The sequence below is a fragment of the Seriola dumerili genome, unplaced genomic scaffold, assembly GCF_002260705.1.
Source record: "Seriola dumerili isolate Sdu_G_001 unplaced genomic scaffold, Sdu_1.0 BDQW01000550.1, whole genome shotgun sequence".
Lineage (NCBI taxonomy): Eukaryota > Metazoa > Chordata > Actinopteri > Carangiformes > Carangidae > Seriola > Seriola dumerili.
Window position 1 is genome coordinate 1,376,207 of NW_019174805.1, and position 63,365 is coordinate 1,439,571.

Consider the following 63,365-nt stretch of genomic DNA (forward strand, 5'->3'; position numbering starts at 1 on the left):
CTAGTCAGGAGATCTGCTCAGTCTCAGCTCATTCAGTGGAGAACTTTACGAACTAACAAAGTCCAGTGACAAAACAAATCTGAATTATTTTGCCTTTGATTTGTTTTGTTTTCCAATTAATTGTTTTATCCTTTAATACCTTATTTAAGTTGCAGAGCCTGGTTGATATTGTGGTGTTACGTGTTTGTGTTCAATATTTGGTTTGTTCAGTTTGATCTGTCTTTATTATTTTGACTTCTGGTTATTTATGCCATGTTTTCATGCATTTTATTATCATGTTTTATTTATTTTAAAAAAGTCCAATCACAAAAATCTACAAATATTCACATTTGAAAATCTGAATTCTTGACCGTCTTGCTTAAAAATAACAATATAAATTATATACTTTTTTTTTTTTTTTTGCACTGTTCACTGTCTGCTGTAATCCCTCTGTGGAACTAATAGGACTAATTTATCTTAACTTATATATATTTTGTGATAGTACTTAGAATTTGACTGAAGCCAGGAGTCAGGAGCGTCCAGCGGAGGAGACGGCGATACTGAAAACCTGTTTGGTTAAACTGAACTCCTCAGCGCTGGATATCTATTGTCTATGTGGCCACATTATTTACAGAATTCATAGTTTTACAGAAGTTCGACAGAGACAGTAAACTCACCTACAAAGAGGCCAAAAAACACTCAGTGGTTTGACCCCCCCCCCCCTTTAACCCCATAGAGACTTGGTGGCACTAATTCAACGAGGTTCCTGTTCCTGCGCTTGCATTCATTACATGATCCTCCTCCTCGACAGTCAGAGCTCAGAGTCAAACATATTTATTTCTTCTTCTTCCAATAACAATATATTTAAGAATTCACTTTAGGATTACTGTTGTGATTTCAGTCGGACTGTGAAAGTTCTGGCTTTTGCCACCAAATGAACCTTGAACCCCCCAACACCCACCCACCCACCCTAAAACTCGTAGGGAGCGACGAACAGGGTGACCTTGGTCAGGTAGCGGCCCAGCAGCGTGTTGCGCTCCAGCTCGCTCATCTCCACCTCGGCCTCCAGGGTGGCGGGACCCTTGATGGGCGTCACCAGGAGGAGCGTGCCGGTCTGTCGTCCCGAGCGCTGCACGCTGAAGTGGCCCCGTCCGCGGCCGCCCGCCAGGCCGAAACGCAGCGTGTCGCCCAGCACGCGAGCCGCCGACACCCGGAAGAGGACGCGAGGGGCGGACATGTTGGACACCATGGACAGGAAGTGGAAGGAGATTGAGTTTGGCGCCTGAGTGCACGCCTTGTCTCCCACCATACATGGGTTCCTCTCACAGCGCCTGGAGACGGCGAAACATACAGAAAGGTTGGTGGTTACTTTATGGTATTTGTATTTGTTTTTCTGGCTCACAGAATACGTTCGTCCAACAACAATTATTGATTATTGAACAATCATTTCTCAGATATAATGGTTAAACTCAATCTCTTTAGGTTTTGGTCTGATGAAGACGTCACCCAGAGTTGTGGGAAATTATAACAGGAATTTTCACTGATATTTTAGAAACAAAACGATCAATGGATTAATCAAAGAAATCGCCTGTAGATTAATCAATAATGAAAATAATTGTTAATTGTGGCCAATGAGAGTCAGTTACTTTCTTTTATTTTCATATTCTATTTTCCACAGCCTTCTCCTAAAGTATTGGACAAGTTTTGGGGCTCAGGCGGTAGAGAGGGTTGGCCACTAACCGAGAGGTCAGTAGTTCGATTCCCGGCTCTTACAATCAGCATCTTTTAGTGTCTTTAAGTGAACAACATTTTTATTGTTATTCTCAAGCTGAAGACTCCACCTCCCATGGAGGATGTTTGTTTGCCCTCTCCTAGTCCCAAATGTCAAAGTGCTCTTTGTATTCAATCTGCACTTCGTGACTGTACGGGACATTTCTGAAGTTACAGCTTCTCCGGGAAGATGAACACTAAGACAACCCAGCATGTGGTAGAGATGCCCTCTGGAGAGTCTGTACTCCACAGCGCTGTCCTCTCCTTACTGAAAGACAGCATCGTGGTTCAGCTGTGGGAATAAATCAAAAGTCCGCGACCCAGATCCGGATAAGCGGGAGACGACGAGACGAGACGAGAGACACAACCACGTTTAGTTCCCGGCCGCTGCCTCTCGCCCAATCAGCTGATCACCTGACTGGAGCCTGAAGACCCCACAGGGCGTCTGAAGCCAAACCTCAGTCTGACTCGCAGCCCAGTCACAGTTAGTGGAGGGAAGCTAAGTATCGGGTGGAGAAAGGAAGTGGGGAAACTCATTGTTTTCAAATCTCTCTCCATCTCTGTCATTTGCTTTTTATCTTGAGTCTTTATTATGAGTCTTTGTCTTTTGAGGTGAGAGGTTTATGGTTTGCATTCCTCTAGTCGCTTTGTTTACAGCTTCATTGTCCTCTTCAGATGTCATTTCCCTGTAGTTTATTGTAAGTTATAGATGCAGTTGGTTTGTTAGCTGCTTGCTAATTGGCTCACAGTGTCTTCCAGGTCAGAGAGCAACTCTGTGTTTTCGATCATCAACTGTCTAAAGGTCATTTGGGAAATATCCAACGGTGGTAATGGTAATTGAAGATGGCAATGTAAAGTGTGATGCTTCAATAAGAACTTTTAGCCACAAAGAGGAAGATCGCTCCACGGATTGGCAGCGTCAGTCAGTCCACCTATCAGATGCCTCAGAAAGGCTGTACACCCAAAATTCATATTAAATCCTGAAGGTTTTATAGAGATGTCACAGGGTAGTATGCAGCGTTCAGGTAAACACGACCTTCCAGAATTTCCTCCATAGAAGGAACCACGTCTAAAAAAGCCTCTGACAAAGAAAGAGAACCAACCTGAGCACAGGTGGACTGACCATGAGGACTACTGGCTCAAGTCCAAGTCAGCCAGTGGACTGTCAAAACATCTGTTAAGTTCTTAACATGTTTACCGGCTCCGTCAGTGTCATTACTGGCTCAGTGAGTGTCATTACCGGCTCCATCAGAGTCATTACTGGCTCTGTGAGTGTCATAACTGGCTCCATCAGTGTCATTATTGGCTCCGTCAGTGTCATTTCTGCAGCTGGTCCCAGCAGCCTTGGATAAGTCCAAGGCTGAATTTAGTGAGATGGAGAGAACTCAGAACGGGCTTTTCTTCTCCTCCTAAGTGACTTGATGGTTCATATTGTTACATGTCTGTTTTCATTAGCGACAGCTACAGTAGCATGATAACATTAACTAACTTGCTATTATCAATATAAATGTGTTTGGCAGATATTGTTATAGCTGGCTAACTGTCAGCATTGCTGTGGAACATACAACAAAGCGTTTGTCTCGGTCTGAGATGCTGATAGTCTAGTGCGACATCTAGTGGCCGTGGTGATCGTTTACAAAACCTTTAGACTGAGCCATCGGACTGATGTGGTGCGGAGCTATAATGGCGCTGCAGTGATGGAACAAACAGGACTGTGATGGAAAAGGTCAGAAAGACACGAACAGCTCAGAGTAAAGCTAAAAGAAAGAGGATCTGATCATGGAGGATGATCTTACATCGGTGACGTCTTGATGTACGTGGCGTTTTTCATGTGAGGACACTTCACTGCCACACACTGGAAACCTCCGAAGGTGTTCACACACACCTGGTGCGCTGTGCAGTTGTGCATCCGGTTTTCACACTCATCGACGTCTGGACCAAGAAGAGCAGAGGGGAGAGAATTACAACCACAACTGACTAATGACTGACAGGATGTCCCGCGACCTCTGACCTGTGCAGCTGCGGCCGTCCATGGCGAGGTCGTACCCCGCTGGACAGAAGCAGTGGAAGCTGCCGGGAGTGTTGACGCACTGATGGACGCAGAGGCGGCCGGGCTGACCGAGAGGAAACAAGTGGCACTCATCGATATCTGAAACACAGACCGGAGCGTAAGCAGCCGAAGAACACATCACGTATTCGTAAGTAAATATTTGTTACCTGTGCAGATGTTGTTGTCGCGGCCTGAGATGGTGAAACCCACGTCACAGGTGCAGCGGGTGGAGCCCAGGAAGTGAGTGCAGTGAGACGGTCGGACGGAGGAGGTGGGGGAGGAAGATGGCAGAACAGCAGAGGCGGGGAGGGATGAAGAGGAAGAGGAAGAGGAGGGAGCAGCGGGAGAGAAGGCGGCCAGGGAGTTACCGGTGCTGTTGAAGCCTGAAAACAAAAAAGTGAAACGAGATTTCAGAGGAAAAATAACAAACGCAACAAACCCAGAACCAGCAGCTGAGTCAGCTGTTTGACTCACGTCTGCACATTGGCTGCTGCCCGCTCCACTTCAGGGACTCCAGACACACTCGGGTCTGTGGGCCAATCAGCTCGTAGCCCGGTTTGCACAGGAAGTGAACCTCGTGTCCAACGCCAAACACCCGGCCCAGTCTGCGGCCGTGAGTGGGGAGCTCTGGTTTGGGGCAGGACGCTGGAGGCAGATAAAGACACAATCATTTACCTTCTATTCATGTTCATGTTCAGTGCTGCCACTGACGGCCAGACAACAAACTGCAGCTGTTCGCCCACTCGTGTTTCTTTACACCTGACATCGACTTTCTGCCCCTCACAGGTCACTGAAATATCATGTCCACCTCCTCTACGCCATTCACTCAGCGTCATTTCTCACCTCTCTTCTTGAAGATGGCCACGGTGCTGTTGTGCAGAGCGCTGATCTTTTTCCTGAGGGAGCGGAGGCCCTGCTGGTACGACGCCTCGTGGACCGCCAACATCTTCTCCACCTGTCGCAGCGAGTTCAGCAGGTCGGGGGTGGACGGACACTCCTGTGGACGGGATGAGGACGGGTTAGACTGACGCTGGAAGTAGGTCCTTATATTTTTTTAAGTGTTTACAAATTGTAAAAGGTCAAAGACCAAAGAAGTAAAGAGAGGGAGAAAAAATGTATCCATTGTTGATATAAAACCATCAATATGTGCAGCTTTAAAGGTGAGGAATCATCAAAACCACAGATTTCGCAAAAGTAAAGGCTAAAGAATCTTAATATGAACTACAATAACACAAGTTCATAGTTCCTGCACCAGACGACTACCTTCAGTTCGTCTCCAGTCTGCTGTGTGTCTCAGGTGTGAGGTCTATACATAGAGGTGAGGTTTTCTGAGCTGCAGTAACATCTGGGTGAAAAGTGGCCCTGAGCCTGAAACTGACCTCCACTGACGGCTGAAACACCACGCTCAATGTAACGTTACACAACGTAATGTAACGCAACGTAACATAACGCAACGCGACGTAACGTAACATAGCGTAACACAATGTAACGTCACGTCACTTAACAACGCAACGCAACGCAGCAGAATTAACCTGTGGGTCTGTGGTTGGCGTTTGGAGGCGTCTACATGTGGTTTGTCTCTGAGCCAGTGGTGGATGTGAAGGAGGTGAACTCCAGTTCAACATGTTGGAGAGATGATCATATTAGAGCAAGAGAAATGGTTTTTAATCCACAAAAGACACTAAAACAAAATGTAAAAAGTTGCTTCCATAATTATATCTAAATAAATGAAAATATAACCATAGTTTTATTTGTAATTTTGGCTCCGATTTCACTGCACACAGAAACATGGACTGATAATTATGACAATATCTACAGACAATGTGCTTTAATGAAATAAAGTGAAACAATGTGGAAATGGAGGCGACCAAAATAAAACCAAAAATCTTATCAAAACTTTCAACAACTCTGCATTCAAAATGTTCCAGCTGTTTTCAGATTAATTTACCACAAAATGTCAATGTTTCTATGTAAAAAAACAAAAATCTTCTGTCTCTATGAAAAAAACCCCAAAAAACTCTTAATAATTTCCAAGTATATTTCATGATTCTTATAATGTTTTATCTTATTATTATTAATATTACAATTATTGGTATAAACCAGCTTTGCCTGATTTGATCAGTGTGAAAAACAAACAAACTTTATTTCCAGAAAATCCTGACACGTCTTCACTGATGATGTTTTTTTACTTACTGCTGACTGACTGCGCATCAGGTAAAACTTTATTTAAAAAGACATTTTGATTTCAACAGACCCCCTGGTTAGATAGATGTGGGTCAAATTAAAAATGTTCTTTAAACTTTTATACATAATGTTTTATTTTTATTGTGATTTTATATGTGTGTTGTGTTTTTGATAAATACAAATCAGGTTTTCTTTATTTCTGTCATCTACAAGCTGCTTGTCTTCCTTTTATCATTATTAGGAAATTGATCAATTATATTTCCTGTCCAGTTCATCTCAGTTAATAAATAATAAATAAACAATTAAATTAAATTAGATTAAATTAGACATTCAACGGATTAAGATTTCACAACGACAGCGAACACCAACTTTCCTGTATGAAGACTCAGTCTCAGTAGAAACACAGTGGACTCCTGAAACTGGAATAAACCACTAAATAAACATGGTTGGTTCCTACCTGGTCACCTGGACTCACCTGAGCAGAAGAAAAGCACATGTGATGAAGACTCAGCATCAACATCAGCGCCCCAGCAGCCTTCATCATCCTGCACAAAACCTCCATCCTCATCCTGGGAAACCTGCTCCGCGTCTTCAGCTCCTCCAACACTGAATCCTCTCCTCTCTCGCTCTTTCTTTTCGAGGGCACTTGCCAAATTTCACTCACTCAACAGCCTCCCACCTCCACCTCCCCCCCCCACCTCTCCTCCATGTCACATATTTTGGAGGCGGGAGGAGGAGAGCAGCTCCCACATCTGGAACACGCTTTCACTAATTCTGACCCATCAGCAGAGCCAGAATTAGACTCTCAAATTATAAGGGGAGTCAGCTGGCGGTCTTTTTAATCATCATCTGCACAACAAAGCAGCTTCACTTCAGACTCGCTCTCCGGCTCAAAATATTCTGCTCCAATTACAGCAAATATAAACTCCCACTTTTTTTTTTCTGAAACCCTAAACCTGCTGTCTTCCAGGATAATGTTGTGTGGCTCCTAAATGACAGGGCAGCCGATAGCCCCGCCTGGATTACCCCCCCGCCAGAAAAAGATCCTGGAAGAAATGCAAGACAGGACCCTTAACAGCTCCCTGCAGCTGCTGCAAGTCCAAACTTTAACTCAAAGTCATATATAAGGCATGATAATGGCAGCGTGTGAACATACACTATAATCTCCTATAAGACTGTTCCAGCGCTCCGACACACGAATCCGAAGTTTGGTGCCTAAAAAGATCAGATTTCAACAAGGCCTTGAAAGTCATTGAAGACTCCTTGAATTATATCCTATATATTATATATATTACCTCTTTAAACTGTCAAATCTCTGCCTAATGTTGATTTGAGATGTTTTTATTTATACGCCTACTTTTCTTTTATTTGGTTGTACTTTTTTCTTGTAAAGCACTTTGTAACTTTGCTATATAAATAAAGTTATTATTATTGTTGTTGAGTTAGAAGTCCTGTAATCCCTGCTAACAGTAACCACGTGTTATATCTTTAAAAGACACCACTGAGTACTCGGTCGCAATCCTGCTATAGGAACGTTCACATTGTCCTTGAAAGTCCTGGAAAAATTGTGCTTTGGATGGCGACAAAAGTCTTTATCACTGTGTAAATTTTATCAAGCAATTCTGTGAAAGTCATTAAAAAGTCCTTAAACTTAATGTTCAGTTCAGTGTGAGAGTTTTCACTTTCTTCAAAGTTGTTGACAGTTTGTGTATTTAAGCAAAAAATAAAGCTAATTAAAATTTCAGAATCATAACGACGTCCCATTCAGTACTGGAGGACTGAAGGCAATAGTGAATATAAAAAACTTTCCACGGTTTTAAAACATAAAAAGTTATTTCGGTGTGTGACCTGTTGTGACCCCGCCCCTCAAAGAAAGGGATTTGAGACTCGTTTGGAATCTGAATCGTTAAAATCTAAATGATGAGCAACGCAGCACTGACGGCAAAACTGAAATACGTGTTAAAAGTTTCATTTAAAAATTGAAAATCGTTTTAAAAGTTTTAATTTTGATCAATAGGTGAATCAGAAGAATGAGACTATCGATCTATAGACTGTGGAAGAACTCAGACACTGATGATCTGTAGTGACATGAACCACGTGTTAGAAATACAAAAAAATGTTCCTTCATTTGTAAGAAATTAATTAAATAAAACTAATTAATTAAAACGGATTTCCATAAATGTATAACACAGTAATATTCACAGGTGATTGTAAGTGTGTTATTCTGCAGTAAGAAGCTAGTGCAGTGTGGCGGACGTCCACCAGGGGGGGCTTCAGTCTTTCATTTGAACCTGTGTGTCTTTATCTGTTGCCTGTTTCCAAACCTGCAGCTGATGATTGAGTCAGAATCAGAAATCCAAAGAGAAATGTTTCCTCACATGTGGCTGAGCTGCGTTCTGGAAAATGATTATTTATGTTGGTGAAGTCACTAATTAGAAGCTGGAGCTGTGATTCCTGAGAAACCACATGAGGGATCAGAGCCGCGAGAACAAAGCTGGTTCACTCAAGTTTGTCTTTTCAGACACGAAGAGAAACTGACGACAGACAAACACGAGTTGGTTCTGAAGTTAATGTTTGTTTGTGTTGTTTTCCTGTTGCTTATGTAGAAATATCAAACTATAATTGAACGGTATTCCTTCATGAGAAAACGCCCTGTCGTCTTCTGATAGATGCAGCTGCTATTTATATCCTTTATACTTAAATAAAAGGACAACAATATAAAATTACTTCATTACAAGTAACAGTCCTACATTCAAAATCTTTCAAAATAAAAATAGATGTAACACTCAAAGTATAAAAAATAAAAGTACATTATGAAATGTCTCCATTACAAGTAACAGTCCTACATTCAAAATGTTTCAAAATAAAAAGGAGAAGTAACATGTAAAATACAAAAGTACTAAATGCAGAAAAGTGTTATACTATCATTTATTATATCACTGGATAATCATCAATGATTCATCTGTGTGTGGAAGCAGAACTTTCCTGCTGTAGTTGGTCGAGGTGAATCAAGTTTAAACAACTGTATGTTAATCCGTAAACTCCCGTGTAACTGTTGATAAATGTAGTGAAGTAAAAATTGCCAAAGTACAAGTAATAAAGTTGCATGAAAATGAAAATACTCAAGTGAAGTACAAGCACATTATTCCACCACTAAATAGATGGATTCAGTATTAAGTAAGTCTTTTTTATACCCAAATGCATTTTTAGTTTATTTCTATACTATTTTTTACATTAGAAAACTGAAATATATAAATAAATATATATATATATGTATTATATTAATACATATATATATAAACATATTTACAACCATGAGGGTGTCAGAGTATTGGAAACACCTCTGAATATAACTACAACAACACCACCACAAACTCTGATCACAGTGCTAAAATAATTCATTATAAATGAATGAACACCTCTAAGACATTGTTAACAAAACCTTGAACATAGAGGTGCTATAAAGGTCGGCTTAAAGGTGTACCTAATAAAGAAGATAAGATACCAAAAACACGCGTAAGGTGTCAAATATAGTGGGTACAACCAATGATAAATAAATAACAAAATACATGCAAACACTAAAATCCTGGAGAAGGAGGAACAGAATTTGTGAACCAGGCTTTTAAGACTCCCCCTGCAGTCTGATGGATGAACCCTCATTGAAATGCATGCTGGGAGGCTGTTTGGCAGCTGCTGACAGAGGTTAACTCCAAGATAAATAAAGGAGCTCAGGAGACGCTCCGGCGCTCCTCATCATCATATCTTAATTAGATAGGACAGCTTTAATTAAAATTAAATCATTTTAATGGATTTTGCAATTAAAACGGAGTTAGATGACGGCCAGTTGGCCGGGCCGACAGTGTCTTCCCTCCCCCTGACCGAGGTCGAATCATAAACACTGATCAAACTTAAACTTGGCATTTATCAGCTGATCAACGCTGCTTAAAGGTCCATATAGTCTAAAAGTAGATGTCCATGTGTTGTTTGATTATAAAACAGATTTTTTTTTATTTTGTTTTGTTTTTTTCTCAACAGATCATCACACACACCTTTTTACCTTCTTGTGGGAGGAGCCTCATTAAAGGTCCCATATTATATCTGTATATTGTATCTAAAGGTCTCTGTCCATGTGTAGTGTGATTATAGATCAGGTCTAGGTTCTATATTAATACTGTGAAAGTATCAAAGCCTCAGTCCACAGAGAAATGCACACAGCCTGTATTCAGAAACTGAGCCTTAAAACCAGCCGTCAGGACTTCTGGAACTTTGTGATGTCACAACGAAGCAGTCACGCCCCATATTTTACTCTTCTTCTGTGTTTTATTTTGAAGTGTTGATCCATCAGAAGATATAAAAACCATCTCAGTGTAGTTTTACATCTCCTCTCTCAGGCTTCTCTCTGGAGCTCTAGTAACAACAGGTCGGTGAGCCAATCAGAAGAGAGGAGGCTCTGAGCCTCTCTTCTGATTGGCTGACTGTTTTCAGAGTGATGCAATAAAAATATAGCAGATTTCAGGTAAAAACACTCAGAGAAACCAAATCCTGCAAGGTTTGGATGGTGGGTCCTGGTGGGCGGGGCTTGGTGACTGCTTTGTTGTGACATCACAAAGTTCCAGAAGTCCTGACGGCTGGTTTTAAGGCTCAGTTTCTGAATACAGGCTGTGTGCATTTCTCTGTGGACTGAGGCTTTGATACTTTCACAGTATTAATACAGAACCTAGACCTGATCTATAATCACACTACACATGGACAGAGACCTTTACACTGGAAGGAGCTTTAATATTGTGAAAGTCAATCAGCATTATATATTATTATAATATTAACTGGCATAAGGATACAAAGTCTTTCCTTACTAGACTCATGTTCCGGTTGAGAAGGGAAGAGTAATTCAGAGATGTAATCTGGGGCCTGTACATGCAAAGGTTTAATGAGCAGGCTCTTAAAATCAATTCTAAAACCAACTGGCTGCCAATGTGAAGACTTAATTTTCCTGCTCGTTGTTAGAAATCTGTCCGCTGCGTTTCTGTGAACTGATTTCAGATTTATGCCAGCTCAGAGGTCGTTACAGCTGTCTAATGATGAGGAAGTGAAGGTGTGCATGATGGGTAAAACTCAGGGGATGTGTAGTCGAGGCCACAGTCGAACATCGCAGCGAGGTTTCTCACAGAAGGTCTGAGATATTGGCAGTGTGGCCGGGGCCGATGATGGGAGTTTAGCTGGAGGACAGTTTCCCTCCTCCACCAGGGGGCGTGGCATCTCCGCAGGTCAAACACAATGGACTTCCTGTCTCATATCAAGACTGAAGGAGTCAAACGACAGAGCATCTTCATCCGAAAAGTTTCAGTGGAGTGTTACCTGAATGTGTCGTCACCTGTCTCCCCTCCTCACTCTCTTTCTCTCTCTCACTCACTTACTATACATGCTCACTCACCCGTGCTCCCCCCCCCTCTCCTGCAGATAAATGAACCAGTCCCCTCCCCCACCCCCCCTCTTCTCCTCTCCACCCCTCTCAGATGGTACAACCCGCTGCCATACTCAGCGGTCACCTCTCTCTCTCTCTCTCTCTCTCTCTGTTGGTAAGCAAGGATTCAGTCTCTCACACTCTCACACAGTCGTCAGGTTTTATTTCTCTCTTCCTCCTCCTCCTCCTCCTCTTCTTCTTCTCTTGTTATGACTCATTTCAGGAGTGACTGCCACCGAGACAGACGTGAGTACCACACACACACATGCGCACACACACACACACACACACACACACACACACAGTGTAATATCGGTGTGATTTGAGAGACGTGAGGACACATGTGGTGATGTTGCTGTGTGACTGTGGCGATCAGGTGTGTGTGAGTTCATGTGACAGATCATGTGAGGAAACAACTCGTTGAAGCAGCTTTCAGATGTGGACTGTGATGCAGTTGAATAAGAGGAGGATGTTCTCAGTAAAACATTGTGTGGCGTGTGTGTGTGTCTGCTTTTGGATTTCTGTCTTTGTGTGAAGTTTTTACAGTGAGGACATTTTTAGAAAGTGAGCACTAGAATATTGATGTTTATGTTTTTATATGAAGTATAAAAAAACGAATCTCACATAAATAGAGAATGTGCACAAAATATTTTTGTCAGAGATCCTTTAAAGGTCTGTACAGTCTAAATGTCTCTGTCCATGTGTAGTGTGATTATAGATCAGCTCTAGTTTCTATATTAATACTGTGAAAGTATCAAAGCCTCAGTCCACAGAGAAATGCACACAGCCTGTATTCAGAAACTGAGCCTTAAAACCAGCCGTCAGGACTTCTGGAACTTTGTGATGTCACAACAAAGCAGTCACCAAGCCCCGCCCACCTGGACCCACCATCCAAACCTTGCAGGATTTGGTTTCTCTGAGTGTTTTTACCTGAAATCTGCTATATTTTTATTGGATCACTCAGAAAACAGTCAGCCAATCAGAAGAGAGGCTCAGAGCCTCCTCTCTTCTGATTGGCTCACCGACCTGTTGTTACTAGAGCTCCAGAGAGAAGCCTGAGAGAGGAGATGTAAAACTACACTGAGATGGTTTTTGGTTCTTAAAACCACAAATATATCTTCTTATGGATCAACACTTCAAAATAAAACACAGAAGAAGAAAATATGGGGCTTGGTGACTGCTTTGTTGTGACATCACAAAGTTCCAGAAGTCCTGACGGCTGGTTTTAAGGCTCAGTTTCTGAATACAGGCTGTGTGCATTTCTCTGTGGACTGAGGCTTTGATACTTTCACAGTATTAATATAGAAGCTAGACCTGATCTATAATCACACTACACATGGACACAGACCTTTACACTGTACAGACCTTTAATGAGGCTCCCCTATAAGAAGATAAAATCGTGTGTTTGTGCTGATCTGTTGTAAAAAAAACAAACAAAAAAAAAACACTCCCATTGAACACTTGATGAAAACACAGCTCACCATGATAGCGATCAGTATCCACTTCAGCCTCCGCACTAATCACTGGGAGTCAAGTTCAAGGTTCTGTTTATTCATCCGTAAAATCGTTGAAATGTCAGCGCTCACATCCCTCGCTGTTTGCGGTCACAGATGAAAAATATCATCAGTGTTAAGTTTTCTAAAAACTGGCCTGAACATTTTAACAGAGGCTGCGATCACCGGCGTGTGAAGAAGTGACCCCGGAACATTTAACAATATATTATTTTACTGCTGTGGGAATGAATGCAGCTGGGAAGTAAATCTGACAGGTGACTCCTGTAGCTGTTGGCTGAATGTAATGTGTTTAGGTTTATTGAGCTCACATGTCAAGCTCAATTAACTCGCTCATTTACTCCCAAAATGCATCAGAAGTCACGGCGCTGAGCACTTTGCATCAGTGATGATTATGTGTTGAACAACGCAGCCGCAAACAGACAGTCCAGCCTCTGAAATGAGCTGCGAGACGCATTTCCTTCCTCCAGTCTCATGACTCCTGATTAGTGGTGTCTGATAGAGAAGGGGAAACTTAAAGAGACAGTTTTCTGTACTGAAACAAAAAAAATTGTCTTTATTTTGACTTTAGCTGGTTTTATTTTTCTCATGAAAACGTCCACATCTGGAATCTGAGGAAGTCAGTGAAGGTGTCACGACTGGTGAAAATGGGTATTCAAGGTTTGCACCTGAGGTCGCAGTCAGGCACATTCAAAGGGCCAAACTCAGCCGATCCCTAAATGCGACGAGCACTTTGCATCACCAGTGACGACGGGAAAAACAAGGCAGCTGTAAACACATCATTCACCCTCTGAAACGAGCTGTGAGACACATTAAAAGCCTCATGTGAGAATTCAAAACAACTTCACTTGTTGTGAAGAGAGTCCAAAGAAGCAAACCACTGAGGAAGCAGCATAAATAAGTCCTGCGTAACAGCAGTGTTTAAATAACTCTCATCATTTAATGACATCGCTGAAATCGAAAAGATCATTCATGCCTCACGTTTAAGAGAGTGAGACCGAGGAGTTCAAGAGGCTGACGCAGGTTTATCTGTGTCCTGAGGGGAGGAGGCTGTGTTGGTCGTGTATTTGAGAATCACTCGTATGAAAAGATTTGCTCTTAAGTGACACATACAAGTGATTTACGAGAAAAAATTCTGGTACACTGTCGCACAGGTCATGTACATGTCCACCTTTCTTCACTGGGAAATTTACAGCTCCTCCAGTGTAAAGGTCTGTGTCCATGTGTAGTGTGATTATAGATCAGCTCTAGCTTCTATATTAATACTGTGAAAGTATCAAAGCCTCAGTCCACAGAGAAATGCACACAGCCTGTATTCAGAAACTGAGCCTTAAAACCAGCCGTCAGGACTTCTGGAACTTTGTGATGTCACAACAAAGCAGTCACCAAGCCCCGCCCACCTGGACCCACCATCCAAACCTTGCAGGATTTGGTTTCTCTGAGTGTTTTTACCTGAAATCTGCTATATTTTTATTGGATCACTCAGAAAACAGTCAGCCAATCAGAAGAGAGGCTCTGAGCCTCCTCTCTTCTGATTGGCTCACCAACCTGTTGTTACTAGAGCTCCAGAGAGAAGCCTGAGAGAGGAGATGTAAAACTACACTGAGATGGTTTTTGGTTCTTAAAACCACAAATATATCTTCTTATGGATCAACACTTCAAATAAAACACAGAAGGAGAGGAAAATATGGGGCGTGACTGCTTTGTTGTGACATCACAAAGTTCCAGAAGTCCTGACGGCTGGTTTTAAGGCTCAGTTTCTGAATACAGGCTGTGTGCATTTCTCTGTGGACTGAGGCTTTGATACTTTCACAGTATTAATATAGAAGCTAGACCTGATCTATAATCACACTACACATGGATATATACCTTTAGATATAATATGGGACCTTTAATAAGGCGTTTAATAAGAACGTAAAAAGCTGTGTGTGTTGATCTGCTGTAAAAAACACAAAACAAAAAAAAAAAAACAAAAGAGAGAGAGGAGATGTAAAACTAAACTGAGATTGTTTTTGGTTCTTAAAACCACATATATGCTGAAATTAAATAATAAACTCAGTTAATGAAAAATTAATATCCTGTGCAGCATATTATCCATCATCATCATCACGGCTTGTCATTTTGCTGAGAGGTGTTTATCATTTTTAACAGCATATTTTGGGGCAGCAATGTCAGTAGTTGTTGATAAATTCTCCCCCATCCTCTCACTGCCTCAGGGTCTTTAGGGTCTCCATCCAGTATCATCCTCCATTATAACACCTGACAGTGTAACATCACTCACTATAATCCATGAACGTCATGTCAGCTTCCTGTCAGATCAGTTCCTCTGTCTGTCACAGAGCAGCGCTGCTCCGACGACACGTCGTCGGCAGCTGGAGGCTGTCATTAATGTTTTGTTTCAGGTCCACTCGTAGCCTTAAATGGTCATTTAAGGCACGTAGATTATTCTAATGATGGAATCACATGAATGCGTCAGGTAGTTTTAGCTCAGCAGGTAGAACTGGTCACTGTCGCCCTGAATCTCAAATTGCCCCTGGTTGTCAGGGCAGCACCTCGCGTGGTAGCTCGCCGACATCAGGGTGTGAATGAGAGGTCAATTGTAACGTGCTCTGGATGAAAACAGATAGAAATGTCATTAGTTCTGCAGGTGTTTGACAAGTGGCTGAAACATGAAACATCAACACTGAAGTACCAAGAGCTCCAGTTCCTCTAATGACCACCAGAGTCTGGCTCCAACCCATGTTTAACACAACACTTAAATATCCCGGCACTAGCAGAAATACCGTATCAAGTCCTAAAAGAAGCTACTGTAAAAGAGGAGGTGTGTTGTGTTTTCACTGATGGTTTTAGTTTTAGTTTGGAAACACAGTAAAGTCGGGATATGTTCTAGAGAGAGCTGCCACTCTGATCCGACTCTGATCCCACAGACTGAAATGTGACAGAAAACGTCTCTGTCGGTTTGTTTTTGAACTCCTTTGTGCCGACTCTTCATTTCCTCTGCGCGATGACAACTCTGAAACTTATCTCTGAACTCTACAGACACAGATCTGGCAGAGGCGGACGCAGCCTCCCCATCACCGCACAGCAAACAGACATTCCCCGACAAACACTGAAAGACAAACAGAGATGGACGGACTGAGGTGGTCGCCGTGGCCTCATCCAAACGGCTGCAGCCGGCCTCCGCTCTGGGTTTCCTGCCAAACTTTGAATAGCCTGTCCCTGAAAACCAATAACCATGAGGGTGTGAAATTGTCCTGTCATCACTCTCTTGCCTTCCCTCCTCTCTCATTTCGCCCTTCTTTTACTTCTCCATCGTTCCCCACCCCCCTGTAAAGCCGACGTGTCGCCCAAACAATGCGAAGCAATAAGCAAGTAAATGGCTGTAATCACTCAGTCGATGATGCACAATCACCCGTTCAGCACGCCGTGGGTGTCGCGGCGACCTGGCAGCGTTATCGATCTCTGGTGGAGGGAACGATTAAAGGCACCCCGGCAGTTAACAGATGGTGAGTGACGGCGCTCATAAACCTCGCACTAAAAGACTAATGTCCTACAAGCTGCAGCCGGCGTGGCAGCCATAAACAACCCTGCTGCCAACTGTCAGCGCTGCGGTAGGGGAGAGGAGGATGATGGGAGGCGAAGGGCCAGCTGCCTCCTCGCCGAACACGGTCTAACACGCAGGGGGTCCTCGGAGCCGAGCGCCGGGCGCTGATGGAGGTCATGGAGAGACAGACTGCTCTCAGCTTTCAATTACAAAATCCAAATGGAGGCTGAACGGTCGGAGTCAGACTGAAGAGATGGAGAAAACCAGGACGGGTTTTATTCATTCGTTTTTTGTGTGGCCACAGTGACGGTACTTTATGAACTCTGTAAACACAAATCTCATAAAGTCTTTGCTTTGTAATCACAAGAAAATAATTCTGTGGTGGGACTCTGTCAGTCAGTCCACCACTTTAGCCCCAGGAGGAAATATCTCAACAGTTATTGATCCATTGCCATGAAATTTGGACCAGATGTTCATGGCTCCCAGAAGCTAAATCCTACGGACTTTGATGAAGTGCGCACGGTGAACATTAGACCTGCTAACCATCTGCATGTTAGCATTTAGCTCAAAGCGCAGATGTGCTTAATTACAGCTCAGCAGAGTTGCTAGCAGGGCTGGAAACTCTAAGTCTTGTCACTTTATTGTTCGAAACCAAGCATCAACCTCCGAGGCTGAAACATGAAGCATCAACTCTGAAGAACCAGAAGCTGCAGTTCCTCTAACGACCACTAGAGTCTGGCTCCAACAGTGAGTCAGTCCCCATAGACTCCCATGTTAAAATGTCCAACTTTACAGCAGAAATAAACATGTTTACAGCCTGGTACAAAAACTGTTTTGGTCTCTAGAGCTAATTTCCTCTTTCATGACACCTGTTTATATAACTCACTTAGATCTAACATCATACATCACCCTCCCTCTGTTTGTTTTTATTCCTCCATGACGGCGACAGTCAGAGCAGCCATATTGTTTTCAGGGTGTCTGTCCTTCTGTCCCATTCTCCTGGACACGATATCTCAGAGACGCCTCGATCGAATTTCTTCAAATTTGGCACAAACATTCATTAGGACTCAAGGATGAACTGATTAGATTTTGGCGGTCAAGGGGGTCAAAGGTCAAGGTCATGGTGACCTCACAAAACATGATTTTGGCCTTGTGAATGCAATATCTCGAGAACTCCTCATGAAATCCTTTCAGATTTGGCACAAATCTCCACTTGGACTCAAAGATGATCTGATTAGATTTTGGCAGTTAAAGGTCAAGGTCACGGTGACCTCACAAAACACTTGATAGTCATTACTTCACACAGCAATTATGACAAACTTTGCAAACAACAAAGACAACTGTCACACACCATGAGGCCGGGAACATACTGGCTGTGTGACGCGTACGTGTCACAGTTCGGCATCTAGCCTTTTTTTTTGTGTGACATGTCTCCCAGCAAAAATAGACAGAGAAAAGACCAAGCTTGATGTATAGTGACATCACAACCAGCAATATATATATATATATATATAATATTTTATTTATATATATATATATATATTTATTTATATAATAGTATATATATATATATATATAAAACTGATACCTTCCACTATCGTTATCTCTGTCTAGGCTTCGTACAATCTACCTTTCCACAATATGGGACCTTTAACCTCGTCTGTCAGAGGTTGGAGGAGGTGCACCGGCTGTTTGGGGCTGATAAACACAGACTACACAAGTACAACAGTTCACAGTGTTTTCTAAAATTAATCTCAGAGCTCAAATTCTGCTCATGTCCTGAAGAAGTTTCTGTCTCTCTCAGGCTGATAGACAGGCAGTGAAGCAACGTGAATGTGAGAGAAAATTAACTCTAGTCTGACAGATGGAGGCCAATTAGACTCTCAGGCCGCTCGTTAAGGTGGCCGGCTGAGCCCGCTGGGCCTGTGTGTGTGTGTGTGTGTGTGTGTGTGTGTGTGGGTGGTGTGTGTGTGTGTGTGTGTGTGTGTGTGTGTGTGTGTGTGTGTGTGTGTGTGTGTGTGTGTGTGTGTGTGTGTGTGTGTGTGTGTGTGAGCCTGCAGCGGGGTCAGACTGTGTTACCTGTCCACCTTCATCGCTGTCTCCCTCAGGCCAAGGCGGTGAGACACCAGGCGACAGCGTCTAACCTGATCTGATGGTTTGTTTTTCAGACGCCGGGATGAACGGCGAGCAGAGAGCCAGCCGCACCACGACGGCCAAGAGAGGAAGCGGCGCCTCCTACAGGTGAGAGTGCGATCATTCTGCTCTAAGTGCGTTTTCACACCTACAGCTCGTTTGCTCCGCTCCGGTTCATGAGTTTGTAAACCTGCAGGTTCGGTTTGTTTTCACACAGAGAAAAATTCAAGTGAACCAAAAATGCATCATTACGAACCAGGTGAGAGCGTTCTCTCTTCTGATTGGTTAGATTGTCTGGAACAGGAATGTAAACACAGGAAGAAGGTTACAGAAACCGCTGAGCTCGAATCGCTCCAGAGTTAGTCTGCGACCGAACCGAGACCGCCTCCCCCACAGGATCACAGTGTGATCGTTTTGGTCCACACCTGTGTGGGATTACTGTTTTCACACCTGCACAGACAAATCGTATGAAGTGGGAAAACCGGAGTAAAAAGTGCAGGTGTGAAAACACCCTCAGACGCCTGCGCCGTCCTCCCTCTCCGGCTGCAGATTCGTGGCTCTGTGTGTTTATATTGTGAAGCTCTGCGGCGTTCATTCAACAATAGCACTTCCTGTAGAGTCTCTCTCCTGTTGGTCGCAGCCCACACAGTTCATGCACCCGAAGGCTTCAGTTTTGCTCGATGAAAACAGGTCCTTGGTATTTTAGTTGCTGAAAACACATTTGCAGCGGAAACAGTGGAACTATTCATAGTGGCAGCAGTGTTGTCTCTGTGGTTCTGCTGTTGCTGTTTGTGTGACGCTGACAGTGAGTGATGGTCCAGCTGTCCCCGGTTTTAACCTCATTCTCTGTTTACATGGAAACTAAAGCCAAACTGTCCTCCAAATCCCACCGCCGCCCGCCGCTGGACGGATTAAACCTGGGACGGACACGACTCTGCGCCGGCCAGAGCTGGGATTTACAGCCAGGCGGCCGCACAGCCGGCTCTGCTGGGACCGCGAGGCTCTGTGTGCGGAGAGAACCGGTGGAAACGGTTCACTCCTCATGGACCGACACTTTCACATAATTCACTGGCTGCAGCATCGGGACACAGCAGACTTTAAATACGCTTTAATTCTTTAGATCGCAACTGTTGTGAGAAACTGAGGTGAAGGGTCAGAGGTCACAGTCTGGACTGAGGATTTTAGAAATAATCTGCCATGTCCATTATCAGTGCAGCAACAATTCCAGAAAAATGAACTACCAGATTTACCAAATACTCTGTTATCTGATAATACCGGTCCACTGTGACTCTTTTCTTCTTCCTCAGTTTATGGACGCTGCAGGAAAATGTAATTCTGAGCTCTGAGGGAATCTCAAGCTCAGATCCACTGCAGAGCCTCTGTCAGGGAAGGAGACGGCAACAAATCCATCAGAAGACTAAAATCTGGAAAGATATTGAGATGGATGACGAGTAGCCACATTCTCACACGTCTCCAAAGCCAAAGCCAAAATATCCCGGATACGAGCGCCGCCATCTTGAGCTGTTGACGTCATTTAGAGCCAGAGTCAGCGCAGCTGTGAGGGAGTGGAGCCGAGGCATCGAGGTCCCACCCCCAATACATCCGCTCGATCCAATCACAAGTCGGTCACAGCTGTCAATCATGACGTTACACTCCCGTCTTATAGCATTAAACCTACGAAAACGATGGACACTTGAACAGAAAATGACAGAAAACATCTTTGGGAAAAATTTATTAACGTGTACTTTGATTTTTTTTTAGTTCGCTAACATGAAGGGGGCGGGGTTTATGACCTAAACTTGAGATGTTTTGGCTTCACTTTCAGGGAGCTTTGATGTTGTCCCTCCTTCACCGTTGTTATATACAGTCATTGATTTAAACTCACGTTAGATTCGACTTTGTGCCGCGTGAAACACGATGCGGGAGGTACATTTGTAAAAAATCACATAACGGCTCCCGGTGATTCTACTGCTGTTTTTGGAGACATTTTCATGACCTGGGATTCATTTGCTGCTTTTTAAGTTGTGGTTGGAAGGAACTCTGTACACAGAAACGTTCTTTGTCGGTATGTTGTTATCTTGTGTATACCTGTCCATCACTGTGACAGTCACTCAGACTTGTGAGTTGTTACTTACTCAGTCAAGGTGTGCATGTCTGAAAGTGTCTAAACTTACTTTCATCCACACACGCCTTACATCATCAGTGTGTGTGTGTGTGTGTGTTTTCTGTATTCTTGCATCTGAACACACCAGGTTGTGTTCCAGATGGGTTCGACCTCCTTCTCTGTCTCCTAATCAAAACGAACGACATCAAACCTGCTCGGAGCAGCTGAGAACTCGCCTGAGATAAAAACATACAGGAGCTGAGTGAGCGGCCGCCATTTATCAATGACAAGAGTCTTCACCAGCAACAAGGGAAGAAACTTCAAGTAACAAGGGAAAAGTTGTAACATAGACTGTCCCAACTTTCATCAAAGTCGGCTCTTTGTGGCCTTTCAAAGTTTACTCCAAGTGGAAAATAGTCTGTCAGAGTCAGCTGTTTCACCTGCACAGGTACAGCTGCCCTGTTCCTTTACAGAGGATCACTACTGAAGTGTGTTTTCTAGTTATTAGCACAGCTCACTGGCAGCACCAGGAGAGGCAAACCAGGAAAGTGCTTGTGCTCCCCAAGGGGAAAATGGGCCCCCGATGGCCCCTCAAACCTCCCATACAGACACCCCACAGTGCTGGCCTGCTGCCCCAAGTGGGGCCCCTAATGGGTGTTTACCAATTACCTGCATGTGAGGCGTTTAGGGGAGATCTGTAAATTGTAGCTTCAACTGATAGTCTCTGTGTGAGGCATTTAAAGGACATCTGTAATTTGTAGTGTCTGCCAATAGTCTGCATATGGGGCTTTTCGGGGACATCTGAACTAATTCTGCTGCAGGGATGTGTGGATCCCAAAATGCTTTGCAGAAAGAATCAGGAGACTTAAGAGCTTTCAAACTTTGTGTAATTTGTCAAGAAGAAGAGACCAAAAAAAAACACACCCACAGTAAAATAGTGCCACCAAGGCCAAGGTGTCCCATGTGTGCAGTCTGACCTCAGGTCTGTCAAAGCCTCAGCTCTTCATAATTCAGTTTATAAATTCAGTGTGTGATCTGTGTCTATTTCCCAGTATTTTACCACTTTCTGCTTCACTTACATCACATATTCATACATCACGTAATCTGTAGTCACTGTGATACCGTGACTAAAATTGGGCAAATATGTGGATACTGTGATATCATCATTTCCCCTTCGATTCTCTGTTCTGTGGCAGATTCCTCCGCAGCTCCGTCTCTCAGGCCGAAGCCCTCAGAGAGCCCCCGGTCGCCCCGTCCTGCATTTTAAATCACATCTCTCCCGGCAGATGTCCTTTCATGTCTTAAAGAGAAGCTTTTTAAAGCAGTCTGTGCAGCTCAGCGCTTCGGTCTGACTCTGAGCTTCAGAGACGGCGACTCCGGGGAGAGACTCTGAGCTCCGGTCTGAGGTGAAGGAAACAGAGCTGTGTGGGTGTGTGTTACGCTTTATCAGTACTTCACTGCACCGGTGCTGTGAAGCTAAACAGCGTTCAGAAAAACACTCTGTCCCCCCTGTAGCATCACTGAGACGGGCTCAAAGCTTCCTGAGACTCCACAAGATTTTAATTGTTTTGATCCTCGTTAATCAGACGAGATGATTAACTGCTAAGCTGTCTCTAGATGGCATGCTACACATTTTACTCTCACACCAGGGTTGGATAAGGACGATGAAGAATTGGGAGGGAAAAAAGACAAAAAACCCAAACATTTTGAAGTTGTGATGCGTCTCAAATTCTGCGTTAATTGTCTCTTACAGTGTCACAATACACTAAGAGATGATCCTAATCTGCCTCCTGATGCTCACCTCGGTTGGATCGGCTGTTTTTGTTCAGATTTTGAAATGTATGGGATCCCTTAGAGAAATAGTGAAATGAAAATAACAGTACTTTTACATTTTCCAAGTGTTCTTGTGGGACTCGTTAAATATGTGTTAAAACATTTTTATATTAAAATTACAGAAGGCTTGAAAGGCAAGTGATTTTTTTTTTTTTTTTGCCAGGATCATTTTTCAATTTTTTTTTCTGGGAAAGAAGGAAAAAAAAATGCCCTGAAGAAATGTTTTCACACATGTAAAAAGAAAGAAAAAAAAGTTTTCTTTGTGTAAAAAAAAAAAAGTTTTACTTTGTTAAAAGAAAAGATCCTTTCATGGCTTGTTTTCACAGATTTCACAGTTTTACAAAACTAAAATTTATAAAAATGATCCTGGCAAAAAAAAAAAAAAAATCACTTGTCATATCAGTTTGAGCAAGAGTCAAGACAACAAAGACAACAGACCTGATCCACCTTCACAAGTTGGACTGGAGCAGGAAGTGTACCAACTGTCAGGCAGCCGGAAGGAAGTAAACGGTAGAAATGTGGAGAGAAGTGCTGTGTTTTTGTTTTTGTTTTTTTATCTGTGGACAGTTTCCGACTGAAGGAATATAAACAATCGAGCAACAGACAGACTGTGCTCTTCTTCCTACCTCTTCAAAGGTACGGAGAGCACACAGTTACTGAAATATGAACTGAATGGCTAAATTGTGGATAATTTATCCAAGCTAACAAGGTATAGCATGTCGATGACAAAGCATGTACCGTATATCTCTGTGTGTGATGCTGCAAGGGTCGCCACCTTTTCTGTGAAGAAATAAGGAACAAATAAGGTCGCCAGCACTAAGGTCTCCGGTGACCAGGTTAACTGTCCCGTCTTGAAGAAATAACTGTACATGTTTTTTTGAAGCAGTCCTCCTTGAAGTGCCAGAAACACAGTAAAAATGTTTGAACAGTGGAGGGAACCATGGTGAAAATGAAGCAGATTTCTCCAGGCAGTTGAGAACAGTGTCTTTTCGGCATTGCTACAAAACTAAAGTAAACTCTTCATTTTAATTAGTTGTGTGATTGCCATGTTGGGGGTGTCCCGCTTGCAGGTGGGCAGCACTAAGAAACGTATTGAAGTCGGTAGGTGTAGGAAGTAAGGCCTGGACCCCCAAGGAGGTGTTTCATATAAATGAGAAAATTGGGTTTTACCCTGACAGAGTTATTTCCTTTGGTATGAACGTTGAGCCGCGCGACTTTGTAGAGGATTTACATGCACACAGATAGAAATGAACTAAAGGAATTTTATGATGAAAACAGTGGTAAAAGATCACAGCAGAAGAGACACCACAGTGTCACTGAAACCAAAGAGAAAGTCACACTGAACTAAAATGGAAATATATGACAAACACAACCAGAGTCTCTGTGTCTCTGTATGTGTTTGTTTAGTTTGAATCAGTGTCAGTGTGAGTGTGATCTGAGAGTGTTTGTCATCATGTTGGATGAGCTGTCACTGAGTCCAGCAGCTGTTACTTTAACATTTTCAGTCAGAGCCGCTGTCCTGCTGAGAAGACACACGCACACACACACACACGCACGCACACACACACGTACACACGTACACACACACGCACGCACGCACACACACATATACACCCACACACGCACACTGGCATTGTTGTGCACTTACGCAATTTCTCTTTGCGGCTTCACTGACTCTCTGTCATGATTGATGGCTGCGTCCTCACTGTGTTTGTTTCACACACAGACACACAAACACATTTCTATACTTGTGAGGACCCTCATTCAGTTAAAATAACCAAGTTGCAGTTGTTGTTTGTTGCCAAAAACCTGCAGTTCCTCTAACGACCACTAGAGTCTGGCTCCAACAGTGAGTCAGTCCCCATAGACTCCCATGTTAAAATGTCCAACTTTACAGCAGAAATAAACATGTTTACAGCCTGGTACAAAAACTGTTTTGGTCTCTAGAGCTGATTTCCTCCTTCATGACACCTGTTTATATAACTCACCTGTTTACACTTTATTAAGAACTAAAGTTATGGAGGATTGAGGGCGTGGCCTCTTTGAATGACAGGTGGGTTAGCGGATGCTTGCCTCAAACTGACATGTACTGAAGTCTCAGCTCCACACATGCCCCCCTCCTCTTTGATCATTTTTGGATCAGCTGGGAGTAAGGGGCGGAGTCAGGCACTGCCAAGATGGCAACAGTGGAGCAGCTCACTCCATCTTTATTTACAGTCTTGTACAGGAAATGTGTGTGATGGATATGAATGAGTCTGAAAACAACTGTTGTTTGTCTCATATTTTTTTGTCTCATATTCTCTAAAACTGCCTTCTCCGACACGCACGGCATGCTGGGATGCCTGCCGGTCACTTCCTACTGAGTCCGTGTGAATCAGTGTTTAATTAACACATTGATGGGGGGTCGGGGGGTGGGGGTGTGTGTGTGTGTGTGTGCGAGGCTCGTGGCAGGTTTCAGTGTGTAAAGTTTTCACATTGATCCGTGGCTTTGTTAGAGCTGGACTCTGACTGCATAAACTGTGTTTTTACCACCTCCTGATTAACTTCACATCAACTGAGCGAGGAGGAAAATCAAAGGAGAGGCATAGGGCGAGAGAGGAGATAGAGCGAGGTATGGTATCGACGGCGGGGAGAGAGACAAAGAAAGAGAGAGAGAGAGAGGGGGAGAGAGTGCACTGTGCAGAACACTGTAATTATGTCTTCTTGTCCCTCGACCGCCCTGCTGAGATGAGTGTTTAGTGGAAAGAGATGAATCAGCGTTTCCTTTGAGGAGAAAAATAACAGCTCGATAAAGAGGCTGCAAAAAAAAAAAAAGACCCCAAAAAACAAAAACAATTTAACCGACCGCACGCTCACACACACACACACACACACACACACACACGAGGGGGGAAGATAACCTGAGAAAAAACCAAACAGCCTCCTCGTTTAAATTTAAATGTCGTCTTTGATGGAGCTGTGGCGGCGGCGGCTGTTTCACCTCATCAACTCTGAACCGAGCGAACCTGTTTACACATGCAGACAAAACGCGCAATTTAAATATAATTAAGATAATACTGCAGATGAAGGTTGACCAGCAGATGCACTCGTTGCTGTTGCTGTTTTGTTTTTTTTCGCTGCGGCGGCATTTCGGGCGTCCGTCCCGTTCTCGTGGACACGATATCTCAGTAACGCCTTGAGGGAACAAATGTTCACTTGGACTCAACTGATTAGATTTTGTCAGTCAAAGGTCAACGGTCAGTGTGCCCTCACAAAACATTTCTTAGCCATTACTCAAAGACTTTGCGCAGCAATTATGACAAAATTTCCCACAAACCAGTCCGAATGGCGGAGGGATACGACCACGAGGAGGCGATTCTAATTGATTCAATATTTAATAAGTACATTATTTGTGGAGTTACAAATGTCAGTGGGACAGTTTAAAGAGGTTGTCTTTGCAGAAACTGAAAGTTCTGGTGTTAATTTTCAGTTGGGCTGAAATGTGGCGTCCATTTTTGTTCACAGTTTGCTTTTACAGGGAGTTCTGTATCGTTGAGCGCCAAGTGCGACTTCCCTGCAACTCGAATGTTGACATAAACAACACTCACTAGTTTCAGTACCAGGACTGCAGCTCCACTTCACCCTCCACATGGTCTGATTGACGTCACGTTGACCTCGGAGTGAGGTCACTGTTGAGAGCCGTTACCTCCTGACCTTCCCCCTCGGCCCGAGCTGAGCTGAGCTGAGTTGGCAGGAACGCGGCTGAACGGCCCATTAACCTCCTTTTCAACACGCCACGCTACAGTACGCTGCCGCTGATTTATGACACTGCAGGCTGGCGAGGGTGAGCGGTAAATCAGTGTGTGTGTGTGTGTGTGTGTGTTTGTGCGTGTGTGTGTGTGTGTGTGTGTGTGTGTGCGTGTGTGTGTGTGTGTGTGTGTGTGTGTGCGTGTGTGTGTGTGTGTGTGTGTGTGTGTGCGTGTGTGTGTGTGTGTGTGTGTGTGTGTGCGTGTGTGTGTGTGTGTGTGTGTGTGTGTGCGTGTGTGTGTGTGTGTGTGTGTGTGTGTGCGTGTGTGTGTGTGTGTGTGTGTGTGTGTGCGTGTGTGTGTGTGTGTGTGTGTGTGTGAGGAGGAGGATTTGTAAAACTGCTGCGAGGAAGACGAAACCAAACCGCTCTGTGAGGTCTCACCTGCCGCCAGGAGCACGTGAATACATAAATATGTATGAACACAAACACACACTTTTTTGTGTGATGTGTGTGTGTGTGTGTGTGTGTGTGTGTCGAGGGGGGGGGGGGGGGGGCTTATTGATGCTGAATGCTATCATTTGTGTTGGAGGGAGCGAGTGTTAAGTAGCTGCTATATAAATGCAAATTCCTCATCATTCCCTCGCCGTGTCTCCTCCCTTTGTGCCGCGTCGCTCGGTCGCTTCCCTTCGACGCTCACCTCCACCTCGTCACGCTTCATCTTCCGCCAGATTCCCGCCACTGAGACGACTCTCCTGCTTTAAAAGAAAACAAGAAAAAACAAAGCTGACTTCTCATATCAAAATAAAACAGGTCATTGATTTCTCCCTCTCTCCACACGCCTCCTCTAAATGTGCTTGTCCGCGGTGTTTATTGACGTTCCTCGCTGCTGTGTAATTATTCCCATCAGGAGAACGGCCTCTGGGTTCTCTAATAACACCATTAGGGTCTGAAGCAGTACAGCGCAGAGCAAATTAAAATCCTTATTAACACCTGAAAGGGCTTCTTCACTGTGATTATGAGCACAATAAGGACACAGCCCACTACGCTTTGGAGGGAAATATTACAATTTTTAACTCCACTACATTTATTTGACATATATTTATTCCCAGCGACTCCTCAGTGGACGGTGGATTTATTAATCCACTGTCTGTCATGCAGAAATAACCAAAATTACTGCAACAGAAAATGCTGCTGTTCATCTCTTTATATTCTGAAAGTCCAATCTCAACAGACTCAACCGAGTCTCCTGAAAGGACTCACATTACCTGAATAATTAAAATATAATCACAGTTCTTTAAAGTAGACCTGGATTAATGTGCAAAAATCAACATGTAAATTGAAATGAAAATAAATATTAAACGTTAAATTTGGCTCCTGTACACAGCTTCAAGACTCAAGGTTCTGTGCAGATGCAGGTTTTAAATACAAATCTCCATCTCCAACAGCTCCGACATTTAAATCAATCATCAATAACCACAAAATGTTATGCAGTTTGATACTGTCGCACTTTTACATTTGCCACTTTAAACCTGTAATAACAGATTATTTTTTTAAACAGAAACAAGTTGCTGCTTGAAATACACTGTGCTGTCAATGGAAACAGCAGTTTGTTTTTCCTATTTAACATTTAAAGGTACTATAAGGATGTAAAGCCATTTGAATGTAGTAATCTGCTTTTTAATCAACAATGTGTGAGCAAATTTTAACGTAACTTAAAAAATGAGATTTACTTTCTCATTTTGCCTACAACAGCCTGTGGACTGATTTCTATGCAAAAGAATTTGAATTTTGAATTTATGCTAGTTCATGCCCCGCCTGCTTCAATGGCTCTCTTCCGCTCCCCTGCAGCGCTAACAGGCTGCAACACCAGCTAACATTAGCATGGAACTGGAGCCCGCTAACATCAACAAACGACCGGCAAACGAACGAGTGCTAGTCAAGCTACAGTCTCACATAGCTGGACGTATCTCCACACTCTCCTTTAAGTGCTGGAAAATCAAATATAGTCTCAAATATAGTTTAAATTCAAACTATAATAACAGTGTAAATTTAGTTACCTCATCTATCAACATGATGCCGATCTATTACGTAATGTGCAGAGAGAGAGCACGAGTGACAGGACGCTAATAGTTCACTTAACATCCAGCAGTGTCATTAATAACAAAAGTTTTCTGAATGTTACTTATAAGTACCTTTAATTACGTCCTCAGTATCAATTAGGTGTTATATAATAAATGAATAATCATTCTCTCTTTCAATCGTCTGTTTTCCATTTTAATGTTATTTCTGAGAAACATAATCTTACGTCGGGACACCAGGGTCAGAAAACAATGACGACTCCGGGGGAGAATATTTCCTGGATTGTTTCTGTTTTTCTTTTTGGAGGGTTCCCACCTTTATTTGACTGCAGTGCCCTCTGGCCCGCTGTAATGATGGAGCCTTCTGGTGTCTGATTCTAATTGTGTCTGTTAATGTGTTTGTAAAGTTTCAGTTTAACATAAACCAATTCTTCGTGCTTCAAATTAGGTGTTTACTTGTCAAGAAAATAATGCAAATGACAATTTTATAATTCATCTATGGGGCTCTGGAGAGCCAAGGCCTCCACCAACACTGATACAGCTGCTTCCAAATGCATCATTTCTGTCACTGTTAATTTAATATAAATTCAGCTCTTGACCCTGCAAACATCCCCTCAGGATTCGTGCTGAAATCTGGATCTCCAAAATCTAATTAGCTGCTCGTGGCCTGAGGCTGATCTGTCCTCCAAATCTCAGAGAAAGCTGCAGTTAAGTTTGAGTAAAATCCTGCTGACAGACAGACAGCGGCTTAACCTCTGTGGCAGAGGTGATGAAATGTCCCTGAAATGACCAAAAAATTCCCTTAAAACGAGGTAAACCTGCTGAATAAAGGCTTTCTCTTTCTCCTGCTGCAGACTGGCTGGCTGGATTTTAATAATGCAATCAGGACCGGGTCCAGCTGTGATGTTTTTCCTGGAGTTAAATCCTGTTTTCACGGTGTTACCTCAGATCCTCCCGTGAGTTGTTAAAACCACAGAGGTCGTAGACAATCTGGAAAGTGAACAGAACATAAACACACAGAGGCTGTCTGATAATGGCCACCTGTTCATGTACAGCTGTATGTTTGGCAAATTCCATATTTGAGCTCCGTCAACATGACGACTGTTTTAAAACCAAACGATCTCCACCGACCGTCTTACCTCCGTATCAGAAATAATCTCTGTCCATTCTAGCACACCTGAAAGCGAACAGTATATCTCTTCACGCACACTGGGCATGTGCGAGCCGGTGTAAACAGGAAGCAGATCGGTCTGCTCTGCAGTTGGTTAGCTGTAGAAAATACTACGAACGAGAAACAACGAAGGCAGTTTACAGGCTCCGTCAGTGTCATTCGTGCAGCCGGTCCTAGCAGAGAAGTCCAAGGCTGAATTTCTTTTCCCATCCGACCGTGGGTCCAATACTGGTCTGGATTTAATAGAGAAGACAGAACCAGCTACTAAAGGGTCCAGCTTGAGGCAGAACTGTTTTTTCTTCTCCTCCATGTGTCAGTAACTTGATAGCTCATAATTCTACATGTCTGTTTTCATCAGTGGCATGGCAATCAGTAGCATGCTAATGTTAGCGAACTTGGTGCTACCAACATTAAAAATGTGTTCTGCAAATTTTGCCATCGCTAGCCGGCTAACTGTGAGGATGGCTGTGGAGCATATCACCACAATGCTAAAGTGGGCTAGCATTGGTTGTGGCTACATTGTTTCTGTTGGCACTCGTGTTCACAAGGAAACTTTATTCAGCTGAGCCTCTCATTTGTTTAGTGGACGATTTCATTTATAACTGACTGAGCATTTGTTTTGGTTTGAGATGCTGTTGGTCTGTTGCGACATCTAGTGGCAGCGATGAGTTAATGACTCTGAAACATCATGAGGATCAGCAAACTTTTGCACATGCTGTAAATAATGTTTAAGTTTTTTCTATTTTTTTAAATTCATGAAATAAAAAGTAAGTATAGAATTTTTGGAATTTTTTTTTTGTTGGTGTGTACGCTTTTGTTTTTAACCCCTTACTGTCTAAAATTCATCGTAGATGGGCAGCGTTAGACCTATTAGCTGCTCCAAAATCCAGTTTAGTCAAGGGCTGATCCAGCTTTGACTGGACTGGCTCTGAAACACTCTTCCATTTGGTATTTAATCTCAACACTGGCACTCACCTTCTTGTCTCTGACATTGATTTGTTTTCTTCCCCTATGCCAGCGCTATGGCTCCAGCATGGTCCCCAGAGGATCAATCCTGTTCAGACTCACTGTACTGCTCAGCTTTTTTAAGAGTAATTTAACACTAACTCCTAAGTTTCTGGGTTAGTAAATTACATGTGAAATCACTTTATTACACTATTGATCCTGGTTCCATTCAGTAGTTTTCATTACAACAAAAGGTATTTTCCTTCTTCCAGGGAAAATCCAGTAATTCTGTTTATAAACCCCTGAAAATATCTGAATATATCCCACATGAATCAGGCTTTACTCTCTAACTGCCTGCAGGAAATGGGTTTTTTAAAATGCAATAACTTTAAATGTTCCCACTCAAACAACATCACAGTTAAACAACATCTCATCCTCATTGAATTCCTATAAGAGGAGTCCCTTCAAATGCTCGTGGAGCTGCTATGAAGTTGAAAATCGGTTTAGATGGAAAATAGACCTGAGTGGTGATGAGAGGGGTGGGGAGGCATTTAAAGTGAGGGTGTGTTCATTTTCCTAAATGCACCGCTGTGGACAAGAGCCCAGATTGTTGTATATAAAATCCAAAAAAGCCTGAAGGACATTTTTTACTGGCTTTATGAAGACTTGAGTGGCCGCTTCTGTTGCCTGTTATAGGCTCGTAATCGCAGCGAGGAGTGTCCTCTCAGGTGCCGCCGCTGCGACTCTAATATCAAAGCTAATTACACAGATAAACCAGCAGTGTGAGCCATAAAAGAGTCATTTAGTGTGATCCCGGCTCAGAGGAGTGCGGCCGTCCTGCAGATCAATAGTCATGTTTAAAGGTTTGCTCCTACACAGCTCAATAGGAAATGCTCGGCTGAGCCGAGGCACCGAGTCGGCCTCGGATCGATAGCGTTGTTAAACGCTGATTAATGCCCATCATGGCTGATGAAGATGATTGATGGCAGCAGGAGTGATGACACGACTGTTTACAAAAGACTGGAAGGATATGAATTTGGCTCCAAATCCCAGGTTTCCTTACTAGTCATTACATTTCTATCTCTGTCTACCTTTATCTGTCCACTCCTCTGTTTCTCTCTGGCCGCCAAGCTCTATCTCCTCCTGTCTTCTCTTTATTACTGTGAGTCCTCAGTTAGAGAGGCTTGTGTGTGTGTGTGTGTGTGTGTGTGTGTGTGTGTGTGTGTGATGGTTATTGATTCCCTCTCGGTGGATAAATAGTGCCACGGTTTGGAGTTCAGTCTCCTACTCTCCTTCTGTAAAGGCCGATTCTTCTTCTGTCTTCAGCCGTTTGAAAAATCAGTAGATTAACTGAATGTAGAGATGACGTGGACGAGTCCGCTCCAACTTTCAGGGAAGCTGAAATGTCAAGGCTGTCCTTCAGGAGAGAGAGACTTCAGCTGCCTCAAATAACCCGTTAATATGGCGAGGACTTCATGTGGCTGTGCGAGTTATGACTTTTAGCAGTCAGTAACAGAGGTGGACGTAGCATGACAAGAGCGACACAACGGTAAGGGCCGGCACAGCAGGTGACGCTCAGCGAAAAATCCTCCAAAAACCAGAACGCCACACCTTTGTAGACCACGTCCCCCTTGAAGGAAGCGGCCCCTTAATAGGGACGCAGCCAATCAAACTCAAAACAATCTGGTTCCTGTGACGTGCCGTCCGACCACCAGTGGAAAAAATAATTGTGTGTCAGCCTGACGGAACTGTCTCCAGCTGACATTTAGCATGTAGCCCTCGACGTGCACCTAGCATTAGTGTATGAGGGTATGAGTGTGGAAATGAGGACTCGTACCAGCCGCCTGTGGTTTTGTTGACCTATTAAAGCAGTGCTGCCTTGCCCAGAGGCTCTCTGACACTGTGATAAGTAGGTCTGAACGCCATCTGCTCAGTTCAGCTCCAGAGTCACCGCGCCGTTGTACACACAGTTTCATTTGATTCAATTAAATGATTATAACAACGATTATTTACTCCAATCTTCATGTAACTTGACGCCAACGTCGCCATCTTTTCTTCTCCTTCAGGAAGAAAAACAAACGTTCAGGTTTGATGCAGCTCAGACAGGAGAAGAGTCGTCATGTGTCAGATCTGGATTTCACAAAACAAAACCCATAAAACCAGTTGACCTTTGCAGATTTTAACTGGCAGGAAAAGTCCCGCCGTGAGACACCTGAACAATCCCACGTCACGTTAACGGCCTGAGCGCTGGCGGGAAGGTTTATCAGACACTGGACAGCGGAGACCAGCAGGACTTTACAGTTTTCATTGCAGACATGTTATCTATTAAATACACTGCTCTGATTGGTCAGTGCGTTATGTTGCTGGGGTGATGTCATGTTGGGGCAAAAGTTGAACCAGGTTTAACTTTTTTACTGGATGACGCAGCATTAAAGGATAACTGTGGGATGTTGATGTCTTACTGATATTTCTTTTGATTATTAATTTCATTTATTCTGTCAATGTTATTATTTTCTTCTTATTATTATTCCATCTCGTTTTAAATGAATGTTTTTAACATGTTTTCATGTTCCTTTTGTCTTTTCGTGTGAAGCTCTTGGTGCATGTAGATGCAAAGATAAAACATTAAACACAAATTAAAACAAACACATAACTGATATGTATGAATTCAAAACCATTAAGAAAATAAAATAATTAAGACCAAAAACCGATCAGTAAAAAAGATGTGTAAAATAAAACAAAATAAGACATAAAAAAACAATAAAAGGAATATAATTAAGATAAAAGAGTAAATTTGAGTTCAGTTTAGATTAAAAAGATGATGCACCTCTAATATGGTGAAAGCTGCTATTCAAATAAAGTTTATTGTTATTATTATTATTATTATTATTATTATTAACTCCGGGGCAGATGATCGAGAGGAACAGTCGCTCCACTACTGAGCAAGAACTGTATCCTGTACCTGGCAACGTCGGGCACTTAAACGTGTTTGTTTTTGCCACTGACGGGTTCAGATTGTTACCGTCACTGTCTGACAACATTATGAAGAGGATTCCTGCAGAGACGGATCTTTCTGTTAAAGAATAAGATCGAAGAAGAAACAGTCGTTTTACCTCTCAGAACACGGTCGATCGGCCGGTTTGTTTGTGTTATTGTGCGACACTTGTACTGAAGTAAAGGGACTTGAATACTTCTGCCAGCACGGAAATCTTTAACTACGTCAATGTCTTAAATAACAAAACACACAAAACATGAGCACATTGACCTGTTCTGTGTTCTCCTCTGGCTGAATATCATCTCCTGCTGTTTGTAACCTTCACATCTTTCTCTCTCTCTCTCTCTCTCTCTCTCTCTCTCTCTGTCTCTCCTCAGATCTGACTATGAGATTGAGTATGACAGATACCCTGATGACCACTATAACAGGTACGGCAGCCACCTGTAGGATGCTTCTATGTGTTGTTGTAACGGGTGCATTGTCATCTCATTGTAAGACTTCAGTCAGAGTAACAGAGTAAAGCTTCGTATCCTGGAAACTGAACTGATATTTCAGTCCTGATGCCACTGAGCGACTGAGGCAGCAGCTCCGGACGACCTCAGATGTCAACAGCTCCGAAATGTGTTTTCTGAGTGGCTCAGACCGCACATTTTCGGCTGAGAGCAGGAAATTGGTCACCCTCCGAGAACACGAGCAGGTCTAAACTCCCCATTTCTTTCTGGCACGCGTAGGCAAGCCGATTTCCTGTCTGATGGCAGCGTACACTAGACTGTGAGGTTAGGGAAGGATCCGCCCCCCCTCTCTTGAGAGCTGCTTGCAGTTCCAGGAAAAGATGAGAACCGTGAGTGGATCCCCGTTTGACCTTGTTGTGTTCAGCTTTCAGACGGTTGAAGAGCCGTTTTAGTGAGGCTGAGCGCAGCTGTTGGCCTCCGCTCCGCCCTCCACATTCACTCACTTTAGATTATTCTGCAACAGAGGGAACAGATTCACACTCTGCAGCAACATACAGAACAAAATACTGCACATCAGAGTGATCCCTCCGTTTTCTATACACTTTATCCTTTGAGGGTCACGGGGGGGTGGAGCCGATCGCAGCTGACACTGGGCGAGAGGCGGGTTACATCCTGGACAGGTTGCCAGTCTATCACAGGGCTCATCAGAGAGAGAGAGAGAGGGGTCAGGAAATGACAGACTTAAGTTAGGAAGATTGAAAAAAAGAGACAGACAGGGAGAGAGAGAGAAATAAAGGGCAAGATACAGAGAAAAAAAATGAGAGAGAAAAAAAGAAAGAGTCAAGACATGATAAAGAGTAGAAAGAAAGAATAACGATAAAGAAAAACTGGAAAATGAAGCGAAGAGGCAAAGAAAACTAAAACATGCTGAGACAAATATATATATATATGTATATATATATATATACATATATATATACGTATATATTTAAAGAAAAAACTGTTTGAATTTGCACATTGCTCCAGGAGAAAAGTTGGAGTGATAAAGACAAAATGTGCCAAAGGCCTTTAACAAGATAACATGTCGGGACACAATACTGAAGCAAGAGGACATTATTAAAAGAAGAGCCTCAAGGGCCGGTACGACCTGCAGGACACAGATTCATTAAGATTCATATCTGCTCGTAAGAAAGGAGGAGAGATTCTGCTCATTATATTTTGCATTTAAACCTATTAAAATGTTTAAAGGTCCATATTTTCTTCTTCTGTGTTTTATTGAAAGTGTTGATCCATAAGAAATTATATTTGTGGTTTTAAGAACCAAAAACCATCTCAGTGTAGTTTTACATCTCCTCTCTCAGGCTTCTCTCTGGAGCTCTAGTAACAACAGGTCGGTGAGCCAATCAGAAGAGAGGAGGCTCTGAGCCTCTCTTCTGATTGGCTGACTGTTTTCTGAGTGATCCAATAAAAATAAAGCAGATTTCAGGTAAAAACACTCAGAGAAACCAAATCCTGCAAGGTTTGGATGGTGGGTCCAGGTGGGCGGGGCTTGGTGACTGCTTTGTTGTGACATCACAAAGTTCCAGAAGTCCTGACGGCTGGTTTTAAGGCTCAGTTTCTGAATACAGGCTGTGTGCATTTCTCTGTGGACTGAGGCTTTGATACTTTCACAGTATTAATATAGAAGCTAGAGCTGATCTATAATCACACTACACATGGACACAGACCTTTACACTGGAGGAGCTTTAAAGGGACATTACACCAATTTAAGACATTAAGGGAAGTTGACAAGTCGTGTTAGGACCAGAACAGAAACCTGGTGTTATAAACTCTGGAGTGGAGAGACACTATTTGCTGCATTATGGGAAATGTAGGAGCTTGACTGACATAAAACTCAGCATCATAATTTTTTCTTTTAATCTGTGTCAAACAACTTCCCCACCTTTATGAAGTGAATCAGTGGAGGACCTGTTTTTGTTTGTTTGTTTGTTTGTTTGTTTAAAGGATAAAATGGTGAAACTTGAAAAATAGTAGTTCAGGATTTCAGAACAAACGACTGCAGAGAAACATGTGACTTACATTTCGTTAAAACTGAAGAAAATGTCTTTAAACAGGATTCAGTTTTCTCTGAGGCAGAAAATGGAATTGCATTAAAAGTAATGTGTGTGTGTGTGTGTGTGTGTGTGTGTGTGTGTGTGTGTGTGTAACTAACTAAACTAAGTAACTAAATTAAATTCAATTAAAAAAGCCCTGATGCAGAAAATGGGAAAGTAGGTGCTTGTGTATGTGTGTGTGTGTGTGTGTGTGTGTGTGTGTGTGTGTGTGTGTGTGTGTGTGTGTGTTCTCAGGGTGTTTACAAACTGCTTCAATCAGTTTTCACTTTGTTTTGTTTACTTCTTTCTTTTTCTTTATTTTGCATTTTACTTTCTTCTTTTTCTAATTTTTCTTGGTATTAACACAACGTCCAGATCACAGAGAAGATCAGCTGCTGTGATGGAGTGATTTAATAGAAAAGGAGGTGAAGTGAGTCTGAGGGAGAGAGGAGGAGAAGGACAGAGGGGTAACTGAAAAACAAAAGGGAGAGAGAGAGGGTGATAGAAGTATGAGAGAGAAAGAAAAGGGAGAGCGAGGTAGCAGAAGTAGAGAGCGAGGAGAGAGAGAGAGATGAACTGTAGTAAAACAGAAACAAAGGAAAACTCAGGTATTAGAGGAAGAGGAGGAACGAAGGGAGTGAAGAAGAAGTAAAGACGTCACATGATGTGCTTTCATGTCTCAGCTGTAAACGACTTTCAGTTTGTGAATGGAGTGTGTGTGTGTGTGTGTGTGTGGTGTTATCTTCTCTCTGTGCTGTTTTACATGAACCTTGACGTGTCCTTGTTTTCTCTAGCAGAACCACTGCAGTGTTTCCTGCTGTCAGCTGCGTACAATACAAACACTACACAATACAACTACACACGACAACTACACACTACAACTACACAATACAACTACACAGACCCACACTAACTACACACTACAACTACATAGACACACACTGACAGAACTGACTGTAGGACTCTGGTGTTTTAACTGTAGTTTACCTTCACGTGTTCCCAGCAGCAGACGTGTCCGAGTGTTGTGTCCGAGTGTTGTGTCCGAGTGTCGTGTCCGAGTGTCGTGTCCGAGTGTCGTGTCCGAGTGTCGTGTCCGAGTGTCGTGTCCGAGTGTCGTGTCCGAGTGTCGTGTTCGAGTGTCGTGTCCGAGTGTCGTGTCCTAGTGTCGTGTTCTTGTGTTGTGTCCTAGTGTTGTGTCCCAGTGTTGGTGTCCGAGTGTTGTGTCCGAGTGTTGTGTTCGAGTGTTGTGTTCGAGTGTTGTGTCCGAGTGTTGTGTCCAAGTGTCGTGTTCTTGTGTTGTGTCCTAGTGGTGTGTCCTAGTGTTGTGTCCTAGTGTTGTGTCCCAGTGTTGTGTCCGAGTGTTGTGTCCTAGTGTTGTGTCCTAGTGTTGTGTTGCAGAATGAGTCTCCATCATCAGTCACAGCACAAACACTTCAGAGTCTCTGCTTCCAGCCAAGTCAGGTCCGAATCACCGTTGTGTGGAGGACACTGTGGGAGCAGCACCGCCGGTGATGATGTTGGAGACTTTAATACAGACACACAGATGTTAGATTTTTTGTCCTGGGTCTGTCATTTGTTTTGATAGTGTCAGGAGAGAAAGTAACTCTTGGATTTTGAAGTTGGTCACTTCATCCAAGTCCAAATCGTTGTTGGAGATTAGAGGTTTTAGATCGGGTCCTGAGAAGACTTATCTCAGCAGGACCAAGTGGTAATTCATGTCTGCCTCTGTAGTGTTTTTAGAGATGATGCGATGAAGCTTTTGGAGTATAAACTTTAATCTCAGAGATGATGATTTGTTGCTGCCACATCGGTTTGTCTGCAGGTGAAGTGAAGCTTTGTGTTTTAATTGGACAGTTTAACAACAGAGGTGCTTCTGTGGACCTTTGGGTTCTTATATGTAGATATATCACATTAATCGCCAAGGAAACAGGAAATGACTAAATTTAAAGAGATTTTATTTTGAAGTTGAGGATTTTATTTTGGTAACTTCCTGTTGGACTGTAATTTCCTGTTAAGAAGACCAGGTGCCATTTTGTTTGTTGCTGAAGTCACATGTGGAGGGGGGGGTTGTCAATCCTCATCTATCCATCTTCTGTCTCTTCCCGTGGCATTCCCGGTAAGTTTGCTTTTATTTTGAAACCTGAGGAATAAATATTTACCTGTGTTAGACATAAATTACCTCATTTTATATTTGTTTAATTCACCTGTATACTTACCTTACCTAACACTGAATACAGAGGTCTGGTCAACATAGATTAAAAAAAAAAAAACCCTGAAATGATCTGATTAACTGAAGCTGGTTCAAGTCAAAGGAAGTCGGTGTATTTACTGTCAGGACAGAACACAAGCTGCGTCTCAAATCAAGGGCCGCTTCCCTCAGAGGCTCCTTCAAATGCGTCGTTCTTTTTCTGGGCAAACCCAAGACCCAAGTTTTATTGCGCGGCGCGAATCTAAATAATACTGCAGCAAACGACGCCAACAGAGAGCCTGAGGATTACACTTTTAAAAACAGAAATCCTCCAAAACCCAAACCGTCCCACTTCGATTCAGCCTTCAGATTCCTCCAGGACAGACTGCAGGGACAGAAACTCACCAGAAGATTCAGATTCATGTTTATTTCTGTTTATTCAAATATATACAGTATATATATATTTTTTACCTTGCTACATTTGTTATTCTCAGTTTTACCCCCAGTTGACTGAATTATTCTGAGTAACAGCGGCGAACACAGGAGTGAGAAAATAATTTACTCTAAACATATTTTTATGGGAGTTCTGCTGCTTATTCGCAGCCTGTAAAACTCCCTGACAGCACTGAAGGTGACACGGCTCTTATTTGTGCGCGCGCACACACACACACACACACACACACACACACAGGACTCAGCAAAAATGTAGACAACACAGGAAAACACAACCACACTCACTCTGCTGGTGTTTGTTGGGGAAATGTGCCTCTACAGCAATTTAGTGAGAACGAGCTGATAGTTCGTTGCCGGCAGCAGATGAGTCGGTTATAAGTCGCCGCCTCTCTCTCAACCTGTAATTCCTCCTGTGAAGCCGCTGTGAACTCACCTGAGCTGCTCGCCGTGTGCAGCTGAGATCACAGCAGGTAAAACAGAAAACACACCCGAGAGCCCACTACAGTTTGGTTTACTGAGCAGAGTCCTCCGGCCTCCTGCCGCACCCAGCAACTGCTGCTACTGCAACAAGAACAAACATACCGACCAGTAGGCCTTCTGAGTGATGGAGTAAAAATTTAACTGTAACCTCTGTGGGATCACATTCGTCTTCAAAACACAGAAATATTTTTAATATATCTTCATGCAGATTATTGGCAGACACAACAATTTACAAATGTCCTAATGCTCTCGACATTTTAGACTATTGGTAGACACTACTATTTACAGATGTTTCCTAAACGCCTCATGCAGACTATAGGCAGACACCACAATTTACAAATGTCCCCTAAACGCCTCACATGAAGACTATTGGCAAACATTTCAATTTACAGATGTTTCCTAAACGCCTCTTGTAGACTATAGGCAGACACCACAATTTACAAATGTCCCCTAAACGCCTCACATGCAGACTGTAGGCAGACACTACAAGCAAGGAGAGGAGGACGCAACAGATCTACTGTTAAATGAATCTGTAGAAATTCGTTAGTTTCATGTTATTTTATTATTCTCTAATTTAAACATCAGTCATTTTACAGCGCAGGTGAACTGACTGTCAACTGAAGAAAAAGAAAAAGAAAATGTTGTTTTTGGTTCGTTGTGCAGCTTGTGGAGCTTCATGAGTGACTCTTGTAAGAGCGTCTTCGGTCACGGTGCTTTTGGGAAACACGTGTTAAACCCTGTTCTCTCCGTCTGCCGTGAACAAACATCCGTGTTTCTCTCGGTGAATGTGAAACAAAGTGAATCTGAACGACAGCAGCGTCACCCGCTCGCTCGACTTTCCACAGAAGAAGGTTAAAAACAAACACAAGGACTAAATGAAATGCAAAAACGTCCAAACAGCAGTGGACTGACGGCGGCTGACCGCCACGCCGCGGGCTGGAAACACAGATCACTGCAGGCTGCCAAGGACAGGTGGAGGTGGAGGAGGAGGAGGAGGAGAATAACTGTATGAAAGCTGTAAAGAAAGAGACAGGAGATGAAAGAGGGGAGCAGAGGACAGAGAGAACAACAGACGAGTGCAGAGAGAGAGAGAAAGAGGCTGACAGCATGAAAAACGAGTGTGTTGGCATCCGGCAGTCGCTCAGATAAACGCTTCACTCAGTTTCCATCCAGCCCCACCGCCACCCCGCCCCTCCCCCTCTCGGTTCACTCGTCTGCATCATCCTTTTTGTCTGTTCCTCACATATTTCCTTACACCCATTTCACACCCCGACACAGACGCCCGGCTGATTCATGGGCACAGTGCAGCTCCGGTCGTTGTTCAGCTCCTGCAGGAAAACAACAACAGCATCAGTTGTTTGTTCAATCACTTCAAACAACATTATGTTTTTTCTTTTCCCCCGTAGTTACGCTAGTCGTGGAAATATTAACGCTCCTCTTTAACCAGCACCGGCACGAGCGTGGTGACATAACGGTGCTGCAAAACCTCAAACGGACGAGGTCGGGTGAAGAACGGCAGCCATATTGTTTTCGGGCTGTCCGTACGTACGTCCCATTCTCGTGCATACGACATCTTAGCAAAGCCTTGACGGAACTTCTTCAAAACTTCAAATTTGGCATAAACATTCACTAGGACTCAAGGATGAACTGATTAGATTTTGGTGATCAAAGGTCAAAGGTCAAGGTCGTGGTGACCTCCCAAACGTGGTGTTGGCCTTGTGAACACAATACCTCCGTATGGCCTGTAGGAAACGTATTGAAATTTGGCATAAATGTCCACTTGGATTCAAGGATGAATTGCTTAGGTTTTGGTGACTAAATGTAAAAGGTCAAAGGTCACACAATGTACACTCAAATATGCTTGGAATTAAAGCTGCAAGCCGCCGTGTCACGCACCTCAGGGCCGCTGCCAGGAGGCCGCCAACGTGCGTTACGTTCCTGTAAATCAAGTGTAAACCAGAACGAGCAAATTTCACATAAAGCAAATGAAGACTGGCACTTAAGGGTTACTTCCTGTTTTCGGTCGGTGGCGCTTTGACTATGACTTCATGTTAGCATGCAGATGTCTTCAGTGTGGGACAGTGTTGGGGCAGTTTAGACAATGTGCGCTGGAGTTATATAGTTATATAGTTATATACATTTGGCCCATGTAGGTGCAACACAGGCGAGCCACACCAGGCCTGAAGCATCTGCAGAGCTTGATGAGTTTTTGATCTTTTTGATTTTTTTCATTCAGGAATAATAACTAACGGAGCGGTTCCAAACGGGTTTCAGAAAATCCTCCACATGTTCATGTTTGACTGGTAATAATCCTGCACCGTCAGAAGTCAGAAAGTCGTCGCTATCAGATTAACATAAACACATAAACACAATCAGCTTCTGCCACCGTGAATCTTTTTCCACTGTCGCACTGTTTGTCCAAGTGCAACTGAGCACCTGACCGTCTGAGCCCATATTTCATACACTCTGAAAAGCCTCCAGGATTGACCAGGAGGATGAGATTTTTTTTTTATTTTCCTGGAGAATTACACAGCTTTGGTTTTGTGAGCGTAGCCGCTGAGCCTCAGTACGAAGGGAGACAGGATGCAAAGCTGTGGAGCCCGGCCGTGTCAACATCGCCGTCCTGTAAATATTTATAGGCGTTTATCTGCTGGGCTGCGGATTATCAGCTTAGTGAGGTACAGTAGCCACCGTCGACCAACACACACACACACACACACACACTCACCCGTTATCCTGATGTGTTGAGACTGCAGGGACAAACACAGCAGGAGGTCTGAGTGTGTGTGTTTACGTCTGAGTGCTGATCGTCGCGGCCGCACAAATCAGAAAGTTGCTGATGGTATGTTAATCCTCCGCTGTGCTCCTGTCACAGCCGCGAAGTGTCTGTGTGACGCTCACAGAACAGCAGAGCGCACAAAGTTCTTCAGGAGACGTAAAACAACAATTCTCAACCGTAGGAGGAGATAAAAATATCTGTGTAAGGAGAAGTCGCATCTGTGAAACCTCCTGTCCTCTTTGAATCCTCGGCACTGATCTTCAGATTCTTTTTAACTTTCGTTTTTTGACAATATAAATGCATATTTTAGGTTGGTGTCTTTTATTTAACAAGGAGACGCTTATTAAGATTCACATTCTCAGCAATACACACCTACATAAAAGATAAAACAAAGAGTGTGTCACACAATAAGCATTACTGCAAAATGTGTTTGTATAAAATCATGAATAAAAGAGCGTAGAAACAATCTAAAGTCTAAAACCATGCACTTCAAGTTCAACATTGACATTTATCCAGTTTTAAATCACATTTTTAAGATTCACCTTGTTAGTTTTCTACTTTATATTTGAACCAGATGAAGGATTTTAGTCGTCGGGCGTCTGGATCTGAAGTTATCAGAGGAACAAGCTGAGGAAACGTTCGACAGCTCAGCTCAGAGACGTCCTGTGTCCGCTGAACTGTGTCAGCGAATCGCAGACTTTAAATGTGAAACGGTTTTTATTCAGTGTTTCTGCTGGTTTTAATCCCCTGGTGTGTTTGTTGTGGAGAGGAGGAAACCTCTGAGGATAATTCAGCTGCTGGTAAAAACCTCCGACACTGAAGGAATCCAAACCAGGAGAAGCCGACGGCGACAACTCCCATGATCCCACGCTGCTTCATGACGTCACCAAACGGCGTCTTTTATTACTGTTTTAATTGAGAGAAACCTTGAGGCACAAGTTACAGACTGTACGTTTAAAGATGAATTTGACTGATACCAACACTAATATTATTATTATTATTAATATCAAATTTTCTACATGATATCATAATAATAACGTGATCGTGAATTCCTCTCGTCACGATAATCATGTGACAATCTAATAACGTAATAATAAATTAAAAGTATCAAAAGTAAAAGTAAAAAAAAAGTTGGATGGAGCTGAGCTACTTTGAAAATACTTATTATAACAATGCATCATATTTTATGAGTTAAGAGTTTGTATGTAAAATCTTCATCTGAAAACTAACTGGTGACTCTAACTGCCAGGTAAAAGTACAATATTTAAATGTAGTATAAAGTAGAATTAAATTAAAATACACAAGTCAACTCCAAGTAAATGTAAAAAAGTGTTTGTGTCCAACTGTGTCAGTGTCACCTAAACATTAGTTCAAGTGGTTCAGTGTAAGAGTTGTGTGTTTGAGTTCTGTACAAACTGTGGTACTGAACTGAGCCCAGGTGTTCTGGTCCAGACTGAAGGCCGCACCCAGATCTGATCCGGCTCGTGAAAAATTCCTGTTTCATAAACCCGGGCACGCGGCGGCTCCTCTAACCCGCAGAGCGGCGTGTAATCTTTCATTCCAGGTGTAAACATGAAAATCCCCTGAACATTATTACATGTTTTTCATGGCCCACATGTTATTATCACCTCAGGCCTTTGAAGTGTAAATGCATTTTTTCACGGCACTAAGGAATCTTTTGAAAATGAACTGAGTGGGTGCATGCAGGTGTGTCCTTATCCATGTTTATTTGTGTGTGTGTGTGTGTGTGTGTGTGAGAGACAGTGACAGAGATGAAGTGCATTCATGTTTCCCCTGCAGTCAATCCTCCTCCAGCTGTAGATGGCTGCTGTGATAGACAGCAGAGGTTGACAGGAAGAGGAAAGGCTGCTCGTCGTCCTCCCCATCGCCTCCTCTATCGCTCTCTGCATCAAATTGGAGCTGTCAGTCAGCCCCTCACCCGCAGCACAACACTCTCTATCAGACAGCAACAACACGCAGCCTCCGTTAGAAAAGAGAGCGGGAGACGACGCAGGAAACACCGAAATGAAGGAGTGTGGGATTATGTGATGAAATGAAATCAGTGCCGGTTTTTTAGAAAAGATAAATCGCTCAGAAAGTTTAAGCCCACCTGCAGCAGGTAACTCAAAGAGAGCAGCTGCTGCAGGTTTCAGACCCAATTCACTTTCAGTTGACTTTCAACTGCTGCTACTTAATAACAGCAGAGCTTTCATTCTCAATTAATTTCTTTATAGATCATTTTAATACGTTTATAAGAATTAAGGTTTTTTTTTTTTTTCTGGGTTCGCAGGTGAGAGAACGTCCTTCAGGCAGAGGGTTTAAACATGTCTGTCGCTATTTTATTCAGTTCTTTCTCCTCAGGCAGCAAAATAAATCCGGCCGTTACTTCAGCCACATGTGTATTTTCTTCTGACCCGGTATACGCTCGGTTCCATGGCCCGAATCTGGCCCGTATACGGCATGATCGTCAGATGCTACTTCCACATCTGGACCAATTCTGGCGCACACAAAGAAAATCTTGTGGCTGTCAGACAACACCGGAGGATAGCAGCCGGACTCTGCCCAGATGTGGAAGTATATGGGCCAGACTTGGGCCGAGGACGCAGGCGTATATTGGGCCAGAGGTTTCTTTTTGCTACCTGGGCCCCAATCAACAGTGTGTCTGACCTCTGACCTCTGACCTCTGTCTGTGGCTCTCAGCTCCGAGCCCATTGGTTCCTGCTGAAGACGTAAAACTTAAACTTAAAACTCATCTCACCTGGCTCGTGTATTCGTTGGAGACTATTTTCAGTGGCAGATTAATCCACATTTGGTGCTGTAGTGAGTGTTTGGGGCAGCAGGACGGTGTGTGTGTGTGTGTGTGTGTGTGTGTGTGTGTGTGTGTGTGTGTGTGTGTTAAAGGAACATGATGAAGGAACAGTCACAGTGTGACTCACTGATGTGTTTCTGGACAACAGTGTGGAGCTCTGTGACTCAGAGGAGTCTGATGTATCAGACTGTGATACACTCAGTACTTGTTAGTGGGAGACGTCCAGCGCTGGTTCTGTATGGAGTCAAAGGAGTGCCAGAAAAAAGATAATAACACTGTAAAAGAGTAAGAAAATAAATGTGGGAATATGAACAGGAATAAATAAAAGAATAAACAAGAACAAGAATCTGCAAAGTAACTAAAGCTTTAAAATAACTCTAGTGGAGTGTAAGTATAAATTAACAAATACTCACCAAAGTACTTAAGCATCAGTACCAGGGACTATTGATGTAAACAGTCATATTTACATTGTGTATTTTGTACTGATGTTCATTAACATGCATAAACAAATAAATAAATGAATATATGTACATTAAAAAAGTATTCAAATGTTTTAATTTTTTTTTTAACAGATTTAATTTTAAGTGTAATTAATATTTTAAAATGTGATAAATTTAAATTTTCCAGATTTGGATCATAAAGTCTGTGTTTGTTAATTTAACAACTTTAAATGAGAAAATGAATCATTAGTGATTTTCACATCCATCATCTCAAACTTGTTCTTACTTCGCTCTCTAATTAAAAAACATATTTGTGGTACCACCAACAAACAGCTGCAATTCCACGCCTCTTTGCTGAGAGGCATTCTGGGAAATGTAGGAAATAACTAAAAAGTAGGTTTAATGAAACAATTAATGACTAAATACCTGCAGGTGTGAGTGATGTGTTTAATGGAGGAGGAGCAGAGTGGAGTCTGCTTCAGATCCATCTTCAGCTGTAACAACCATCACGGCGCCGCCTCGTCTTCCTCCAGCTAAAGGTTGAACGTGCCAATCAAACTAATGGAGGAAGAAGTTTAAAATGAAAATAAATAGCTGCAGTTCGAATGTGACCCATTACAGTCGACCCAAAGGCCTGAATACTAAACAGACAGGTCATCATTCATCCCGCAGTCCCCCGCATTCATCTTCCTATATCACTCCTGATACACCTGATACCTGCTGACAAGTGTGTGAGGGCGTGTTGGTATTCATGATGTTATGGGGACACTGAGCTTGTTCATGGTGGTTCAGTATCTCAGGGTTTTAGTGCGAATGAAGGAGCTGGACTAATGGCTTCTTTTTTTTTTTACATAATTAACTTTTTTTGAAATGTGTTTTTATTGCTTTCATGATTGTGTTGATTAACGTTTTTAATGCCTGACTGAAAAGCAAATGTCCTTGCAGATGATAATGAAAATACACTCCAGTATAAACCGTAGTCTGCTGTGTTTTCAAGTACTTGTGATTTGTGATATTGGGCCAAATTACTTCTGTTCATTGTAGGGACTCATCTCCCATTTACAAAAATTGAGTTCCTACAAGGTTAATACATTTTTTGGGTGAAAGATAAGTGAAACCAACAATTAATATATCCTGTTATAACAATCAGCTCAAGTTTTAAACCTATTTACCAACTTAACTTGAGTGCTACTGTGCTTTTTACCAAGACCTTGTTAAATAAGGAAATTTTATTTTAGATTCTTCTAAAGCGCTCTGAACTGCACCCACAGATTGTACTTAATGGAAACTTAAATGTACTCTAACACATCAATTTATTATAAAACAAAACAAATGAACAAAAATAAATTCACAAACAAGGAATTGAGAGGAGTCGACTTGTTTGTGCTAAATTAAATCAACTCAAACAAGAAAACATATTAGTGTGAATGTAGCCTGAGTAGCTGAGGTTTCTCCAAAAAAATTGCTAGATTTGTGGCGAGGTGTGTTTGGTAAAAATAAAATAAAAAGTTGTAAACATCCCCTAACAGAAACTTCATGTCAATTCATTTTGAAAGAGCAACAGCCAATGGGGAAACTCCGACTTGGTCACATGGCATTCAGCTGACCAATGGTGGAACTATGCTCACTCAGTCACTCAGTCACTCAGTCACTCGGACATTTGCGATTATAGGAGTCGCCCTGCTGTTGCGGTCCAGACTAAAACACATCAGTGAGTCACCCTGTTGCACTGGGTGACACACACACCGAAGTTTATTTATGACTCAGTCCCACAAACATCGTCCTGCTGCCTCCAAATACTCACTACAGCACCAAATGTGGATTAATCCGCCGCTGAAAACGCTCCGCAAAAATGCATTGTTCCCTCCTGCTTGTTTGATAAAAAACTACAGTGAACAGCTTCTGCAGGAAATTATTGAGTCTTTGAAATGAAACTGAATATTCATGAGCTCTTTTTAAATGTTTGACACTGGATATAACTCATCTGAAAGAAAAAGAAATAAGAGAGTGAGTGAGTCATTCAGGCAACAACATGCCCTGTGGTGGATTTATTTTTTAAAAGTAAAGAAAATGTAAATTTCACAGAGCTGGTTTATTTTGAAACATTTTTTATATAAAGACTTCACAGACTCACAAACTGAACTGCTCTTCACTTACAAGTATTAAAGATTAAATCTGTTCACAACATAAATTTCCCTCCACTTCATTACAGACATAAAACAGTCAATACACAAACAAGCAGCATGTTGCTGCAGAAACATGGCAGAGCCTCAGGCAGTGGTGCATTATGGGACTTTATCTGCACTGTGTGTGTGTATGTTTAAAGCTTGTGTGTGTGTGTGTGTTTTGCAGGGTGTTTGACTACCAGCGTGTCCCCTCCTCAGTCCCGGTGGATCCCAGCCCTGTCAAACGGCCCCGTCCTTCATCCTCCTCCTCCTCCTCTTCCTCCTCCACAGCGGCTCTGAGGATGAGGAGCAGCAGAGCGTCCAGCAGGAGCAACAACACACACAGCCCCTCCTCCGGCAGCAGCAACGCCAAATGTAAGAGAGATGCTATACTCTCAGGCACATTCATTATACTTGTGTTGTAAGAGAAGCTCTGAGCTTCTCTTCTGATTGGCTGACTGTTTCCTGAATGATCAAATAAAAGTATAGCAGATTTCAGGTAAACACTGGGTGAGGTGCAGAAACAAGGGGCCGCTTATTAAGGGGTTTAATTTAAAGCTCCTCCAGTGTAAAGGTCTGTGTCCATGTGTAGTGTGATTATAGATCAGCTCTAGCTTCTATATTAATACTGTGAAAGTATCAAAGCCTCAGTCCACAGAGAAATGCACACAGCCTGTATTCAGAAACTGAGCCTTAAAACCAGCCGTCAGGACTTCTGGAACTTTGTGATGTCACAACAAAGCAGTCACCAAGCCCCGCCCACCTGGACCCACCATCCAAACCTTGCAGGATTTGGTTTCTCTGAGTGTTTTTACCTGAAATCTGCTATATTTTTATTGGATCACTCAGAAAACAGTCGGCCAATCAGAAGAGAGGCTCAGAGCCTCCTCTCTTTCTTAAAACCACAAATATATCTTCTTATGGATCAACACTTCAAGTAAAACACAGAAGAAGAGGAAAATATGGGGCGTGACTGCTTTGTTGTGACATCACAAAGTTCCAGAAGTCCTGACGGCTGGTTTTAAGGCTCAGTTTCTGAATACAGGCTGTGTGCATTTCTCTGTGGACTGAGGCTTTGATACTTTCACAGTATTAATATAGAAGCTAGACCTGATCTATAATCACACTACACATGGACAGAGACTTTTAGACAATATGAGACCTTTAAACTAAACTCATTACCAAGCGGCCTCTTGAGTTGCATGAGCCTCAAATTAAAATAATTACTGTTCCTGAACATGTTCTTGAACAGTCATGATCCTCTTCTCAAAGGTAACTCTTGAGTTTAATATCATTTAATATCAGATTTTGCATTTGCATGTTAAATTTATGCATTTGATCCTCTAACATGCAAATCTACATGTTGTATGTCCAGTATTTCATCCCCACAATGTTTGTGAAGGACTGTCTCTCTGAGCCCAGAGAGTTGTGCTGTCTGTCCACTGAGATCCACATGGTCGTTGAACCAAATGAATCCATCAAAAATCACTATAACCGGGGTTGTGACTGCAGCGCTGCAGCGTGTAAAGGACGAAGAGAAACATCAGAAACTGTGAGTGCGTGGTGTTGGCAGGAACAGGTCAGGCAGTTGTGTGGGTTTGAATGTTAAAAAGCTTTTAACCGAAGAGGTCTGAGACACCTACACCCTGCTGAAGGCAGAGGTCGGCACACAGGTGTGTTAAAATGCCTCAACCCTGTCCACCTGAAGGCTTTTAAATTTCAAACCCACGTAAGAGACTCGGCCCGGGTGTTCACATTTGCCGCCGTAACATTTTTTATTTTTTAATCTTTAAATTTGCAACTGACGTGAGCCCCTGTGGAGACCTGGAGCACTCAGAGGATGTTTCCTTTCTAAAACCCTGTTCATGTTATCTCCCCCGCCTGTGTGATGGCTCGTCTCGGCGGTAGGGCCGCAGGGTGCTGGAAAAGAAAGGCGGGTGGAGGTAGGAGTAGGGAGGGTGGGGGCGCCAGATGGTCTCTTCATTAAAAGCTTCTGTACCGCAGGGCTTCTCCTCCTTGCCATAACCCAGCCGAGCCTATCAGCGCTCGCAATTAGACTGAGTTAATAGTGCATGGCAAATAAGAATTGTTTATACTAGTTTATTACAAGCCTTAATAGTTTTTACTGCGCCCCATCACAAGGAAATTAGATTGCCTTTGCGAGCTTCTGAGGTCGAAAAGCTTTCAGTGGTGAAGTAGTTTTCAGGGTCGTTTGGCGAGCTGTTGGCGGCACTGGTGGTCCATTACAGAGCACAGCCGGGGTGGAGGCTCCTGTGGGTGGAGGGAGGTGGGAGTGCTGCACTGAGAGTAAATTGATGGTGCAGGGCTACAGGCAGGATGACGACAGGGGTCACCGGATGACATTTGCATCTGCACGGAGCCGGAAAACCTCGTCCATATTGATTTTCAAGCCGGCTTCTGAAGGGAAACCTCTCCTATCAACGCTTTGATTATTGGTCCTGTTGCCGTGGACAACTAGAAGACAGAGACAGTCCGCTACATGTTAAACAAGATATGTGATTGTTGAACATCCCATCGCTGCCAGATGTTGCACCTGTTGCAGGTATCTGCATCAGTGAGGTCCATGGCTGAAAACACCTTAAGCCTCAAGCATGACACTTAAGGTTTCATTTCTCCTTAGCTGAGGGAGCTACTTGCACAGAATCTCTTAACATGTTTCCGTAGTTAAGGAAAAAAGTTGAGGCATTTGCAGGAGTGAAAGAGATTTCCATGTTTCCATGGAGACCGTTAATTTGCTGTCATTCGCACTTCTGAAGCCGGTGACATTAAAGAAGTAGGCTGCGCTACGACGCGACATGACATCTCAGCAACGCCTCGACAGAACATCTTTAAATTTGGCACAAACATTCACAAGGACTCAAGGATGAGCTGACTAGATTTTGGTGGCTTAAGGTCAAAGGTCAAGGTCACAGTGACCTCATAAAACATGATTTTGGCCTTGTGTATGTGATATCTCCAGAACTCCTCAAGGGAATCCCTTCAAATTTTGCACAAATGTTCACCTGGACTCAAGGACGAACTGATTAGATTTTGGTGGTCAAAGGTCAAAGGTCAAGGTCAGTGTGAACTCACAAAACACTTTTAGCCATAATACAAAACTTCACACAAATGGTTCATATTTTCTCTGACTCCGGATAAACAGGGATGTAACCTGAAAGTAGTCTGAGTGGCGGAGTGATACGACCGCGAGGAGGTGATTCTAGTTTTCCTTACTTTGGGTTAGGGTTACTGACTAAGGTGTTTTGTGCGACTGTTTTAAATGATTTTAAGCGATTCCTTAAGTGTAAGACTAAGATCAGGAGAAAACCTTAAAAACTTAAGTGAGCATTTTAAGGAAACCTGTAAGACTGTTCAGACCAGTCAACTTCCTCCACCGCAAACTGAGAAAACTATTTTTTTTTATGCCACTGGCTTTGTCATGTTGAAACAGGAAGCGGACAGAATGATTGTCTAAAATATCTGCACTGGAAATAAAAGGGGCCCAAGCTAAATCTGTCCCCGCCTCTCTCTGTCTCTCCGCAGTGAAGATGGCGGAGCTTCTTGCCATAAAGAGGGAGTTGACGGTGATCAAGGTTCAGATCGACGGCCTGCTGGACTGTGTAGACAAGATGGACAGACAGAGGAAGGACTTCTCAGGTACAGACTCACCTGTTGGTCCTCTGCTGCACCGCGACCTCAGGAAACACTCAAGAGGTCGTACGCTAATTATGACACAATTTAATGTCTAAAAAAAAAGAAAAAAGAAAAAAAGATGAAGTGATGACTTTTTATATCCAAAAAGTCAAAGGTCAAAATCACTGTGATGTCATAATGTTCTGCAAAAACACCTCTGGTCATTATTTAATGCTGTAACTCAAGGAGAGATTGTGATTTCCTGTAACTGGACCGGTTGGCGGAGGGATACAACGATACACATGTAATCTGTGGATGTGAATCATGTGATCCGACGCAGATAGAGATCACAGCTTCATTAAAAGAACAACATCAGCCTCATAAATCAGTCTGATCCAGGTTTAATCCAGCCCGAGAACGACTGCACTTCGAAATTGAAGTTTATTATTGCAAATGATCTGTGTGAGAGGTGGGGGGCGGTTGGCGGCTGGGGGGGGGGGGGTTTGGTGATGCAGGCTGAGTCTGCGTGTTTACCATCAGATGCGATCAGCTATCAGGCTGCATCTGTGACTAATGGTTCAATGACAAAACTGCTGCCAGTGGAGCGTGGATTATGACAGCGAGGTAAACAGCGATAAACACCGGCCTCATAACCTTTCATAAGCTCCCCTTCAGCACTCAGGAGTTATCTCGACCAACTCTGTGTGTGTGTGTGTGTGTGTGTGTTGGTTTTATTTCTCCTGGTTTGCCCTCATGAGGATAAAAAGATGAGGGAGTTATCCAAAGTGACACGTTGACGGTTCTCACTTGTAACAAAGGTTATGTGTTTCCTTGACGTCTGAAAAAAACGTTCACTTCGCAAACAAAACGTTGCCGGGTTTTAATTTGCCAAAAAGGGAAACAGGAAGTTGATCTAACCGGACTGTCGTGGCGTTCAAATTCAATTTACCTGCTAATTAACCAGCAACTAGTTGCATAGATCGAAGAGGAAGGACAGTTACAGGTTAGTATGTAAACCTGCACGTGACCGAACACGCCTTCAGACCATGTGACTGTCACGTTGTCTTCAGCAGGTGTTCTGTCTGGAGGATGACGCATCAAAGGTCAGTTAAAATGGGGACGACCTTTGTGAGACTCAGTTTGATTCCTTTCCCCTAAACACACAACTCACAAGTTCATTCACTGACTACGACGCAGTTTAACTCAAATGTCTGTAAAGATAAAATGATGTGACAACATTTCATAACCAAAAGGTCAAAGGTCATAATGTTATATGTAGGGTACATAATGTCAAGGTCACGGTGACCTGAGGGAACATCTTCAAATTTGGCACAAATGTTCACTTGGTGGCTGAAGGTCAAAGGTCAGTGTGACCGTAGCCGTTACTCAAGATTTCACACAGATGTTTTAATATTTTCTGTGACTCTGGATAAACAGGGACGTGACCTGGAACTAGACTGAGTGGCGGAGGGATACGACCGCGAGGCGGTGATCCGGGTTTCATTATATAACCAAGTGTTTTTTTTTATTATCTTACTCATTTGTTCACAATGTCCAAAATCAATCAAGTATCTGAGTCATGATGATGTCATGTCATGACAGGATGTTCTTCTTTAGGTGTTTGACGCGCGCACGCGTGTGTGTGTGTGTGTGTGTGTGTGTGTGTGTGTGTGTGTGTGTGTGTGTGTGTGTGTCAGAGTGTCCTCAGAGCAGGGAGCCCAGTGTGTCGGGTTCTCCTCGTCGAGGTTCAGTCAGCAGTCTGGAGAGAGAAAGTCCTGAACCAGGAGAGGCCAGCGAGGACGAGCCGCTGCACTACCCCCACTACTACCCCCACAGCTACCCCCACAGGGTAAATATATACCACTACTACCCCCACAGCTACCCACCCACAGGGTAAAATATATAAACCACTACTACCCCACAGGGTAAATATACACAACTACAACCCACACAGGGTAAATATATACCACTACTACCCCCACAGGGTAAATGTATACTGCAGCTACCCCCACAGGATAAATATTTACCCGATTCCCCCACAGATACCCCCCACAAGGTAAATATAGACCATTTCTATCCCTGCAGGGTAAATATTTCCAACAACTACCCCACAGGCTACCTAACTACCGCTACTTAACCTACGCCGACCTCACCCACACCTACCCTCCCACTTGGTTTAATGACTACCACAATAACTGCCCCCTCTGCAGTCAGCTCCAGTATAGAAGGTGATGTAATTCTGCCCTCTGGTGGCCAGTCAGTTATTAGCAGGACGATGTCATTTACATCTCATTACCAATAAACCTGCCAATTATTTTCTCAATTAATCGTCAAAACTGAATTTGAAGTGAAAAATGTCGTCACAGAATGTTTTCTAGATAATAAATTAAATAAACATAAAAAAAGATTGTATTAATCTGCTCCAGTCCGTCCCCTCACCTGTCTCTACACTGACGGGTTTTCTCGTCCACACAGCGCAGACTGTCCAAAAAGTCAATTTGCATAATCTGTGGTGTCCGACGTGTTCATTGTTGCCTTGCAGGTCTTTTTTTTTATTCAGCACCTCGGCGGCGTGAAGCGGATCAGCCGAGCGGAGGAGCGGTGCTTCACTGTCTCTGTTTCTTTACAGGGAAACATAATGATATAGAATTAGCCTGCAGGCTTCCTACCTGCCTGACAGAGCGAAGCTGCCTCATTAATCTGAGCGGAGGCAGAGAACAGACCGGCCCTTAATCTGCTGCATTGTTCCTCTGACAGGAAGAAACTGAGTGTGTGTGAATAACAGAGTGTGTCAGTAATTATTGTGTGTGTGTGTGTGTGTGTGTGTGTGTGTGTGTGTGTGTGTGTGTGTGTGTGTGTGTGTGTGTGTGTGTGCATGCAACAAAGTGTGTTCACATGAACAGGAAATTACTGTTTTTGTGGAGTGTGGGGATGAACGACTTGAAAATACAAGCGTGGGTGTGCATCAATGAGTGTGTTACATCCATCTGAAATGAGGCTGCAGTGATGATGATGATGATGAGGAGGAGGAGGAGGGAGGCTGTGTTAATGAAGCCTAACTGCAGTGTCTTTTAATTGACCCCTTGTGAAGAGCTTCTTCCTCTGTGTTTCCAGATAAAGCAGCACCCATCTGATCTGGAGGACGACCTGTGATTCCGCAGCTCAGGTACGAACGCTCACACTGACGCACTGTGAAGAACCAGACTGGTGGGTTTAGATGTTTTAACCCAGTAAACGATGAAGCTGCTTCTATTTTCTATATTTCTCTCATTGTCAACAAATGCAAAAAAGACCAAAAACTAAAAAAAGCTAATCTTAGAAGAATATTATAGATCATTTCTGTTGTTAAAATGCCTTTATTATCAAATCTAAAAGGAACACTTTGGATGTATTCTCTCTGTGGACTCTCTTGTACCTGGAGAATTTTCATATTGTCTCTTGTTTGTGTCCTGGAGATCTGTCGACGTCTGCTTTCCGACTCCTCTTTCTGTTCGCTTTCCAGAAACAGAAGCTTGAATCTGTAACAGCTGGGATGGAAGATGCTTGAACTGCATTGGACTGACCCTCCTCCACACCTGAATCTGTCATTACCTGTCCATCACTGTCTTCTTAGCTCTGGTTTTCATCAACAAAATCCCCTGTGTAACTGGTCACGTGGGACAATATAGCTAAACCTGTGTTTCTGTAAAGCACCATACATACTGATGGTATTAGTTTTTAGATCATTTCCTATCTTTCAGGCAGCCAGTAAACTACAACTACACTGTAAAAATGGACTTACAGAAACTTGGCACATTGGCTATTTATTTTATTTTATTTTGGCCTCTCTTTAGTAATGCAATCAAAGATGGTGCGACATCTTAAAACGAACAGTCTACCTACCAAAACGTGTCAAATTCATGAGCTATGTTTGGCCCATTTTCCATAACATAAGAAGAGTAAAATTAACTTTTTGATAATATCATACAAGACTGCCTTGAAATCCCCTGGCTGTCAGGCAACACTGTAGGATAACATCTGGAATCGGCTCAGATTTGGAAGTATATGGGCCAGATTCGGGCCGAGGACCGAGGCAAATTTAGGCTAGAAGTTTAATTTTGCTAAAAAGATCATATTGGCCCCATTTATCACCCTAACCAATTGCTTCCCATAGTGGACTCCACTCTGATTTATGTTATTGAAGTCAGTGTGGCAGCAGCTGGCAGCTCCTTATCACCCATTTTATTTTCATCAGGCCTGTTATCATCATGTGTAACCAGCTGTGTACAGGACTGCATTATAGTTGTGCATTAAAGGCTCAGTGAGCACGGTTTTATGACTCTCTGCTCTCTGATTCTATTGTCTAATTCACTCAGGAAATTAGTTATAAACTGATTTATATACTCTGACAATTTCCTGGAATGAGCATTTAATCGGAAATGAAAATATTGGACCGGTTAGCTGACTAATTTAGCAGTTGAATTAAAGTTAGCTAAACTAAACTTTTGCATATTAATCAGTTTGTCTTGGTTTAACTGCTAAAGCAGTTTGGACGGTTACCTATGGTTTAGCTCAGCAGCTAAAACAATTTGATTTGTCATTTGGTCAGTACCTAAAACTGTTGGTTTTGCATTAGGTAACAGTTTAGCAGTGTGGTTCAGGTTAACGGATCAGTTTAATGGCTAAAACGGTTTGGTTCAGATTAGCTAACGGATTAAAGCTGTTTGGTTCCAGTTAGCTAATGGATCAGTTTATTGGCTAAAACAGTTGGATTCACCTTAGCTATTGAATTAGTTTTATGACTGAAACTGATTTGCTCAGGTTAACTAATCAGTTCAGGCAGATAAAATTGTTGGTTGAGTTTAGCTAACAGATCAGCTAAATAGCTAAAACAGTTTGGTTCAGGTTAGCTAGTGGATTAAATTGGCAGATGAAACAGTTTGGTTCTGGTTAGCTAACAGATTAGTTTAAGAGCTAAAACAGTTTGGTTCTGGTTAGCTAATGCATCAGTTTATTGGCAAAAACAGTTTGGTTCAGGTTAGCTAATGGATCAGTTTAACAACTAAAACTGTTTGGTTCGGATTAGCTAGCGGATTCAATTGGAAGTTTGATTCACTTTAGCTGCTGGATAAGTTTAATGACTAAAACTGTATGGTTCAGGTTAGCTAATGGATCAGTTTGGCAGATACAATTGTTTGGTTTGAGTTAGCTAGCAGCTTAGTTTGGCAGGAAAGAATTTGGTTCATGTTAGCTAACAGATCATTTTAACGACTAAAACAGTTTAGTTCAGCTAATGGATCAGTTTGGCAGATAAAATTGTTTGGTTCAGATTAGCTAACCGATCAGTTTTGCAGATAAGACATTGCAGTTTCAGGTTAATAGCTGATAGTATTTGGTTTAGGATACTTAAATAGGACAGTTCAGCAAGTGATTCAGCTGTGTAACAGTTCAGTTACTGAACCGGTTCACTTTACTTTAGCTGACAGGGTCATTTACCACCTTAAACTGTTTGGTTCAGCCAACAGACAAAACAGTTTGGCAGAAAAAAAGAGTTAGTTCCACATTTGTTAACAGATCAGCAGATAAAAACAATTGATTCAGATTATCTTAAGTTAAATTACTAAAACTGTTTTCTGTTGCTAATGTTCTTCCAACCCACGATCAAACGACGATGAAATTCCTGTGCTACACAGAACAGTATTTTAATTAAGCCAGTGTAAAAACACATTAATTATTTAGTTTGTTTACATCACTTGCATTCAAGGAGATTTTTTCTTTTCCACCAGATTTTAGGTGACTGATTTTATGGTGAGCACAGCCACCAAACTGTTGCCAAGTCAAACACATAAAGACTTTTCCTCTAGCATCTTTACCCAGCTGGACATGGACAACTGTGACAGACTGTAAATATGTTCAGGGCGTTCATGTAAAATATTTGCCGGTTTGAAAAATGACACTTGAAAATATTTATGTGTACAGTAGTGGCACTTTATACTTAAACATTATTTCAGACTTAAAAAAAATTATACTAAATGTTTTAATAAGAAATTCTGTAACTGAAAGTACAGAATCATTTTGGAAATATGACAACACTTCACTTGGCTTCAGTGTAGTTTCTGCTGTTGATGCTTTTGTGTTTGTTCTCAGTGCTGAATGTAACGTATTTTAATGTGAGTGTAGTAAAGGTATTTTTCATAAAATAGAGGTGTGTTGGTTTGTGTCTGTAATAATTATATATATTTTTTTTTATATCCGGGTGTAGGAATTTAAAATTATGTGATATTATGGTTTAATTCAGGAATAAATGTAATATTCTCTGACAGCCATAGGTCTTATAAGGGTTTGGTGGGTATTTAGTTTTGTGCTTAAAACTGTTTGGTTCTTTTTAATTAATTATCAGCCTACATGTCTATAACCCCTACAAAAAAATGGTCAAATGACTGGCAGCAGCGGCTGCCAAACAAAAACCGTAAAATTAAAGTAAAATATCCTAATTCAAATAAAGTGTAAAAACAATAAATGTACAGAAAGTTTCATTAATATTTCTACAGAGAAAAAAAAATATTTTACAGATTTTTCCAAATTTATTGTGATCAAACATCTTCAATAAAGTGAATCCACTCAAGTTTCTACACGCTATGCACCCACCTATGTAGGCGCATATTGACAATGTGCCCTTAAAATAATATTGTGCCATTTACCTTTTTAGGTTTTTGTCAGTCAATTTAAACAATGTGTGCACTGGATGGAAAAAATGACAACTGCATCAGTCCAAAACTAGCAAACCAATGGTGTAACTTCATGACTCACGTCACATGGTCTTCAGCTGACCAAAGGTTTAACAGTAAAACTCAACTCTATCAGTCAGTCAGTCAGTCAGTCAGTCAGCGTCAGTACTGCTGTGGTCCAGCCAAAAATCTGACCACATAACTCTCTGAAACTTTCCCTGTTTACTTGTTGTTTTCAGAATACAATTTAAACAATCCTCCTCTTGGTCACAAAGCACCTGCTGGTCTGGCTTCACAGAACATCTCAGACATGCTGTTAGTTTACAATCCCAGCAGATCACATGGTGGAAATCTCCATGTGCCTAGAGCATTTTCAAAGTGTAGTGAGATGCTTTTAGCATCTATTCACCTAAAACAGTTTACCTGCTGATCTTAGACTCGCCCCATCAATGTGTTCTTTTAAAACCAAACTAAAGACCTTCCATTTCTTAAATGCTGACGGTAAATGAGGACGGTGCTTTTAAACCAGAAACACTTCATTCTGTTTCTCACCACCCGGTGATATAGTGTCACTCCTGGTTCTTCAGCATTATCATGATCTCACAGGTGATGAACTGCTGTGGGTCCTTGGCCGTGTTAAATACAGTTGGACACACCAAACAATATCCAGTTTTATCTCAGAGCTGTTACCTTTGAATATTTGACATGCTTCTTTCTAATAACTTCCATGCTGTTGAGATCAGTAACTACAAACCATACTTCTTGGGGAGGGTTCTAGTACAGTGACGGCCATCTACCCTACACACATCAATGTTTACATTAACTTCAAATCAAACCAAAGATATTTAACACCAGTGAGTAAATCAATCTGTTTATATCAGGTGTAAATATGTGTGTTTGGAAGAGTGCTACCTGCAAGGCTGAAGGAAGGCCTGAGGTTGTTGATACTAAAAACCCCACAATGCATCACAGCATCTCGCCCGGCAGTTCTTGATCTCAGCAGACTGGAAAGAGACAGAGTAGGTCATGTTTATCAAATTACTTTATTGTACCTATTTCATAACTAGTTAAGGAACGCCACATTAGAGCTGAAGATAGCACCTATGATCAGAGCAGTATGTTACTTATTAGTTTTTTTTAAATGGCAAATAGTATGATGAACTGTATATATTATGTACTGTATAAAAGCACATAGAACTTAAAATAAACTTGGATTCATTCATTCATGTTGTATTGCTTGGTATTAACTGAATAACACATTAATTAATCAAGGACAGAATTAGTCTAAATTGACTAACAGCAATAGGGATCAACAGATTTTTCAGGGCTGATTCCGATTATTAACAATAAAAGAGACAGAAATATTCAGAACCGATGCCAACACAAAACTACTGCTACATAAAGACACTCCCCATGACTTTCAAGTTTCTATTATTTTCTATTATTTTGTCCAACCCATTTATATCAACAAAGATAGGCTAAATAACAGAAACACCTGTATAAACAGTATAATCTTCATGAAGGACGATTTATTACAGGGCTGTTGTATTAGACTATATCAGCTTTAGCTAGATGTTCCTAATAAATTGTCAACTGAGTGTACATTAATAATTATCAGCTGGCTGCAAAGAGCCTGACTGGAATTAATTGATTGCTTTTGGTGCTGTTTTTACCTGGGAACTGATACTGGCTCCCTGGCAGCCTAAAGATGTTGTTTAATACTTTTATCATATATTATTATTATCATTCCCATATAAGATGTTCTACCCCTCCTCTCCCCCTTTTAAAAATGTAGCGCAGTAACACGTTTACTCGGAGTACATTACCTTTCATTAACAGCAGTGAGTGACCGTTTACGTGCTGACGTGCTGACGTCACTGTAGTGTCTCATCGCCAGTCTCTGGAGTTTCTGTTTCCGGTAGAGTTTATTGCTGCTCCATCTGAACACAGATAATGTTGTTTTCTTCATTACAGTGACTAACTACCTGCTTTACATTTAAACTTACCAGTTCTACTCTAGAACCCACAGCTCTCTGCTGCTTGTAGCGAATTTCACTGATTCAGCATTTGTTTACATGCTGTTTAGAACTGATTGTTACTTTAGCTTAGCAGTTAGCTCTGGCTTCTCTCTCTCTCTCCCTTGCTCAGTGTGTGTCTCGGACCAACAAATTAACTTGTACATAAGAGTGTTGTGTTTTTGTATCTTCAGAATATTGGATTGTGATGTTTGTGACAACTTCAGCGATGTCTGCTGTCATGCTGTGGACACACAGCTCCGCTCGCTAACCGGAGCTACAAACAAGATAGCATGTTAGCTATTACTCACAAATCCCTGAGTTGTCATCTGGAACATGGTGAACAATGAGGAACTGGGTGATGCCCGGTGATGCTAATCGCGGTTAGCTTTTCACTTTAACACGTTAATGACGCATTATAAACATACATACTTGATATTTGTTTATCCGTCTATTGCATTATTTAATCCGACTATCTGCTGATGAGTTTGTTTATTATTCTGTCTAAAGTATTCACAGGTTCAGTTTCTTAACTGCAACTTCTTGTCTGCTGTTGTTGACAGGTGATGGTAGCAACACTTTTAAAATCAGAATTTATAAATATTAAACTGTGATTAAGTGATGGATCAACTCTGGCACTGTCACCACCTCCACAGGTGAAAGTATTTACCAATTAACATCAGCATGTTTTGAATATTCATCATCAGTGTTGTCAGACATTTAAACATTTCAAGTATTTGTGTTGTTGATTTAAGCTAACATAAATAGTCCCACTGTGCTGTATGTGTTACTATTGTGAAAATTCATACCACGTGTATTCTATAAAAACCATCAACAAAGTTAAACAAGAGCTTCATAAATAACTTTATTGGACATTATAAACTACATTAATTTAAACAATTTACAACACTGGAAACATGTATAAAAGAATTTAATAAATGGATTAATTAAATACTGTACAATACTGTCTAATTTACAATCAACTATTTAAAATCAAAAAATAGTTGTGGATGAAGTTAAAGCTGAATTTCGCTGTCATATGTAAGTTTGCTTAATAAAAAGAAGTAGTTGAATCAACAGTGCAACAGAATCTTTAGTAACAAGTATAATCATTATTCATCATGAGTCCTAATGTGTGAGACAGTTCATATTTATTTGCTCCAGTAACAATCTCCCTCTAAATAAAGTGATGCTGTTGGAACAGCACTGATATTAACTATAATGGCTGAGGACTATGAAATATGAACTCTAATGTTTTAAACTATTGAAAGTTTGTTACAGCTACAGTGGAGTCCAAAAGTCATGTGATTGTATGTCTGACATGGGGCAGAGAGTGTAATACGACAGTGAGGGTGTAGGGAACCAGGAAGAGCACAGCTGATCAGACTGAACAATATAATATACAATATATAATAAAGTTATGGCCACAAGTGTTACATTAAAAAATACTATATTATCATGTAAGACACTGTGTTTATGTTTGGGAAGAGAAGATCTTCATGTGTGGACACTGCAGGTTGTTGAAGAAAATTCACTCAAGTCCTTAGTTTCAAGTTTGCTGTAGTGATGTACGTTTATTGGTATCCCAGGATACGGTGAGCCAACTGACACAGAGCGGGTCTGAGGCAGTAGACTGACCCAGAGTGAAGGGCAGGAGGACAGTTATACAGTTGAAGACAAAGGGATAGATAATTGTATTTGCATAGACCTGGGGTTACAGACATTTGGTCAGACAGGATAACAAGTTAGAAAGGAGGTTAGAAGCAAAAGGTAACGTTCTCTAGAGGTCTTGCAATGTAACACCTAGGTTGAAGTTATCAAGGGGGTAGGAGGGGCTCTTAGGCTGGATCAGCATATCCACAGGTAGGGCAGGAAGAGCCCTTGGACTGAATCAACATATCTACAGGTAAGATGTTGTTAAGACGATGAAGCCTTGGTGATGTAAGAGGGAAGAAGGGGTGTTCTCCTTGATGAAAGGATCAAGGGGCCAACTCAGTAGGGTTACAGAGTTGTTCCTAGGTGTCAGCAAGTCACACTGAATACACTGAAGACTGTGTATATTCTTCCTCAAGGTGGAGGTGGTGCAGGGCCTCCATCATCGCTGCAAGAGGTTGTAGGTGTCCCCAAAGATCCAGACCTTGCCTGGATAGAAAAAAAACATAATAGAGAGAAATCATATCAATATCATATTGTAGAGTACAGAGAAAAAGACAAAAGAAACAGCACTCTGATTAGATGATCACAGATATCTGAAAATACATTATTCCCTCAGCTTAGTTGTAATAAACAGTCTGCTGAACCGTTTTACATGAAATAACAATAGAATAGAAAGTAATACTCAGTTTGGTGTCATTGTGCAGGTGCACATGTCATGATGGTTCTCAGCTCTCAGTGATGTTCTTTATTCTGACAGAGACAGAATCATTCCAACAGATGTTCTGACTCCTGTCATCAATAATGAAATGAACTAGAGCTGAAAACTAGCCGACTAACACTGAACCAAACTTAATATGAACAAACACGACACACACGTCCGCTGCTCTGCTCTTTAACAGCTCGTCCAGACACGACAGTTCACTGTAATAACGGGATCGTTTAGTGACCGTGACTTACCGACATTGACAACCCGCTGTCTCTGTTAACACTAAGGTCGGTGACGTCACCTTCGCTTTGCAGAACTCATTTTAAAACACGTTATAACATGTTTTCCCTCGGTCTATGGTTTTAATACAAGCGGTTACACCACACAGTTAGCTTACACACAGTAACTTCAGCTAATATTACAAGCTTTCTCCTCATATATGTGATATTTACCAAATGTGGACATGTATGCAATTAGCTACTAAGATTATTTTAACACTAAGATATAAAGTTTACCTCGAATTATGAATGCTAACTGTGTTAGCAGCGACTTCGTAGCGCGTATCCAGGAGCCTGCTGCGGTCCGGTAGCAGGTGTAGGCGGCCGTGCAGAGCAAAGACTCTCTACAGTTGTTCTTGTTATTACAGCCTGTTGCTGCACAAAGCTCGGGCATTTTAACACTAACTGATGGATTACCTGTCCCTGTCGGAGCAGAGAGGAGGAGCCTCCGACTCCACAGCTTCTGCTATTGGTGCAGCAATGACCCTTTCAGCCCTCACCACAGCTGTTGCCGTTTGAGCTTCAGAGGAAGAGAGTTTAAGAGCCCGGCCCGCACATCATTAGTGGCGGCTGACATGATAGGCAGCTCGCCTCTGTACCGCCTTTGTGAACATTTGTGTGTAATTTGTGATTTGGTTTGAGATGCTGGTGTTGATTGTTGGGGACTGGGCTAGGTTTAAAATTCTGATTGCGCATCACACCCTTAGAAAAAGACTGTTGGACACATTAGGAACAGGGGCGCTGATTCTAGTGTTTTTGGGTTGGTTAGAATCGCATAGTTAGGCTCTTTGTTGGCGCCTGTTCCCCTACTTCAGTTATCCTCTTGCCTTGTTTGTATTTATGTTTACATATTTACCCTCCTGGTTACGCAATAAATTAAATCAGTAAATTTGATTTAGCAATAACACCTGGTTTATGTTGCTTCCCTTTTCCCCTAGCTGGGTCAGAACAAAGACTGCCGAAATACGGCGACTGGTAAGACAGCCCATGACTACATATACGGACACCAGAATCAACATGGCAGCA

General features: G+C 42.4%; 2 protein-coding genes across 2 annotated transcripts; one reads left to right on the forward strand and one right to left on the reverse strand.

The window, feature by feature from the left end:
- Window positions 1–949: 949 nt before the first annotated feature.
- On the reverse strand, window positions 950–6,551 carry LOC111235961 (fibulin-7-like). The gene is made up of 7 exons (XM_022764536.1): window positions 6,459–6,551; window positions 4,643–4,796; window positions 4,274–4,444; window positions 3,967–4,182; window positions 3,761–3,898; window positions 3,546–3,681; window positions 950–1,310 (listed from the first exon to the last, which is right to left on the reverse strand). The coding sequence occupies exons 1-7, from the start codon at window positions 6,549–6,551 to the stop codon at window positions 950–952; spliced, it is 1,269 nt and encodes a 422-aa protein (XP_022620257.1).
- Window positions 6,552–11,608: 5,057 nt separating this feature from the next.
- Window positions 11,609–55,296, forward strand: LOC111236016 (RNA-binding Raly-like protein). The gene is made up of 8 exons (XM_022764602.1): window positions 11,609–11,690; window positions 18,668–18,740; window positions 33,863–33,913; window positions 47,532–47,719; window positions 50,888–51,001; window positions 52,675–52,826; window positions 54,092–54,143; window positions 54,480–55,296. Exons 1-7 carry the CDS (start codon window positions 11,654–11,656, stop codon window positions 54,128–54,130), a joined length of 654 nt encoding a protein of 217 aa, XP_022620323.1. The 5' UTR covers window positions 11,609–11,653; the 3' UTR covers window positions 54,131–54,143; window positions 54,480–55,296.
- Window positions 55,297–63,365: the final 8,069 nt, after the last annotated feature.

Bases quoted from the DNA above. Each gene is read 5' to 3' on its own strand.
- LOC111236016 (XM_022764602.1), top strand. From the start codon at position 11,654: ATGACTCATTTCAGGAGTGACTGCCACCGAGACAGAC. The intron at 33,914-47,531 runs GTACGGCAGCCA...TGTGTTTTGCAG, and splicing joins CCTGATGACCACTATAACAG to GGTGTTTGACTACCAGCGTG. The intron at 47,720-50,887 runs GTAAGAGAGATG...GTCTCTCCGCAG, and splicing joins CGGCAGCAGCAACGCCAAAT to TGAAGATGGCGGAGCTTCTT.
- LOC111235961 (XM_022764536.1), bottom strand. From the start codon at position 6,551: ATGAGGATGGAGGTTTTGTGCAGGATGATGAAGGCTGCTGGGGCGCTG. The intron at 3,682-3,760 runs GTCAGAGGTCGC...TTCTTGGTCCAG, and splicing joins GGACGGCCGCAGCTGCACAG to ACGTCGATGAGTGTGAAAAC. The intron at 1,311-3,545 runs GTAAGATCATCC...CGCCGTCTCCAG, and splicing joins TACATCAAGACGTCACCGAT to GCGCTGTGAGAGGAACCCAT.